This window comes from Gossypium hirsutum, chromosome A09, assembly GCF_007990345.1.
Source record: "Gossypium hirsutum isolate 1008001.06 chromosome A09, Gossypium_hirsutum_v2.1, whole genome shotgun sequence".
NCBI classification, from domain to species: Eukaryota; Viridiplantae; Streptophyta; class Magnoliopsida; order Malvales; family Malvaceae; genus Gossypium; species Gossypium hirsutum.
This window is the reverse complement of record NC_053432.1, coordinates 6,688,205-6,760,293: the sequence shown is the minus strand read 5'-3', so window position 1 is coordinate 6,760,293 and position 72,089 is coordinate 6,688,205. Positions and strand designations below refer to the sequence as shown.

Here is a 72,089-nt window from a genome sequence, read left to right as displayed (position 1 = left end):
AATTAATTTAGTTAATTTTAATTTTAATCAATCACTCTAATTTTTTGATTAAATAATAGAAAGGCGATAATTACAAGTACTTTTAGTCTTCGTGGGAATGATATATTTGCTCACCGTAGCTATATTATTAATTGATAGGTACACTTGCCTTTGTCAAACCTTTTAGTTGGTTTACGACTACAATCAAAAACGGTGGTGATTCGGAGTGGGTTGCTTGTCCGTCAGCTCGGCGTTCTCTTACTAGTTGACTTGTCTTTCTGGGACAACCTCCTAATTCCTAGAAAACTATTTCCCAGAAAACTAAGAAACAACATATTATTTCCTGTTTTTTGTTGAGGCTGAGTATAGGTCTATGGCTTCTGTCACTTGTGAACTTAAGTGGCTGAAGGCCTTGCTATTGAGCTTAGGTGTTCATCATCCTAAAGCAATTCCTTTATTTTGTGATAGTCAATCTGCGTTGCATATTGTATAGAATATCGCATTTCACGAGCGTACTAAACATGTTGAAGTGGATTGTCACTTTGTTAGGGATGCAATCTAGGATGGGTTGATTCCACCTTCTTATGTTCTGACATTCATTTAGTTGGCTAAAATTTTTACAAAGACGCTAGGTAAACCGCAATTTGAATATATTCTTAGAAAGTTGGGCATTTATGATATGCACGCTCAAACTTGAGGAGGGTGTTAGGATATTATTATAAGATATTATCTTTTAACAATTTGATTCCTAATGGGATATTATAGGATATTGTCTTTTGGTAATTTGATTTCTACGTAACTACTACTATATAAATATATATACCCTTACAGTCTATCACTGAGATTCAAGAGATTACCTTATTCTTGTCAAAAAAAAATAATTAAATCATTTCAATATTTATTATAAAAATAGCAATTTTCTTTTGTAATGTGAAATAATTATATGCTATTTTAAATTATGTTAGACTATTTTGCCTTTTAACATTGAGATTTTGATTCATAATAATCTTTTCTCATATACAACATTATGATATTTAAAAATTATTTTGATTGATCGTGAAGGGTTTGTGTCTTTTAAAAGGTTGTTTCATCGTAGAATATTGTTATTGAAATGGGGAGTTGAGGATGGATCGAGGGATATTGATTGTGGTTTTCATGGATTAGAGTAAGAAGGTGAGCCCATTCTTTCAAATTTTCTATTAATATGATTGTTTTATTAATGTGGCTTCTTTGGCTGGTTATTTCTTGTTTCTTTCGAATGGCTCGTGGTGTAGTTGTCATGACTTAAGTTTTGCTTGTAATTTTTAGATGAGGGTTCTGTTTTTTTTTTCTTCATTGTAAAAGTTATAGCTTAAATGAATTGGGATTTTTGTTTTATGGCTTAGTGTTGATGCAGTCGTAAACTAACTAAAAATCCGACTAAGTCAAGTGCATCTATCAATTAATAGTATAACTACAGTGAATAAAAGTGTCGTTACCATGAAGACTAAAAGTACTAGTAATTATTATCTTTCTATTATTTAAACGATTAATTCGAACGATTGATTAATAACTAGAATAACTAAATTAATTAATCATGAATGTGACAAATAACAAATCAAGAAAATAATCAAATAAACAACTAAGAAACGAAACAATACACATAAAAGAATCTTGCTAGATTTTATCCGTCACTATCAATCTAACACTATCTTTAGTTGACTATAATGGCAATGCATTACAATTTAATTTAGTGGGCCCATCGCAAACCATTGTTTGGTTGATTGTAACAGCTATTACAGTCATATTTTTTTACGAGATTATTTAGGGTGAAAATGCATCAAGCCATTCTGTGCTCTCGCCACTGAATGGTGTTTCAACGCATAGGTGGAATAAGAAATTAGGGAAAAGTTTCAATTTTACCCTCACCATTCTTCTATCTTTATCAAGCCTAGAATCCATAATTGATATCTTCTCTCCTAACCCTATTTGCACCACACACCAAAACTCTTTTTCTCTTCAATATATTTACAAAATTAGAAAGTTTTAATTCGAATGCTTTTCAATATTTATTTATTTGTTCTTCAATTAATATTTGTTTTTCAATGTTTCTTTTTTTATTGTAAAAGTATTATGTAACCCCCCACCCCGAGAAAAAGTTTAAAATATTAAGAAATGAATGCTAAAACCCCCATGGATGAACCTGAAATCTATACTCATACTCTGCAGTTCTACCCCACAAAGAAAAAAAAAACAAGCTATTAAATATGTGCTTCTAATTACAACTTTGGTCAGGTTTGGAGTTTTTCCTGCATCTTAGGAATTTCCTAGTTAATGTGTGCTTTCTTGTTCTGGTTTATGAGCTCCATTGCTGCCTTCATCAAACAGGACTTTATTTCTAAGAATCTAAACATTCGCATGATGATTGGATCTAATCCTCTTTTGAACTTGAACTTTGCATGGCAATGCATTGTCTAGAATCTTTCATAGAAACATGACAATTTTTCAAAGTAGTTTAACTGCCCATAGGAACCTCCATACTTTCTTGGGGATACTCGAATTGGGTGAATTAATATTCCCATCATTATGATTACTCAGTTCATGGAAGTGTGTTGATTTCACATAGAAATCTTCCATTAATATTTTGCGGCTCCTTCAAAGAACAACTTTGATTCCTACCATCTCTGCACCTCCGATTTGGGCAGTTCATTGCAAACTAGTTCTGAATTTGTCGCCATTCCTAAGCTTGATGTTCTCCATCTATTATTACTTTGCCAAGTGATATTATGCTTGATTACATCGTCCCAATTTATGTGATATATTTTCTTCCACCCTTGATTCTCAAACCCGCCAAAACTTGCACGTCAGTAGATCGATTTTGTTACATATGTTCTTTGGGGGTTGGAAACATAAAAATTGAGAAATTGGCAAGCTCAAGGAAAGTTTTTCACCGTTTTCAAGTATGTCTTTCCGAGAAGAGCGTTGAGATTCCATTCTATTTGTAGTAGAATGAAAAAACTTACCCTTCTTCCACATGCCTTACTTGATCCCCAAACACTTCCCAACTTCCATTGTGGTCTTTACTTGAAGTATTTATCGGCATATCCTTTTAAACTTCGCCATTTGCAAAGTGGCAAAGAAGACTAAAAGACACTGCTAGAAAGCCTTATTCTGCAGTTCTACCCCACAAAGCCATAAAAAAAATGCTAATAACAAGATTGATTTGCTCACAGATAGTCCAAAAGCAGAAGTGATTTTTTATCAGAACTATATACACCAGATCTTGAAAAAAAAAAGTGTTTTGGTTTATAGATCTAATCTGCCGATTCTTAGTTTGTTGGATACTCTTTTATCAAATTGTATGCTTTTTGCATTAATATAAATATTTTATTTCATGAATCAAAGAGAAGATATTGTTGCATTTGTGAAAATTCTGTGGTTTTATTTGTTGTTTATTTGTTTATGATGCATTGGGTTTTTTATTTAATTTCTTCTACATCAGTTTAATATCATGGGGTTTTCTCTTTTGCTTTTCCATCAACTCTCCCACGATGGGGTTTTTGCTGAGCTACCCATGGTTTATGTTTGAGTCTTTGATGACTCCTTTTTCTCGAGCTGGTGGTTTCATCTTTTGCTAACATTTGATGGACTATTAAGTTATATATGATTGTAAAAGGAGATAGTTCTAATTTAGTATCTAGGCAGATTCAAATTTTGATTGTTATGTGGTTGGCATATCTCATTGGCTGACTTTGTTTGGGCTTAACTTAATTAAGCTTTGACTTCAAAGATGCTAATATCAAAAACTTAGATGTTTCAGAGCAAGGAGGATAAAACTATATGGTTTCATCTCTAACATAAGCTTTATCCTATAAGATATTACCATGACATGCTCAATCCATGTTAAGAAACCATGCTTCATAGTGTTTTGCGTCAATATGCTAAAGATGTCATTGAATGGATTCTTTTTATTCGAGCTGATGGTTGGCATATATATATTTATCTTGAAATTTGGCATTAAGTGCAAATTTACTGTTTTTAGTTACTTTTCAAGTTTTCATAACATACTAGTTTTATGTTTCTTTCTTTCATAGGACTTCTCAGTTTGCTACTAGGATTAAGTTATTATGTATGTGTTCTGTAATCGCAAGTATGTTGTCCCGTCTAAGACTAAACAAGTCCTTTGTGATCTTTTAATGTTTGTTGAATCTAAGACTAAAACAATCGAATAATTAACGTTATCTTCCCGTGCATCTTTTTATTAACACGGATTTATGTTTTATGTTTAAAGCTTACACAATGTTTAATGTTTCCTATACTATCAACTATTGTCAAATCTTAGCTCAAATCAATTCTCTGCTCTCTTTCTTTCTTAGCTCAAATCATTTGTCGTTATCTTCATTTCACTTAAAAAAGTTCATGCGCTACTAATATTTCGATCTACCTCTTTTATTAGCATTATGGATGAATTTACTATTTTACCTTAACTGCCTTGTTGAAATAGTTGTCTCATGTTCAGATATATATCATATATTCTTGTCCTGCTCTATATGATCCCTAATATAGTCCGTAATATATTTATATTTTCATATATATAATTAGTTTCTTTTTTAATTGATTTGCAGAGTGGTGGTGGGAGAAATAGGCTATAAAAATTCGGTTTTGAAAACAATTCCATCATTAGTGCAAGTGAGCCTTAATGTGAGCCAATAAACAACTCAACATTTCTTACATATGTTGGAAATCGGCACCATTATCATCCCTCAATGAATTTGTACTAATCTTAATGCCGGTCATGGAGTGTGATCAACAAATTCATGTTTCTGCCATTTGTGGGTGTTCAAGAATTGGCCATTGTCAAATTTGAATATAAAAAGTAATGGAATATTGAGTAAATTTCATTCGTAGCCATTTATCTATTAAAAAGTATTTTTTTTGGTCTCTCAATTTTAAAAAGTTATAAAATAGTCACTCAATTATTTAATTATTTCGCTTATGGTCACTGGATGGTAAGTAACTAATCGAAAATTAATGTGATAGCTTTTAAAATTGGTATAATAACGACTTTAACCCTTAACATTTATAGTTATGCCAATTTAATCTTTGATTCTAAAAAATTTAACTCTCAATGCTTAAATATTGTGTAATTTTATCCTTTTACACTTTTGCTTTTCTTTGTGACCTATTCCGACATTATCCTTGCATTCGATTCAATGGATAAGTGAACAAGGACAAGAAATAGAATGACCCAAATTTAAAAAAAGAAATTGACATATACCTAAAATAATAATAATTATATTAATAATGTTATTAAATTATATATTATTTTATTAAATTGTATTTAATAATTATGTTAAAATATAATTAAATTATTTATTATGATTTTTATTAATTCATATTTTAATAATAATTATATTAATAATGATTTCAAATTATATATCATTTTATTAAATTGTATTTAATAATAATTATGTTAAAATATGATTAAATTATTTACTTTTTATTTTTATTAAATTATATTTAATAATAATCTTATTAAAATTTAATAACAAAAATAATAATTATCTACCTAAAAATAATTCAGCTAAGGGTATTCTGGTCATTTAATTCTTTTTTCTTATACTATTACAACATCTATTCCATCCAACCAAACGCAAGAATACTATTATAACTCTATTCAATTCCACTGAACCAAACAATTGAATTATTGATAACAACTCTATTCCATTACAACCTTATTCCATTCACCCCAACCAAACGTGGTGTAAATTACACAGTTTCACCACTTAGTATATTGATCCGTAGAAATCCCTAAATTATGCTAATATCTCTCTTCAAGAATAAGAGCAATTGACTCTAGATTGATTAATTGAAATTTCTTTCTAATTAAAAGCTCTATTATCTCATTAAGTCGATTTATGGATTTCCCTATTAGATTTGATTCTAATTCGGTAGTTTTTATGTCGTCCTATTTTTAGGATTACATGCAACTTCACTTAATTACGCTAGATCTATTCTTAAAGAGGGTCTATTCATCCTCTGATTTTAGCACACCAAACATGGATCAATGATCTAGAATTTTCAAACTAGGAATTAAGCACACATAATTGAGAATAAGATCTAAATATTTATTGCGTAAAACAAAAATCAAAAGACATAATTCATCATAGAGTCCATCTCCCTAGGTATTTAGAAAATTAGTTCATACTTGTAAATAAAAACATCAAAAAGACAATATAACTTAAATAAATAAAGAAAATTAGTTCATAAGCATGTACATATAAACTGTGAATTCTAAGTATTATAGTGATGTGCTATTCTGAAACTGATACTGTGAAATTGTGAATTGTTATTCGAATGTGTTTATCCTGAGAATTGTTATCTTGTATGCTATGCTTATTGTTTCACACTGATTTTCTTGAGATTGGACGCACACTGAGTTTCTTAAGCTCACTCCCCATTATTTCTATCTTTGCAGATAACACACTAGGTTAGGATTCTAACTCGACATATGGAAGGCTTGGCTCGAATTTTTTTTTTTATTAAAAAAATATTTTAGATTTACTATTTGAAATTTTTTCTATTTTAGAAATGTATTGCTTATTTAAATTGCGGCATGAGACTTCGATTTTAAGTTTTAGCATGCATAGTATTTAATTTGAATTTAGGATATTGAACACATAGATTTAAAATTAAGTGTGCATAAAATATCTCAATTTTTGCTTAATTAAAACTATATTGAACATCACTTTTTCGCAATGGGATTATAAATAGATTTTGGGTAATAAATAAATGGGAAATTAATTAAGTTTTCAAAGGTATTCACTGTTACAAGGAAAAATGTTAAATTATAAGTTTTTGTTAACTTGTGAGATTTTTTTGAAAATAGACTAAGTTTTTTTCAGAAATTAAAAGCAAACATTTTAAACAACTATTATTAAACTACTATAGTTCTGCTAAGCCATTTTGGGGCCTATAAATCTCTCAAATTCAGGCTTAATGTCTAGTCGGGTTTAAGGTGTTACAATAAAAGCATGAATTTAAAGAATAAATTTAATAATAAAACTTAGAAACATTTTTTTTTGTCAAAATAGGTTTCTAAAGCTTATGTTTCGAAAGCCAAAACATAAGAAATCGTCACAAATTACCCGGATTTTCGAGGTATCTTTTAACAAAAAAAATCATACGATCGAGATATCAATGTCAAATAAAAGTATAAACTTCATAATATAAAAAACATCTAGGTTTCGAAACAAATGAACAAATATAGATAGATTTCTAGTGCATCAAACTTGGCTACTCAATACTGTCAAAACCCATGTAGCAGAAACTTCAAAAATTATTTTCTCTTAAATTACTCAATCGAAAATGGATTTCACACATTCAATTTAAAGATCTTGAAGAGAACTTTCATTTGATATCAAAGATGTCATCCAAATATCATCAAAAATCATGGTCAACTTTTAAAACTAACCCAGTACTTGAATATTTTAAAAATTAGATTAAAACACAAAAACTTCAAGAAGTTTAAGCAAAAACTGACCTTTATTCTAATTACCAAATTAATTACTTGGCTTCTACCAAATTACCAAAATAATTGACTAAGAAAAAAAATCATAAAGTAAAATTTTGTTTTCCTACTCTTTCATAAAAAGAACCCTATAAAACACTATTAAAGTTGGGCTTAAAAACAAAACGGGCTAATGGATCACATATAACTAATAGGCCATTTGCAACAATATCCATTTAAAAAATGGGGTAATCTACAAAAATAGTTATTTTTGTTTGCCTCAAGTTACATTTTAGTCATTTATGTTTAAAATATTACGTTTTAGTCACTTATATTATTATTTTGTTACGAAGTGATCACTCTACCATTAAGTTCCGTTATTTCTCTAACGGTAATCCTACGTGGCAGTCCAACTAGATTTTAAGTGCCAACTTGGATTTCTAAATGGGATGAAAATAGATTTTTAATTAAAAAATTTAATTAATTAAAATTTTTAATTATTCTTTCTTATTGTTGATTTTAACTATTTTGATCTTAATAATAGTTTTTCCAGTCAGATGAGAAAAAAAACCCATTGGAAAAAAGAAGAGATCGAAGAAAAATTAAAAAGAAGATATGAACAGTTTTTTTAGTTAAGGTTTAGGTTTAAAAATTTTAATTAATTAAATTCTTTTAATTAAAAACCTATTTTCATCCCATTTAAAAATCCAAATTGGCACTTAAAATCTAGTTGGACTGCCACGTCGGATTACCGTTAGAGAGATAACGGAACTTAACAGTAGAGTGATCACTTTGTAACAAAATAATAACATAAGTGACTAAAACGTAACATTTCAAACATAAGTGACTAAAACATAACCTAAGGCAAACAAAAGTGACTATTTTTGTAGATTACCCTAAAAAATGTGGATATTACAGGCTTGAAGGGTGGTTCGTGGAGTGACTCTTTAAGTAATGTTTATGAGTTTTTCGGATTATGAGATATGTTTGTCATGTTTATTTGACTTGAGAATTTGAACTTTGCATCTGTTTGATTTATATTATGAGAGGTTGTATCATGGTATATGATCTTTGATGTGAGGCCTTGGAGAGCTTTATGCTTGGGTTGTTTTACAAAGAAAAATCATGCCATTCATTCCGAGATTGTTGAAAGGTTGACGGTTGTGCGGATGCCATTGCATACAAGGGCTGGTTGATGGTGATTGTCTTTGGATGTTTATGGGAGGCGTATCAAAATGGCTTTGCGGATCCATTGTTTAAGGCTGCCAACAATGTTTTTAGCTTGGTTTGATTTGCCAATGTTGTTGTCCTTCCTTTAGATTTGTTCAGGGTTCGACTTCAATCTTATCATATGTATCTCGTTTCATTTGGTGTCAATTCGTATTCTCTTTTGATGTTTTCATTCTGGTGTTTTCCGTTTTAAAGTGTCTGTTGGTTGTCATATTTGATGGGAGGAAATATTGCTTTGTTTGCCAATATGCTGCTTGTTTTATGCATCACCTTCGTTTTTAATAAAATTTATTATCAAGCAAAAAAATTATCATTGCATTATATATTTTCATCCAATTTTTTTAACGCGGTTCAAATAAAATGCCAATAAAATCATGCCACATGGCATTTTCAATTTAAGATATATTCTTAATAAAATATATATCAATTTTAAAATTTTAAAAAAATAAATATATAAAAATTCAAATATATATATAAAAATATAAAATAAAAACTCATTAATTCCATGAAATATTTAAATGTTTTTAACCCAAAAAATATATATAAAAAAATTTCAGGGCTGAAAATCACTTCATCTTGTAGTGAGGGATTTTCCTACATCACGACAACACGACGAAAATATGGAAAGATGTGGTTGTTTCTTGGACGATAATAGGTTGGTTACATTTTATCATATTGTGTTAGGCCGTGTAAGATAAACCATTCCTATAGAATATTTTTTTTTCATGTATCACTTATATTTTTTACATTTTGTGATTTTTTTTAAAGACGGTAAAATTCAACGTCAGATTTAGCACTTGATCCTTTTCTTACACTTAAGAGTTCCTGCAAAACGAGTGAGTGTTCTGACATATGTTCCAGGCTTAGCTTTGATTATATCTTTCTCGTTGAATTTTAGATCGGGAGGCGAGAGTGGCCCAGAAGTTCTGAAGATGGCTCCATTCATGAGCAAGTCTTCTTCTGATCTCCATACCCAATTTTTCCATTCTGACTCTGATGCATAGATCCTATGGGTTACCTACAAAAGTGGAATGAAAAAAATATGGTATGATCACAAATGCGTTTTTGGTCATATCATGTTAACATGCTTACAAATGTAATGAATGTTATCAACATGGTTCAAGTCTATTTTGACTTACCTCTTTGGCATTGAGGTCATGTGGAGCAATGAACCTATTGCCTTGGCTAATGCTGGTGGGGTGCATGCTACCACCAATAACATACATTTTCCAATGAGTGTAGTCATTATTGACAACATGAAAGAAACCCCACCGACATCTAGGCATTCTTTGTATTAATTCCTTGCCAAAATGGTTGAATGCTATTGTGACTTGCATGAATTGATCTTTAGAATAGCCATCACTTGCACCAAACAACATCACCTGAAAGACAAATCCATAACATTTAATAAAAAACTAGGTGACATATTGTGTAGCTTGTTGAGTATTTTAAGCAAAACTTACATCATTATGATGGGTAAAATGGCAATTTGAGATAGTGATGGCAGTGGAACCCTGAATTGCATCAATAAGTCCATCTTGGCCCTCGGACATAGAAATATGATCAAGCCAAATATTTGATGACCCAAATATGGAAATCCCATCTCCATCACCTACTGTTCGAAAACCGAAGTGATCTTCAGAGTCCCTAATTAGGCCACCAGAACTTGGAAAAATGTGATGGATATGAATGTTGTGAATGATGACATTCTGCACAAATTGAAGTGTAATTCCACATCCATATGCTATATGAACATCTACTCCACGACCATCAATTGTCTTATGACTTTGAACTATTAGCTCTTGAGATAATTTGATGTGCATAGTATGAGCAAAGATGATCCACAATGGCCTTTTTTGGATCACAGCATGACGTAAGGTTCCTGGTTTTGGGTTTAGAACATCATCATCAGAATTATCTGTCACCAAGTAGAAATCCCCATTACTTCCACCACTAGTTTTGTGGCCAAAACCAAGCACACATTTTGCCAATAATTTACGATTTTTTGCCCAATTTTTCTTGCACCGCCAACAACTATCAATTGGATTGGTTGCCATGCACGGACCAGTGTACTTCTTATGCTTTCCTCTCAAGTATCTTTCTGTGTTGTTAGTAAGAACATCATCAAATTCTATGGTTTGGTTGGCACTAAATTTTCTAATAACCCTGTAACAAATTGTCCAAAATAATATATAACACCACTATTTAAAATATAAGTTACCAAAGTTTCAAATGGTGGAAGAAGTTAAATTGTTGGAATGGTGACTCTCATGCATCTAAATTATGACAATATAATCGTTAAGCTAAAGGCATATGATTATTGTAACTTGATATGATTATGAGTGATAATGTAATAGAATAAATGCATGAATGAATACTAATTGCAATCAACAATAATGAAAACGAGAAGAACTCAGAGTTTAGCTTAATTAATTTATACATATATTCTTAATTGATGATATGCAATAATTCTATAGTTCAACTGTTAACATTTGTAACTTACTTTATTATCCCTAAACTATGAATTTTTATATAAAAAATGAAAAAGAAGAAATAAAATGTAAAGTTATAATATAATTTACTTATCAACATTGTAGTTCAGGTGATTTATGATGTTTTCTAGGCTCGACTCATAAGCTGCCAGAGTAATCTTCCATGCTTCTTCCTCACGTTGCTTCCATAACTCATCAAATTCAATAATATTTGCCCATAATCTTGGAATTATGGTAGCAAAAGAAAATAAGAAAACAAGCCTCAGCTTAGTTACCTCCATAGCTATTTTCTTATGATATGTTTTTTTTAGGGATATCTAGATTTTTAAATCATATAAGATGGTGAAACCCAAATATATCTAGTGCTTAAACTACTTTTGGATATTGTGATGAAAGCCAAGAGCTTTGAAGTCACCTTAAATAGACCTTTCCATCAAACTGCGTGTCTCTAAAGTTAAAGTGCAGAGGTTAGTAACTAACCAACCATTGTCTGTATAATATACAAACCAAACTTTTTTCCGCTAAAATAAAGAACCGTTTAACCAATAACTATATGCAAGAAAATGGTTGGCTTTCATACCTAGTTTAGATGCTCAATTGAATAATTGCCAACAACTTACTGTTGTAACATTCAGGATTTTTACCATTTAGTTTATAGGTACTTTCATGTTCTCTTCATCAATCAAATGAATACATCCTCATTAACTATTGTGTTAATATTTTCATCATATGTTGATATGGAAAACAAATAAAAAAATTTAAATCATTTCAATATTTATTATAAAAATATCAATTTTCTTTTGTAATGTGTAATAATTCTATGCTATTTTTCATTATGTTAGACTACTTTGCCTTTTAACATTGAGATTTTGATTCATATTAATCTTTTTTCTTATACAACATTATATTTAAAAAATATTTTTTTCATTTCATTATAAAAAAATATATTATTTGAAATATTAATATTAATTATAACGGCCTTAAATCACGGTTTGGCTCCCAAAATATACATTTGTAAACTATTTTTAACCCAATTTAATATTTAAGGCACTTATTGAAGCAAATATGAATATCGAATTATAAGGGTGTTGCATTAATGAGGGTGTCATTTTTTTATTGTTTGATTGATTTTGAAGGGTTTTGTAACAGCCCTAACCCGTATCCGTCCTCGGATTAGGGTTACGGAGCATTACCTATAAACGTAACATAAAAACATACATTTCAAACATTGATATAAACATAACATAATTTGTTCATATACATGCATATTGCCCCTTAACCAAGCCCTTGAGGCCCTAGAAATACGTTAGAAGCAATTCAGGACTAAATTGGAAATATTTTGAAAGTTTAAGAAAAATTTAAAGAAAATTAAACTGCAGGAGCCACGCAACTGTGTGGCCAGGCCGTATGACTCACACGACTGAGACACACGCCCGTGTTTCAAGTCGGGTAACATTCGAAATAGGGACACACGACCATGTCCCAGCCCGTGTTTGTGCCCATGTAACTTTCGAAGTTGGGTCACATAGCCAAGCCACACGCCCGTGTGCTAGGCTATGTAACTCTCAAAATGGCCACAAACGCCCGTGTGCCAGGCTGTGTGCTAGGCTGTGTAACTACCTAACTTGCATGCCTTAAAACCTACAAGGCACACATGGTCGTGTCGCTTGGCTGTGTTGCATGATCGTATGTCACACATGGTTGAGTCACACACCTGTGTCTCAGGCCATGTGGACATGAAATTTCCATCACCCAAATTAAGCATGTACCTAAAAGCATTTTGTATCCAAACTCAAAGCACAAAAACCTTACCAAAACATGTATGAAATGAGCAACTCGATAGACCATTATCATACAACTAATATGTCATACAAACGCACCTCAATTGCAATCATTCAAACATACCTAAACATGGACACTTACCATATCTCAATCATGCACATCAAGTCCAATACCTTTCCAAAACATACCTATCTTGAACATTTTGAAACTATTTCATCATATGCCATATTAGCCATTAAAACATTCATAAAAACTTGGCCATATTAACACATATCAATAAGGAACCAAAAATACCAAAAGTACATCAATCCAAAATAACATATATATGCCAAACTTATCAACTAACATTCAACTAACATCAAACACAAGTCTACCTATACATGCCATTATAACATTAGCCAAAACATCAAAACCTACCAATATAATCGTTGGATAGTGTGACAGATATTCGGCGAGCTTCCAAACTGATCGAGCTTCTGATTATCTATAAAACATAGGAAAGAAAACTACGTAAGCATATAATGCTTAGTAAGTTCGTAAAACATGAACATAACTTACCATTTCAATGCATAACATTAAAATTAAGCATGATATAATCCAACCATAAGCTTGGCACAAGCCTAAGCACCATCAACAAAACATGTTAGTGCATTAACACATAATTCACTTGAATTATCATGAGGTAAGCTAGGTGTACATGAGCATAATACTTTTGAATTCATCCTTTCCATGAACATAGATATACTTTCATTGAACATTTCCATTTCAAACCCTTTCATAGATTCATGACATAGTTCCTTTTCATGTCCATTGAACCATTTAGAATAACATCAAATACACAGGAAAGCTCACACAAAGTGTGTTAAACATATAACCATAACCTTTCCTTTTCCTTTACATCGTTGCTCACACAAGCTGTGAAATAGGTCTGCTCAAACGAGCTATGGATCAGATTGTAAGCTACACGATATTGCTCACACGAGCTGTGGAGTATCCACAAAAAATGCAAGACCTCAGCCATCGGTAGGACATTCAAGACCAGCACCCAAAACATGAAAACCTTAATGACATGTCATTTGTATCCTACAAATTCCTAAGGTTCAAACGGGGCTCGATAATCGTTGTGATATCATTGGATTTCCATAATTTAATTACATTGAAAATAACACATTAACATATTGATCAATATAACATTAATATTGTATCACCCTTTACCGTATCTGATGCCGGAATAAGGTACGAGGCATTACAGGACTTAAACATAAGCAAACATACAAAATCGAGACGTAAATTTCCATCCAAATTTAAAACTTTTCATTTACATTCACATCGTCCCTAAAATAAGCCTACAAGGCCCAAAACATGCATTGAAGCGGTTCGAGACTAAATTGAGAACTTTGGAAAATTTCACAACACTTAAAAAAATTTTCATGTTTTAAGAGTCACAAGCCCGTTGACCTGGGACACGCCCGTATGGGCAGGCCATGTGGTCATACACGCCTATGTCCCTAACCTGTGTAACTCTCTATTTCTCATCCAAGAACAAATTGAATTCATACGGCCAAGGCACACGCCCGTGTGCTTAGGTCATGTGGTCGATTTAATTTTCATAATTTTTCATAAAATAGGTGCAGACTTCACATGACCAGGGCACACGCTCGTGTTCGAGGTCGTGTCGTCCACACGGATGAGATACACGCCCATGTCTCTACACGTGTGTTCAATACTGAGCATTCTATTTTGCATCAATTAAGGTGTATGGGACACGCGGCCGGAACACACACCCATGGGGCTGACCGTGTGTCGCACACGGCCTAGACACACGCCCGTGTGTCTACCTGTGTGGAAAAAATAAGGCTATTTACCAAGCCATTTTGTCACCCTTCCATGCACAAACCTACACAACAACATATAACACCACTCCAAGCAATTACATTCAACCATTTCATCCACAACTAAGGCAACAATACCTCATTCACATGTTATCATTGATCATACACAAATATCAAATATATCTCAACTCAAATCATGCAATTTCGCACATCTATGAAAGAAATCATCATATGCATATATACTTAAATCAATACTAGCCAATTTCAGTGGCCATTTACAAAATGAAATATCAACCAACATAAGCCAACACATTTGGCCAAATCAATTATGACACATAACAAAATGACCAAGTCCTATACATGCCATAACTCAAAATATTGAAATCATTGGTACCCAAAATATTAAGTTGATAGTGTGACTGGATCTCCGACAATCTCTGATCCCTGAGCTGGCTTGATAACACTATAAGACAAGGGAAAAGGAAAGTAGTAAGTTTTAAAGCTTAGTAAGTTCCCATGCAAATAATAAGTCTTATAAACTCACATTTAACAGACAATTAACTTGAATTAAATTAACATAAATGTCATTATAAATCTCACAATCCAACTTACTCAATCACAACCTTACCAAGGGATTCATCACATATCAAGCTCATTAAGCATGAGTTTCATGCACATACCTGTACCAATTTACAACTTACTATAGTCTCTTAAAACTTTGACATTCTCGTTTATTTCCCGTTGAACCTTTTGGAATACTAAAGGATACTCGGGTATCTCACACACATAGTACCACAGCAATGCCATATCCTAGATATAGTCTTACATGGGATCTCGTTTCCATGCCAATAGCCCAGCTATGGTCTTACACGAAATCTCATATCGATGCCATATCCCAGATATGGTCTTACATGAAGTCTCATAATGATGCCATATCCTAGATATGGTCTTACACATACTCTCGATAACCCTAATGTCATGACATTTGTATCTTATCTATTCCTAAGGTTCAATCGGGATTTCACGATTGTCGTAACTTTTTCGAACACACTCAATGGTCAATCATAATTCATACAATAGTAAAGTATTTAAAACATAATTATGACAATGCATTATTTACATAAGAACTTACCTCGATACAAAAATAGTAGGAAATGGACTTAATCGTCTAATACTTTATTTTTCCCCCGATCTAGGTCCAACTCTTGTTTCTCTTGATCTATAATATCAAATTTAACTCATTTATTAATCACATTACTCAATTCAATCCAAAACTTACATTACGGAAAAATTACATTTTTACCCCTAAACTTTAACATGTTTACATTTTAGTCCCTAGGCTCGTAAAATGAAATCTATTCAATTTCATTAAGACCCAAGCCTAGCCAAACCTCTTTCATGCTTATAACAACTCAAATTTTCCATTTAATCACACTTTAATACACATTTTGAAATCTTTTTACAAATAGGTCCTTTTGACATTTTCATCAAAAATCACCTAGCAAAAGTTGTTTATCTAACATTAAACTTTCATAATCTACCATTAGACATCAAAATACACAAATATCTAACATGGTTCAAACCCTAGACCTCAATCATATCTCAAATTAATGGTAGAAATAGATAGATTAGGTTACAAGGATTTCAAAAACATAAATATCATTAAAAACGGGGCTAGAACGAACTTACAATCGAGCTTGGAAGATGAAAAACCCTAGCTATGGTTCGCCTTTGAAAATTTCAGCCAAGGGTAGAAGATGAGAAAAAATTGACTTTTAATTTGATTTTTAATTCATTCATTAGCCAAATGACCAAAATGCCCCTAACTTAAAACATGAAATTTCTTTTACCTCATGTCTATTTTTGTCCAACTTAAAGTAAAATGGTCTAATTACCATCTAAGGACCTTCAATTTAAAATTTCATAACAATTAGACACATCTAGCATGTAGACCTTAACTTTTGCACTCTTTACAATATAGTCCTTTTTACTAAATTGAATGCTCAAACATAAAAAATTTTTAACGAAATTTTCATGAAATCATTCCATAAAACTGTAGACCATGAAAATGTAATAAAAATATTTTTTTTCTACGTCAGATTCATTGTCCTGAAACTATTGTTCTAACTAGGCTCAAAATCGGACTGTTACAAATACGTTATTTAATCATATGAACTTACCTCAATAAACAAAGCGTAAAAGCGTAATCGATCAATCTGAGGCTTTCGCTTTTCTTCGATCTAAATCCGTACGAGGTTCATCTTAATCTAAATAAATAAATTCAATTCATTTAATACTTCTATTATTCAATTCAATCCATATTTCATATTTTTGCAAAATTATAATTTTGCCATTAACATTTTAACCTTTTTATAATTTAGTCCTTAAGCTCGTAAATTGAAATTTAACTATTTTCATCCCCAATTCATGCTAGCAGAAATTGACTAGGACATCTACCAACTCAAACAAATCACCATTTCATGAATTTAACATAAATTTTATCATTTTACAAATAAGTCCCTAAATGACAATTTCATCAAAAACCCCTTTACAAAACTTGTTTATTTAACAACAAGAACTCATAATCTTTCATCAAACATAAAAAAATCATGCAAGAACATTCATGGCAAAACCCTAACTCTTTAATAGTTTTGCAAAAAAATCCTTGGGCTAGCTAGTTAAGTTATAACGATCCTGAAAACATAAAATTCATCAAAAAAAGGGACAAAAAAACACTTACATGCAAGGAAGGAGCTAGCCGAATGTTCAAGGTGCAACAATGGAGGTTTCTTTCCCATTTTCGATGGATAATTCCATTTAGGAAGATGAACACTTATTTTTATTTTATTTGTTTTATGCTTAATTTATTAATTACCATTTTAACCTTTATTTTATCATTAAAATCATTTAATCATATGTCCATCTTTGTCCACTAACATTGTAAATGCTCTAATTACCATTTAAGTCCTCTTATATTAAGTTTCATAGCTATTTAACACCTTTAGCTAATAGAACTCTACTTTTGCACCATTTACGATTTAGTCCTTTTCATAAAATTAAGCATGCAAACGTCAAAATTTCTTAACCTAAATTTTAATATGACCCTACTAACATTCTGTAGACATTAAAATAATAATAAAATAATATTTTTTATCAGATTTTGCTGTCTCAAAACCACTATTCTGATTTTACTAAAAACGGGCTATTATAAGTATGTTGTCTTTTAAAGGGTTGTTTCTATTAACTGATATGATTGTGAAGCTGCAATTTGACCTAGTCTTTAGGTAAATATCATCCCTTATTTTGGTCAAATAAAATCATCAAAAAATAATTTAGATTATGATTTACTAGCAGATTTTTCTGCATTTTAAATTTATAAACTTGTTGTATAAATAGATAGCTTGAGAATTCAACAAAAGACAATAATTTTAACAAGTTCTTTAATACTTTCAGTTCTAGTTTACCTACAAATTGGTATCAAGAACTATTTCTTAAAGGATCTGTGAAATCAAACAACCAAAAAAAATAGAACCCATAAACACTCTTCATCCACCTACATAAATACAAAACCATACCCATTAAAAATATGAATACAGAAGCTTCGTTGATTGCAATTGCTCATCTAATTTTTTACGGATTAAATTATCAAGGATGGGCTATTAGAATGGACGCCTATCTTGAAGCTATTGATGTGTGGGAAGCTGTAGAATAGGAATATGAAATTCCTTCCTTACCAAACAATCCAACGGTGGCTCAGATGAGAAGTCACAAGGATCGAAGGTAGCAAAGATCAAAAGCCAAAGCTAGTTTGTTTGTAGCAATCTCAAGTTCTATGTTTTATAGAATAATGATCTTGAAAACAACCAAAGAGATTTGGGATTTCTTAAAGCAAGAGTATGAAGGAGGCGAAAAGGTTAGAGGTATGAAAGCTTTGAACTTGTGCAGAGAATTCGAGTTGGAAAGGATGAAAGAAACAAAGACGATTAAGGAATACTCCAATAGAATTCTTGGTATTGTCAACAATGTTTAGTGTCCAAGAAATCTTGAAATGGTAAACTTGATGTTTAAGGTTCATTTAGGTGCACACGGTTTGGGACATGCCCGTGCCACCCAACCGTCTACCACACATGGTCTAAGACACGACCGTGTAAATTAACTCAGTGTGTTACACAGCCTAGCACATGGCCTACGACATGGTCGTGTCTTATAAGTTAGGGACTTACACGGTCTAGCACACGGTCGTGTGACCCAACTCATTAAGTTACACAGGCTGGGACATAGCTGTGTGCCCTAATTTCGAAAGTTACACGGCCTGGGGCATTCTACATAGCCATGTGTCCCTTGTTTTTGAAATTTTTCATATTTTTCTAAAATTTTCTTATTTGTTTCAAATTAGTCCCTAGGTGTTTTAAGATCAATTCTTTAGTCCCTGAGGCTCGATTTAAGCCTTGTAAATGTAAGTTATTTTTGTAATTCAATTACTTTATGGTATTTGAGAAATAATATTGAAATGATAATGATTTTACTTCTTTATTTCTGTTGACTTGTTGTAGCATTCCTGTAACTCTATTTCTGTGACGGATATGGCTTTGGGGTGTTACAAATTTTCTTCTCCTCTGCCCGTGGTTTTTTTCTTAAAAGGGTTTCCATGTAAAATTCTATGTGTTCTTTTTTCCTTTCTTTTTTGTGATTCATTGTCATTATCAATGTTCAATTTTAACAAATTAGTATCAGAGCTTTCGGGGTTGCTTATCTCAATCACAATAATGGTTTCACTAAATTATGAAATTCTGTTATTGAATCACAACACCAGATTCGCGTTGTGGTAGATAAAGATACAGGCAGTTCTTACGAGGATGGATTTGGAGAATGCCCTGCTAGGGATAGATAATATGCCTTTGATATTGACGGTGGAAGAAAAGAAGCGTAAAGATCGAAAGGCTTTGATGAAATTACATCTACACTTGTCGAATGAAATTCTGCAGGATGTGATGAAAGAGAAGAGCACTACTACATTATGGGCAAAACTGTAGCAACTATGCATGTTGAAAACTCTGACTAGTAATTTACATATGAAGCAGCATCTTTATACTCATCCTTTAGAGGAAGGTGCGTCTGTGCACAAACACTTAACTGTGTTTAAAGAAATTGCCTCAAATTTGGAGACTATGGAGAAGATCTAGGGTTATTCTACTTTGTTCGTTGCCCTTGTCTTATTCAACCTTTAGAAACACAATTTTGTATAGTCGTGAATCTCTCACAGTTGATGAAGTCTATACTTCTTTGGCCTCGTATGACAAGATGAAAAATTTTATGGTTGGATCTAAATTTTAGGGAGAGGGTCTCACTATTTGTGGGAGATAAGAACGAAATATCGATGATGATTGTGGGAGGACAAAAGATTAAAATCCTCATAGTAAATCTAAGGGTAGATTGAGATCTTCAAACAAAGGTAAAACCTGTAAGTTCTACAAGAAGAAAGGGCACATTAAAATCTGAGTACTATAAGTTACATAACAAGATCAAAAGAGAGGCTATGAATCTAAAGGGAAAACAACCAGAAAAATATAGTGAAGCTGATGTTGTAGAAGACTACAACGATTGTGAACTCTTAGTTGCTTCTGCCAACAATTCTAAAGTCAGTAAGGAGTGGATTCTTGATTTTGGCTGCACCTTCCATATGAGTCCCAATCGGGATTAGTTTACAACTTATGAAATAATGTCTGAAAGTATTGTTTTGATGGGAAATAATACTTCATGTAAAATTACAAGTGTTGGCACAATTAAAATCAAGATGTTCGATGGAGTCGTTAAAACTCTTAATGGTGTACGACATGTACCAAAATTGAAGAAGAATTTAATTTTATTGAATACTCTTGATTCAAAAGGACACAAATACAAATCTGAAAGTGGGGTTCTGAAGATTAGCAAGGGTTCCCTCGTTGTGGTGAAAGGGTAGAGAAAAACTGTCAAGTTATATGTTTTGCAATATTCTACTATTACTAGTGATGCAGCTGTCGCTTTCTTTTCCTTGTCAGATGGTGATGTTACTAGATTTTGGCATATGCATTTAGGGCATATGAGTGAGAATATCATGGAAGAATTGAGCAAAGGATGACTTCTTGATGGGAAAGGAATTTGCAAAATAAAGTTCTGTGAGCACTAAGTTTTTGGGAAGCGAAAGAGAGTTCGATTCACCAGAGGAATCCATAACACGAAGAGAACTTTGGATTATATTCATTACGATCTTTAGAGACCATCTAGGGTTCCTTCGAGAGGTGGAGCTAATTATATGCTAAAACTTATAGTGAGACACTTGACAATTCGTCATACTCCACAGCAAAACAACGTTGCTGAACGAATGAACAGAACGATCATGAAGAATGTTCGATGTATACTGTCAAATGCTAATTTGTCGAAGTCGTTTTAGGCTAAAACAGCCTCTATTGCAAATATTTTTATCAACAGATCTCTATCCGTTGCTATTGAGAAAAAGACTCCACAAGAGGTATGGTCTAGTAGTCCTGCTGATTATTCTGATTTAAAAATTTTTTAGTGTCCGGAGTATGCTCATTCTGATAATAGGAAATTGGAACTGAGATCCATTAATTCTCTTTTTCTTGGCTATAAGGTTGATGTTAAAAGGTATACGTTATGGTGTCCTGAAAATAGAAAAGTTGTGATTAGCATAGATGTTATTTTTTATGAAACTGCTATGCTACCTAACTTATCTCTTAAAGACTCTTCCAATAAAGAACAACAAAAGTAGGTGGAGCTTTAGATTGATCCAGGATCTACAACAGAGTCGACTCCTCAAGATAGTACAAAAATTTAGAATAGAGCCACTTCTTCACCATAATATTCTATTGCGAAAAACAAAGCTCTAAGAGAAATTAAACCTCCAAATATGTATGTCGAGGGTGATCTAGTTGCTTATGCTTTAATGTGGCTAAAGATATAGATGTAAATCAAGAGTCATCTACTTATTCTGAGGCAGTTAGCTATGAAGACTCAGAAAAGTGAATTTTTTCTTATAAGAAGAGATGGAATCATTCCACAAGAACAGAACATGGGATCTTATAAAACTTCCTAAAGGTAAGAAGGTTGTTCGTTGTAAATGGGTTTTCAAAAAGAAAGAAAGGACTCCAGGAGTAGAAGAACCCAAATATAAAGTAAGGCTTGTTGCAAAAGATTACAGTTAGATTCCATGTCTAGACTTCACAGACCTGTTTTCTCCAGTTGTGAAGCATAGTTCGATTCAAGCCTTACTTGGTATTGTGGCCATGTATGATTTGGAGCTCGAATAGTTAGATGTAAAAACAACATTCTTGCATGGAGAACTTGATGAGGATATTTACATGCAACAACCAGAGGGCCTTATAGTCGTAGAAAATGAGGACTATGTTTGCTTGTTGAAAAAGTCTCTTTATGGCTTGAAACAGTCACTAATGCAGTGGTACAAGATGTTTGATTCTTTTATGACAACTCATGATATCAAAAGGTAGTTTTGATTGTTGTTTTTATTTTAAGAAAAATAGTGGCAGTTCTTTTGTGTATCTACTCCTCTATGTTGATGACATGTTGATAGCAATGAAAAATAAATGAGAGATAAGAAAGGTCAAAGCCCAGCTTAGTGAAGAATTTGATAGGAAGGATTTGGGAGCAGAAAAGAAGATACTTGGTATGGAGATTCTCAAATATATAAAATCAAGGAAATTGTACCTAATTCAGAAAGGGTACATTGAGAAAGTTCTTTTCAGGTTCAATATGCAGAGTGCTAAGCCTATTAATACTCCTTTAACAACCCATTTCAGACTTTCATGTCTTTATCTCCACAATTAGATGATGAGATTGACTATATGTCATGTGTTCCATATTCTAATACAGTGGGATCTCTTATGTATGCTATGGTTTGTTCACGTCCAGATTTATCATATGTAGTCAGTGCAGTTAGTATATACATGGCGAATCCCGTAAAGAACACTAGAAAGTAGTTCAGTGGATTTTGAGATACTTACGAGGTACTACTATTGTTTGCTTACAGTTTGGAAGAAATAGAGATAGAGTCATTGGGTATGTTGATGTTGATTTTGCTAGAGACCTTGATAAAAGAATATCTTTCACAGGTTATGTCTTTACAATTAGGGATTGTGCAATCAGTTAGGAAGCCACTTTGCAAACTACTGTCACTTTGTCTACCACTGAAGCTGAGTAGATAGCGATTACTAAGGCTTGTAAAGAAACTATTGTGTTAAAGGGGATGTTTAGAGAACTTAATGAAGACCTTCAAATCAATACAGTATTTTGTAACAATCAAAGTGTCATCTTTCTTACGAAAGATCAAATGTTTCATAAGAGAACAAAGTACATTCATGTTCAGTATCATTTTGCTTGTGATATTATTTCTCGAGGTGATATTATTATGAGCAAAATTATTCCTCATGATAATCTTGTAGATATGTTGACTAAGTCACTTCTTATAACCAAGTTTAAGCATTACTTAGACTTGGTCGGTATTCATTGTTTAAGATAAACACTTAAGGGGTTTCATGGAAGAGGTGGAGAACTTGTTCGTTAAGAATTTGTGATGAACTTATTTATTGAGAATTTGTGTCATGATGAAGATTGTTAGAAGTTGTGCAACCCAAATTCTTATTAAAAATAACATACAAGTGGCAAGATAGGGCGAATGCCGCGGGGCAAAGGCCCCTACGATACAGTACAAGCTGCACAAGTAAAATCCGTATATAAGTTTACTTCCCCTATTTGATGTTGATTAGAATAAGATGTTTTCATCTGCTGCATTACGTTTTCATCTACTGCATTACTTCTATTTGACTTTGATTAGAATAAGATTTTTTAAGCCTAGAAATAGACGTAATTGTCTCTCCTCCTGTATCATTTGAATTTAAATAGTTAATTTTCTTCTCTTTTGTCCATGGTTTTTTTCCCGAAAGGTTTCTCTCTTTCTTTGTGATTCATTGTCATTATTGACATTCAATTTTAATGAAAGAAATTAAAATAAATAATTAAGATAAATAAAATAGAACAATAAAACTGTAACAGCCCGTTTTTAGGTCAAATCAAAACAGTGGTTTTGGGACCACAAATCCGAAGTCAAAATATTTATTTTATTATTTTAATAGGATTTAAAGAATTATATATTTATTATGTGAAAGTTTTGTAAAGAAATTTTACCGTTTAAATGCTTAATTTGGTAAAAAGGACTAAATCGCGTAACGCGTAAAAGTTGAGTACTATTGTTTAAAGGTATTAAATAGCTATGGTTTATTAATATGGAAGTCCTTATAATGTTATTTGACTATGATTAATATTATTGGACATTTATGTCCATGAATTACATGATATATTACGTTTTATTATAAGGTTATATTAGTAATTTAGTTATTAAGTTTAATTTAATAAAACAAAACCAAAAATTTTGTCATATTTATTCATCCTTAGCCGAAAATAACAAAGAAGAAGTTAAATCTTTGATTAAGGTACGATTTTGACTCGATTTTTAATGATTTTTACATTTTTGAGCTCGTTGCAGCTTAATCTAGCTAGCCCGTACCTTCGTTTTTGAAACTGTTATAGATTTTGAGATATGCCATTGTTGAATACTTGGGTATTTTGAAGTTTCTTGTTAGATTATTAATGGTTGTTAATAGATATACAAGTTTTACAAAGTGATTTTTGACAAAAATGTAAAAATAGGGATTAAACTATAAAATTGTAAATTTTTGTGGTTAAAAGTGTGAAATAATGAAATATATGGGCCGCTAGGAGTCCCTATTAAATTTTGCTATCATGGGTTATGGCTTAATTGTGCAATTTTGCATTTTTATGTGCTAAGGACTAAATTGCAAAGTAGTTAAAAGTCTAGTATGTATGTCCTGTTTCCACACGGTCTAAGACACGGGCGTGTCTATTAACCGTGTGAGGCACACAACCTGTTCGCACAGGCGTGTGATATTTGAAATGTTGAAAATTTTATAAGTTTCTAAAATTTTTATATGTTATCAATTTAGTCCCGAATGCATGACTAAGGCTTTGAAAGCTTGATTCAAATATATAATGAATGTGTATGAGTGACATTTACTGAAATGTAATGTTATTTGATAATTAATCATTCTGAACTGAGTGATAAGTCCTGTAATGCCTTTTAACCTATACCGGTGACGGTTACGGGTTAGAGGTGTTATATTTGTTGGTATCAGAGTCACAATTTAGTTGGCTCGTTTATTATATTACTATTAAATTTTAATTGAATTCGAATTATGTTAGCACCACTGAGTAAATGTTACTCAGTGTATGATTTTGTTTGTTTTCGTGCGCAAGTCTTGAACAAGTGCTAAAGAAGATCATAAGTCTTGAACTATGTGTGTGTTATGTTTCACATTTATGTATATATATCAAAGTTGAATTTCATCCTCTGATTGGTAAGCATTTCTGCTTGTTTATATGAATTTGACTATTCAAACTAGTTGGTCATATAACAGCCTGGTTTAGACCCTAGTCAGAATAGTGGTTTTGGGACCATAAATCCGAGTCAGAAAAATATTCTAATATTATTTTCTGTGATTACAGTATGTGTTTAAGCATGTGTGAAAGTTTCGTATGAAAATTCAATCATTTGTGTGCTTAATTTGATAAAAGGATCTAACTGCGTAAAATGAAAATTTTGCATTCTATTTGTTAAAGTGCCTAATTGCTATGTCTCCTTAATTGTGAGGTCCTTATGTGGTTATTTAACCATGGATTGTATTAAATGACATTAATAGACATTAGTTGGTGGAATTTTAATGATATTAATAAGGTTATTTAAGTAAAATGTATATTAATGTTATTAGATTAATTAAAAAAACATGAAAATTAAGTCATTATGCTCATCTATTACCGAAAATCAAAGAAAAATAAAAGAAAAAGAATCATTTAGGGTTCGACTAAGCTAAAGCTCAATTGAGTTGTGATTTTTTATCGGTTTTTGATAATTTCTACGTTTTTGTGATCATTGCTTAGAGTTCTATCAAGCCCATGTTTGAATTTCTGAAATTATTGATGATTTTGAGTTGAGACATTGATGAAATTATGATTTTTATGAAGTTTGATGTTAGTAACTAAAAGATAGGTATTGGGTTAACATGTTTTGTCTTTGAATTTTTGATGAATTTGAGTAAAATGAGCTAAATTCTGAAATTTGTAAATTGAGGGACTAAAATGTGAAATAAATAAAATATGTGGGCTTATAAGAACTCTATGAACATTCAGCCTAACATGTGTAAAAGGAGATTTCATGTATTTTGTGATTTTGTGAATTAGGGACTAAATTGTCAAAATGTGAAAATGTGAGGACTAATTTGTAAAATGTCCTAAATATGTGTATATGGATTGAATTGAATGATTTTTTGAATAAAAAGGTTAATTTTGAATACATATAGATCAAGAAAAGAGGAATTCAGAATTAGATCGGGGGAAATCGAAGGTTATAGAGTAAATGATCCAAATCGTCAATTCCGTTTACAAGGTAAGTTCGTATGTGATAATTGATGTTAAAAGTATGTTTCAATGCTTTGATAATGCATAAATTGTATATATATATATTTGACTATAGTTTGAGTAAGATGATAAATAGACTATGTTCGGCACTAAATGTGCGATTCGAAATAGCTTCGGCTATATGAGGCACTAAGTGTGCGATACCGAGTTATTTGAGATGGCACTAAGTGTGCGGGATTGATCCAACTTCGGCTAACCATTAGAGTACTAAGTGTATGAATTCTTAAAGCATGGAAAGACTTCTGAATGAATTAATGTATTTAAACTAGAGGTGAAAATGAATAAATAAGGGAAAGTTCAGGTATGTACGATAACTATGTGGTAGATGATATTATGTGTATGAAGTTTGATGAATTAGCATGAGCATATTAATTGTGATGGAATAGAATTGATGGATAATTTGAGAACTACTAAGTGTTCATCAGTTGATGTTTTGTATTATATAAATTGTTAATTATATTTAGTACGAACTTACTAAGCTTCAAAGCTTACTGTGTGAAATGTTATCTGTTTTACAGTGTTATAAAGTTAGCTCGGATCCGAGAATCGTCAGCGACTCATTCACAGTATCGGACATCTATTTTGATACCATTTTGAGAGTTGTACATATGGTATATGGCATGTATAGGCTAGAAGTATGTGAATATGTTTTGCAAAGTATATATCATGCGATGTGATATGGCTAGATTATGGTTGAATTTATGGTTAGATTTTGGTATTTAATATGTGATGCAAAGTTGGTATAATTGATGTATCTATATGACCTAGTGAGGAATGGTCAATTTGGTAAGTTAATAATGTGGTTTGGTTATGAAAATGGTATGTTTTAGTTTGAATAATGTGCATGAATTTAGTCGATGAATATGTGATATGAATGATGAATGTTTCGTGGTTGAAATTGGTTGGAAATATGATGTATTTGATGCTTGAATGGCAATTGTAGGGAGGACCCTAAAGGGGTGGCATCATGGCCTTGTAAATGGCCTATTTTTGCCCACACAGGCAGGGACACGGGTGTGTGTCTCAGCCGTGTTGCTCAATGGCCATTTCGAAATGAGTCTGGACAGACCACACGGTTGCACACAAGGGCGTGTATGAGGCCGTGTGGCCAAGTCAGTTTTGAGCACGGGCTAGACACACGGGTGTGTGACTGGCCGTGTGACCCAAGTCAGTAGTCTCCCTAATCTTCACACAGCCTGGCACACGGGCGTGTCTTGTGGTCGTGTGGACAAGTCAGTATGTATGCCCTGTTTTGCCATGGCTTAGATACACGGGCGTGTCTAATACCGTGTAAGACACACGGGTGTGTCTAATGCCGTGTGAGACACACAACCTGTTCACACTCTCATACGGGCGTGTAACCTGTATAACTTTGAGAAATTTTTAAGCTTTGAAAAATTTTGTATGAGCTCGATTTAGTCTCGACCCCTTTCTAAAGCATGTTTAAGGTCTCATTGACCTATATAAGGGACTCTGTATTGATGTATGACTATGATGCTATGTTGATTGTGAATTGAATTCAAAATGGTTCGATTGTTTAGTAATGCCTCTTAACCCTAGTCCGGCGACGGATACGGGTTAGGGGTATTACAGGTTAGGCATGGATGTATTGAATGTTATGATTTGGTAGTTTTTTATTCCATTTGCATGTGCCAAATTGATAATTATGTATTGGTGTAAAGTTTAGGTTTGTTTTAGGTACATTGTGGTTTGGTTTAAAGGTTTAAAAATGTGCATTTTAGGTTATTTTGACATTGAGTCTCGAAACAATAAGAACATGTCTCAAGACCATAAGAACAAAATTTACCTTTTCGTTTAATCAATTGCTTAATGTATCAAGACTTTCAAGCTAGTCTCGAGACAACTTAATCTAGATCTAGAGTAGGGATGAGCAAAACTCGATTTGATTCAGAAAAATCAAAAAAAATCTCTAACTTTGAGTTAATCGAATCGGGTTATTCGAATTATTCGAGTCGACTCGAATAACTCGATTTGAGTTTCAAGTTCAAGTTGAGTTTCACAATGCAAATAACTCTAATAATTCAAGTAACAGATTGGTGTAAATACCCTTTTGGTCCCTATCAACTTTGAAAATAAGCAAATTGGTCTCTTTCAAAACAAAAATTACAAAAAAAATTAAAATAATTCAAAAATAATTTCTAAAATTCAAAATATTTATAAAATTTTCAAAATTTATATTTTTAAAAATTTTAAAAAAATTAAAAAATTCTAAATACATATATATAAAAAAGTAAAATTTTAAAAAAATTCTAAAATAATAATTTCATGTCCTAATTAATTATTCAAATTTATCATACTCAAGTATTTTATTTTTTAATTTTTTATTTGAAAAATATTTCAAATATAAACATAGTTTCAAATTTATGTGCTCTAATATGGAATTAGTTATACTGTAACAATATTATTTGACATGTTTAAATTTTTTAATTTAACTCTAACAATTTCACTCGATTTGAATTTCATTTCACTCGATTCGAATTTCATTTCACTCGAATCAATTCAAAAAAACTTCAAATTGAGTTAGGATGATAAAATAGAACTCGTGAACTTGATTAACTCGAAATTTTTTCACTCGATTTGATCGAACACTCACCCCTAATCTAGAGACAAATTGATCTTTATCTCGAGACAAGAGCACATCAAAGCTAAAATAGTTTTGTCCTATTCTAGGCTTCGAGACAAGAAATCATTATCTTGAGACATCCAAACAGCGAAGATAAAATAAGAAAATAAGGGAGATTCATCTTGAGACTTGAGGACCTTTGTTTCAAGGCATGGTCTCTACGGTCTCGAGACATTATTTCTTTGAAGCAAAAAAAAATACTTAAAACAAATTAAAGTCAGTGTTGAGATATGGATTTCCCTGCCTCGAGACATTATATTATAATTTGATATAAAGAGATGGATTCTTCGAATCCTGTAACAACCCTAATCTGTATCCGTTGTCGGATTAGAGCTACGAGGCATTATCAGACATAATGGAACATTTTGCAATCACTTCACAACCATAAGTCATATCATAATCAAATATTATCATAAAGTCCCTTTCTTAGGTCAATAAGACCTTAAACATGCATTAGAAGAAGGTCGGGACTAAACCGAACACATACAAAATTTTTACGAAACTTTTGAAAAAAAAATTGCTTCAAATAAGGGAACATGCCTGTGTGGCTAGGCCGTGTGCAAATCTGACTTAATTCGAAATTAAATATTTAAGGACACGGTCAAGATACACGCCCGTGTGCTCAATCGTGTAAGCAATTATATGACATTTGTAAGGCTAATTTATCACCAATTTGGGTCCTCCTACAAGTACAAAATCAAGCATCATAAATGCAACATTTTCAGTCAAATTCAACTTCATTCATGTATCAATCAATCCATAATATCATCAACCAATTTCATGTTCACTCTCTATACCAAAACATACCAAAATCACATGCCAAATTCATTCACTCATACATGATCAACATCTCAAATTACCATATCAATCTCATACCAAAATTTATACCATACATACATACCATGAAACATACTTCCCAAAATAAGCTTATACCATACCTAAATGTACACAAACATTAACATCATTAACAAGCCATTTTCGCATGGCTACATATATACAAATCAAAATGAACCATAACGAAACTAGCCTATACATGCCACTTAACCAAAACTCAAAGCTTTTATTTACCGAAACGATAATCGGATAGTGTGACAAGATCTCCTTCAACTTCCAACCCGAGCAAGTCTCTGAAACTCTATAAACATAGGATAAACACACAGAGTAAGCTTAGAAAGCTTAGTAAGCCATTAGCAAATAAATCATCTCAATGATATTTATAATTCAATTTAATTAGGTCGAATTTATCAAATCTCAACCAGATATATATTCATCATACTCGTAAATTCATATGTCCATATTAAGTAACTCCACTTATCTTATTTACCAATAAACATAAAACCATGCTTTCAAATTCAAATAACAACCATTAGCTCAATCATAAATCAAGCTCACACATATTCATTAAATCGCCAACCAAACCATGGTCATTTATTACAAATCATACATAAAGTTATATCAACTTCTTTATAAACATTTCCAAACTCGAACATCATAGTTCCCCTTTATTGACATAAACCAATTTTGCATTCATGAATCATATAGTCAACCAAGATCAACTTTATTTTACTAATCATATATTACATACAAAGCATACTCTAACTCGACCATTTTAATCCCCTTATCCATTCAAATTTTCAAACCAAACAATCATACATCAAAGCCATGTTTCATGTTTCATAATTCTCAAGTCCAAAACATAGGACCACAATTTCATATAACGAGCGTTTATAACATATCATTCATTTATATACATTCATATCATTCGTTGTCATATATTTCACATATGGCCATATGATACATAATCACCTTTCATTTCTGAATTTCATAAACAAATCACACGTACCTGAATCGGATGCCATTTCACCTAGTTATTCATTTCTCAGAATGCCCGTTGAACCGTTCGAAATCAATAAGGATACTCGGATAGCTCATAAGCTCGTACAACGCCAACGTCCCAAACGTGATCTTACATGTAATCAAATATCAATGCCACTGTCCGAGACAGGGTCTTACACTAAATCATATACGCTGTCGATGTCCTAGACATAGTCTTACACGCAATCTCAAATCGATGCCAACATCTCAGATGTGGCCTTACATGGTAACACATATCGGAATCCTATGTCATGACATATGTATCCTAACTATTCCTAGGTTCGTATGGGGCTTTTCGAATGTCGACACATTATCGGAACTTTCTCAATTGCACCTATTCAATCAATCCAGGGTTGAAACATATTCTCCAAAGCTTAATTCAATTCGGCATCACATATATATTTCTTTACAACTCAATTCAGCACATATAATGCACATACATTTCAATCACAAACGGACCGGAACGACTATTCGACAACTTTCGACTTTCCCAGATCCAAAATCGATTTCCTCTTTTCTTGATCTAATTCAATACAAAATTGGCTTGTTTAATAACATATTCATTTAATTTCATTCAAAATTACATAATTTGGGCATTTTGCATTTTAGCCCCTAACCTTTTACATTTTTACAATTAAATCCCTATTTCAAAACAACACAAAATACTCAAAATTGCATTATGCCCATGTTAGGCCGATTTCACCTTGGGTCCCTAGTAGCCTATTAATTCAATTTATTTCACATTTTGACCCCTCAATTTACAAATGTCTCAATTTAGTCCTTAATACACATTTTTATCAAAAATCACTTAATTAAGCATAATAATCTATCAACAAAGATTTATTTTTCATCATCAAACAACAAATTCATCACACTTTCAACAATGGAAAATCTCAAATTCTTCATTAAATCTGAAAATTAAGGCATGGGTTTACTAATATTTGAAATTACGATCTCAAAAACGTAAAAATTATCAAACGAACAAAGAACATACCCAAATTAAGCTTCCTAGGTGCCAAAACTTAAACAACAACCATGGCTTCTTTTCTTCTCAACATTCGGTCATGAAAAAGATGAATACCCCATTATCTTTGTGATTTGTTTTATTTATTTCATGTTAATAAACCATTTACAATTTTAACCTTTGTAATTTAATTAGAAAACCATATAACATAAGCCCATAACTGTCCATCCCATGGTTTAATGGCCAAATTATAACATAACGATCCCATCTTTAATTAATCAAAGTAATTAAGCATTTTAACAATTAGAATGTCACTTTTATATTTTACGCGATTAAGTCCTTTTTTACAAATTGGGCACACAAACGATAAAATTTTCATTCGAAACTTTCACACATATTAATTCACATACTGTAAACACCAAAAATAATATTAAAAATAATTTTAAGACTTCGAATTTGTGGTTTCAAAACCACTATTCTGACTAGGGTCTAAACCGGGCTGTTACAAATCCTAATTTCATTTTTATCCCCATACAACCCTTGAATATAAAAAATGTATTAATTGGTATTCATTTAACTGATCTGTGAGTGTATATTGAGAATGTATGGATATTTACTTTTTTGAGTACTTCGATACTTGTTAAATGATATTGAGTCCTTTTGAGTCGTTCTGGCAACATAATATGATATCACAAATTCAAATTTGGCGATTAAATTGAATGTAGATGTCACAAATACTATATGTATAAATACTCTTTGCCTTTGCTTATAAACTTTCATTATTTTATAAATATTATATGTATTTAATATGTGTAAATCCTTTTTAATTTTCATCATAATATGATCCCTACCACCTAATTATTTTATAACATTTCCATTATTAATATTGAAATTGTTTTAGCACCTATGATAGTGCTTATGATAATACTTATGGTAATAGTCAGAGTGAAGACGATGATGTTAACAACCTTTAGGTATATTTTACTATGATTTATTTTATCATAGCATATTATTATAATTGAAACATTGTAGATTAATCATAATAAAAACATGAACAGTTGGATTAATCATGACAAAAGTGCTCTAGTGGCATCTCCCATCCACACCAATCGTTGGGATGGATGAAGGGTGTTACAAAAAGAATGGAAGATAAATTAGTATAATTTACAATTTGTTATGAATCAAAAATCATATTTTTATGTAATTTATTGTGATTATTACTTAAATATTTTTAGAAATATTGTTTGAATTGGAACAGATTGACCGGTCGGATTAGTTAGACTATGAATTGATTGGAGGACTGGTTCAAAAAGTGGCTTTGAACCGACTAGATCAAGAATTGATATAAAACAAGTAAATCGATAATTAGAACGATTGAACCAGGATTTTTTTTTTTGAATTTTTAAATATTTTTTAATCAAACTGATTAGACTGATCAAACTGATGAATCAATAATCTAATCGGTTCGATCTCCGATCTGACTTAAAAAAATTGACTTTTAGTTGTCAATTTTTTTTGAGAATTTATTGAATTCAATATATTATTGTACGGATTTTAAAAAACTTTTATTAAATTAAATATAAAAACTAAAATATTTTTTTATTATTTTTAAATTATTATGCAATAAATAATTTTATTAAAATATAATATAATTTCTTACATTGCATTTATTTCCTAAAAAGAAAGTTTAAATTCATTTCTTGTTTGTCAAGTACTCAAATTTATTATTTAAAAAAATATTGCCACAAATATTATTGGAGAAGAAAAAAATTGATTTATGTAGATTCGAATATAATTAAATGTATTATTTTCTTATTTAAATATTTGGAATGGATTATTTCTAATTCTAGAAACGATTTTAAAAGGATTAAGAATCTTTAATTTAACTTTTTTATGTTAAAAAAAGAAAAGAAAAAAGATTCTTTCGATTAGTGAATAGAAAAAGAATAAATCAATGAATCAACGGTGATAACATATACGAACCGACTCACTTCTTACATCCAACGGTCATGATAATTTTCAATAATAAAAATAATATTTTAACCAAAACCCCAACATCCGAAATGGAAGTTGGAGTTAGGGTTTTTGAGGTCTATTTATTGCACTTCTGAGATTTACAGCTTTCAATGTTCTTTTCCCCATTGAAAAAATATTTTCGCTAGATTCTTTAATCCATTAAGATATCATGGGCAAGGGTCCAGGTCTCTACACTGAAATCGGCAAGAAAGCCAGAGGTATTAAAATTACGAATTTTTTAAGCTTTCAATCTGTAATTTTATGACTACCTTTCTGAACTTTTTTTCTTTTTGTTTTGGATTTTAGACCTTCTTTACAAGGATTATCAGACTGACCACAAGTTCACTCTCACCACCAGCTCTCCAACTGGAGTTGTAAGTTAAAACTTTTTGCTGGATCAAGTATTCAAGCTTTGATTTTCATTTCCTGGGTAGCTTTTTATTTTTGCTAAAGATTTATGTAGTTTTATGAAGGAAATGATTTTGGATTCTCTGTTCTGTGAAACCCAAGTTTTGTTTTGGTCACATTTTATAGTCTTGTTGGGATCTTTGTAGATTTATTTTTTCAGTTTCTTGATTTGATGCAAAATGCATGTGTTGTTAATTTCAATGAACCTAAACAGTGAATATTGGATTCATTTTCTAGATTTTTTTGGTAGAATCTTCCTGATGCATGTCTTATTATAAGCTTATGTTATTAGATAAAAGAATGTTTATTTAAGGTTATTTTAAAGATATTGTCATATTTGTTTTCAAACGTATATTTATGTATATACATTGTTTTTTTTGGGAGAGGGGTTCTCTTAAGTAAGTAATTACAGTAGCTAATTTAGTGCATTTCTGTATATTTTGCTTCCAACACTTGAAATGTTGAAAGATTCATGTTTTTAGAGTTTTAGCATGGGCATCTCATTCTTTTTTATTGCTATGTATCATGTGTGATGTTCCATTCTTGATTTGCTACAAGAAATTTAACTAATTCTCTGGTATTATGGGTGTCCCCCCCCCCCTCCTTTTTATTGTTAGGCTATTACATCTGCCGGAACGAAGAAAGGCGAACTCTTTTTGGCTGATGTTAACACCCAGCTGAAGAATAAGAATGTCACAACTGATATTAAAGTGGATACCTACTCCAATGTAAGTATTTTGATTTGTTTCTTTTGTTTATTTCGAGTTTATTTGGCGTATAAGCTTTAGTCCTTGGTTACATATTTGTTAGCAAGTGAGATATGATGCTCTTTTCTCTAATTACTCTTTGGTCTTCATCCAATTTTTTTTTTTTTTTTTTGAGAAGCTCAGTAGTTATGTTCCATGCCCTTCACATTAGAAACCTGTGCCTTATAAACTTGTTTGGAACATCGAATTACTAGAGCATGATGTGCCTTTTAGACATCTAATCTTTTTGGATAGAATGCTATTCTATTGAAGAATCTCCTCGGTTGAGTTTATAGTTGCTCTTTTCCCCCTTGTATTCCTTTGATATTGAATAAATATGGTTCTTATTTTGGACATTATTTCTGGTGCTAAAGTAGTTTATGTTTATCAGCTCTATACCACCATAACCGTTGATCAACCTGCACCCGGGCTGAAAGCAATCTTTAGCTTCAGAGTCCCTGATCAGAGGTCTGGCAAGGTATGCAATCATGTTCACAAATTTTGGCTTTTAAATTTGAGAACATGTTAGAACTGCCTCTAGCAGTTAGAATGTTCACTATGCTGATCAACGATGCTATTTTCCCTCTTTATATACCAGGTTGAACTCCAGTATTTGCATGAATACGCAGGGATAAGCTCAAGCATTGGATTAACTGCAAACCCTATAGTTAACCTTTCAGGTGTGATTGGAACTAATGTTCTTGCACTGGGAACTGATCTCTCGTTTGACACAAAGACTGGGAATTTCACAAAATGCAATGCCGGTTTGAGCTTCTCCAATGTGGATCTCATTGCATCGTTGACTCTGTATGTGATATGTTCTATGTTCTCGTCTCTAGGCTTGCTATCATTGTATATGATCCTCATTGAGTCCCTTGTTTATTGATGCAGGAACGAAAAGGGTGACTCTCTTAACGCGTCATACTATCATATAGTGAATCCCATGACTAACACTGCTGTTGGTGCCGAGGTGACCCATAGCTTCTCTACCAATGAAAACACCATCACCATCGGTACACAACATGCATTGGATCCATTGACGATGGTTAAGGCACGGGTGAACAACGCTGGGAAGGCAAGCGCACTAATCCAGCACGAGTGGCGCCCCAGATCCCTCATTACCATTTCTGGGGAGGTGGATACCAAGTCCATTGACAAGAGTGCCAAGGTTGGACTTGCTTTGGCACTCAAGCCTTGAGCTTTATAAGAGCTCTCCATCTTGGAAGAGTACGGCAAGGTAAGCTTAGAATTTTGAAATGAAATCTGTTGACACTTTTTCATGGCGTTGCCATAGACACTTATGTCAGTGGTCCTTTTTTTCTTTTTGGCTTAAAATAAGAAGAAAACAAAACAAAAAGAAAAAGAAATGGCATGTTGGCTTCTTTTTGAACATCCCCTGTTTAACTGATATTCAGTATTTCTTTACTTGAATATATTTAATGATCCCTATCTTGCTAAAATATTTGTGTGTGTGTGTGTGTGTTAATTTTTATATAGAAGGGGTAGGGGTTGACCATAGGTAATTTGTATATTAGATTAGTACGGGATTAGTGTTTTTCATGTTGTAATTGTTGATATCTAATTTATTTTAGTAGTTTGCATATTAATATGGCATTGATTTTTTTTTTTTTTTAGAATTTGGGTTGTATATAATATTTAATTAGATACTATTTGTCAACGTATTTGGATGGACCATGGACATCATTTGTGGATTAGACCTTATCCAATCATAAAATCAACTTTATTATCATATTACAATCAATGAATAAAAAAAATTAAATTATAAGTCAAATTTGATAAAAATATATTATCGGTTCGTTTGAATTATATACAACATAAAATATAAGATTGTTGAAAAATTTACGTTTAGAATTATCAAAATTAAGATCCAAACAACTATTTTTAACCTAATTATTGAAAAAAACGCTGATTATTAAAAATATATGTGACAGGAATTCTTTTTCCTTTCTTATTATTCATGATGTAATGATTAGGATTCATTGCATTAAATTTTCCCAACCCCATTTTACAGGGAAATTATATGGATCGAAATCGACCCAGCATAAATAGAATAATATTTTAAGCCAAAAAAAAGTTACTCGACCATTAGGGCTTCGACTGCGATGAGGTGCGTTTAGCTTATTTTTTGTCTCACGCTACAGTACCGTTACAGTATTTAATCTCACTACCGTCGCTGTTTTTACACTAATCGCAGCTAAACGCACCGCCTATCTAAACTCACCTTAGATCTATGGCATCTCTTATTAAGAGTAGTCACTGTCGATTAAACAGGTAAAGTCATATTATTATACAGTTTCTTTCTTTTTAATAATTTTTCTACAAAATTGATTCATATTTTCCTGAAAAAGAAATAAGTAAATTAATTTATTTTAAATATTAAATTAATTTTTTTTAAATTATTTATTTATATAGTTAAAAGTTAATGTAATTTGCAAAATAACAAAATAATAACATGGTATACCATGTGCATTTTACACTAATACATAAAAATAAGTTTTCAACAAAATAATTAATTTATTCTTTAATTTAACTTACAAAATTTATTTATTTATTTTTTAATAAAAAAGACAAAATAAAATTTTACTTACATATTTGGGTTCAGAGCACATCTTCCAAATCCAAATGCTTTTTGAACGAAAACAAAGCATCTTGTGATTTATATATATGAATATTAAAAAGAGGAGCACTAAAATTGAAAGTGGAAGACAGAGAAGGAGGATAGAGTAGGCTAGGTTGAAGAGTGTATAATTATGATTGTGACACCAAACAAACTTTTGACTAATTAAAGGGTTGGTGTTGGGTGGCTAACTGGAGGGGACTTTAGCTTTTGTGAACATCATACCATACCGTTTCATAATCATACCATCATCATTTCATCATCATATTCTAAGTCATGTAGTAAAAAAAAAAACCACCCTGTACGCATATATATATATATATATTGTACACAATTTTTTCTTATGTTAAGATGTTAACAAGACTAACAAGAGATCCATTTGTACAACAGCAAATCAAAGACAAAAGACAATGAAGAGGGGTAGGGTATATTGTGGGGTCAAAGAACAGATAATGCAACTCGCATAAAATTAGCCTCATTCTTCCCATTCTATTTCATCTACCATCTCCCTAGTTCCCATCACCATGCCATTATCCATTACCAGCATAGCTTTTCAGCCTCTAAATACGAGAGAAATAAGTGAGACAGGGGGCGGTGATGCTGCACGTTCAGTACGGCTTGTTCATTCAGTTCTACTGGTATAATTAAACAGTGGACATCACAGTCCGAAGAAGCAGATACCGGATAAGAACCGAATTCAAAGTATGAACATAGAGAAACTCAAACCTATGATTCTTTTGCTTTGGGCTTTGGCGATGGGTGAGGAGCCTGATGATTGCTTGAAGCAGACAAGCTCCTCATAGGTTGTCCTTTCCTCACTACGAATCCTGCTTGTGCTCTGGTGCCGTTTTTAGCATTTACATTGGACCTATTACGATTGGACTGCATAGTTTGGAAATAATAAGAAGAGCTAGCCATATCTTTAAGGTTTGGTAGAGGCTTTAGGATTTCAATAACTTCACTCATCCGAGGTCTGGCTTTGGGATCACGGCTAAGACATTGGGCAGCCAGCTGCGCAGCTTTCTGTGCACCTTTTATCGAAAAGTGGCCTTCAAGACGAGGATCTAAAATTCGAAAGAACCTTCTCTTGTCTCCTAGATGAGGTCTTGCCCATTCCACGAGATTGTGTTCCCCATTAGGTCGGTTTTTGTCCATGGATCTTCGGCCAGTCAACATTTCAAGTAAAACTACCCCAAAGCTATATACGTCACTCTTCGATGTCAAATGTCCTACATATATAGCCAATGATCTAGGTAAAAGAAGCTTTTCAACTCTAAACATTATAGAGAAATAAAAGTGAATACACGACATACCAGTCATTACATATTCTGGAGCAGCATAGCCATATGTTCCCATAACTCGAGTAGATACATGAGTTTTATCTCCTTCCGGACCATCTTTGGCGAGTCCAAAATCAGAGAGCTTGGCATTGTAATCCTGAAGTCGGGAACAAGTTTAGAACAATAATGCTACATATGGTAGAAGTACTATTTTTTTCGCATATTTTAGTATATACGGGAGCAATAAACTAATTCAATTTATAATATTCAACCACTCCATGACTTACTTTTAGCAAAGAGACGGGAAGTTTTCACTTATTTTGAATGTCTTATTTTTTACAAGAGTCGTTACTGATCTTTCTAATTTCAAGTTCAAATTTGTACTAACTATTCTTTTTTTTTTATATATCTAACTATTGTAATTCATATGTAATAAATATGCACTTCCCTCGTGTTATTACACTAGTAACCAAACGAGACATAAAAGAAGGAAAGCTTATGGAGGGAACTTAGTTTCTGTTTTCAGTTACATACCGCATCTAACAGGATATTAGATGTTTTAAAATCTCTATATATCACTGGTCTTTCGGCTTCTTCATGAAGAAAGGCGAGACCCTTTGCAGCCCCAAGTGCGATTTTCATTCTAATAGACCAAGGAAGTGGCAAGGACCCTTCTGCGCAAAAAATGGTTGTTACCAGAGAAAATTAAACATCAAACACGAAAAATGCAAACAACAATGAATATGAAAACAATAACCACACATTAGATTTTTCATTCCAAGTTTCTAATGGTATGTCACTTTGAAAAGTTTCAAAGAGTTGACCACTTTGGCCTCACATTTGACGTGTTTACACAAAATTAAAATGACAAGTCAATTCTAGCAGAAATTTTCACTATAATCACACATTTAGTACGGCAGCCTAATTATCAAAATCCAATTATTTGATAAATCGTTTCGTTGCCAATAGCGTTCAAGCTTATTAGGAGAAAGCATGCATGTTAACATAAAAAAGAGGAAAACTTCAGGCACCATTCCGTATCTGTAAGCTAAATTTTGTACAACTGACAACATTACCTTCCGATAACAAAACCCTAATTCTCGGTTTTGACCTAAGTTAAAGAGCACCATAGAAACCATACATTTATTAAACACAGCTAGCAGCATATGCATGGCTGAGCTATTTAAGTGTCGGAATACTTTGGTTAAACAATCATGTAAACCATGCAAAAGGTATATCATGATCCACAACGGTGTTACGTACTACGGAAGAGGTGGTTCTCCAAACTTCCTCGTGGCATGAACTCGTATACCAGTAACCTGTGATCATCCTCGATGCAGTAACCAACCAATTTAACCAAATTGGGATGAAGGAGGTTCCCAAGAAAATCCACTTCGGCCTGAAACATGAGGGGAAACATGAAATTTAAAATAGAAAGAAATGTACGGTATATGAAATGTAGATGTCATACCAGCCACTCTTTGTGACCCTGAAGTCCCTCAATGTTTAGTGTTTTGACAGCAACAGTAAGTCCAGTACCGGGTTTCACAGGAGCAGTTCCGTTCTCCTCAATCCAACCCTTGAAGACACAACCAAACCCACCCTCACCGAGAAGACTCTCAGGTCTAAAATTCCGGGTTGCTAACTTAAGGTCAATAAATGTGAATTTTCGAAGCTGCGAAGCAACTTTCAGTTCCTCACTATATTTCGGTGTCGAAGAAGCAGTTTCTGCATTACTAGTGGTTGTGGAAGACACAGGAACAACCGGTTGATCTCGGCTTTTCTCTCTCGTCGTCGATTTACTTTCAGCTGATAATATATACAAACAACAAGACAGTGAAATTAAAGATCATTCAACAATAGTAGCTATCAGATACCATTTCACATATTATATATGCATTTTTTACACAACAGTATTTAGAAACTGTATCAAAATGCCTCAAGGATTCATCTTATTGGCTTTTCCAAAATAGTAAATGGTAAAAAACTAGTTGCTTTTAAGTTTCAACTAATCACATCATTCACCAAAAACTGATTATTTGCCTAAAAAAAGAAACTCCATTAACATGCAAGTATATAGCATAAGCACCACAAAATAACTAATATTTATATAACTTTAATTAAGATTAATAAAGAGATCAATCTCAGATGAATTTCTATAAAAGTAGAAAAAGTTTTTAAAAGATATGTTGTTTAACACCAAAATACTTGGCTATAATCTAAAAATTTCTTATATTCTAGAGTTATTTATTCCTTTTTTTCTTAAGATATTTTTTTAAAAAAAAGTATTTTTAAGAGATTAAAAATAAGATCATACCTGTTGTTCCACTCATAGAGTTATCAACTCTTGATCTTGAAGACATGCAACTTCCCAAAAATCTTAATTTAACCCAACATCCAGTTTCTTCTTCTTCATCTTTGTTCTTCCTTGATGATTTTTTCTCTCTTTCAGATTGATGGCCAAACCCCATCTTTCTAAAACCATCCAAATTCTTCTCAAAGAAAGCAACTTTTTCTTTCCTCCTTTCAATAAAACTGACAACTTTTTAATCTTAAAACATCTAAATACAAATAAAAAGTAGATTTTTAGCTGTTAGTCACTAACACCCAGTTTATGAAATTTAGTCAAAAGGCAATTTTTGATAGACAGAGAGAGAGAGAGAGATTAAGCGCTGCTTGAGAAAGTGTTTCAACAAAGGGCAGATTGGGCAGTTTGAAACAGAGAAAAAGGGCAGCTTGGGCAAGAGAGAGAAACCAAATAAATAAGCATAAAAAAAAATTCATCTCTGTGCTACTAACTACCAACAGTGATCTTAGCATATTCCAAATCAACAAACAATTTAAAAAAAAAATTCCTGTATTTTTCCGAAATAAACTCCATTTATTTTTATTATAAAATATTAGCCATTTTCCTAATCTGAATTAAAAATTTTAATTACGCACCTTGTTAATGAAGTTTCCTTAAATTAGAATTTATATTTTAAGATTATATAAGTTCATTCGTGAACATATTAAAACTTGAAAATTGAAAATAAATTTATAAAATTTTAAATTAATAAATCGTAAAATTATACTTTATTTTTTTAAATTTTAATATAACTCTATTCATTTTGTTATTGATTTAAAATCTAACAAGCAAAAATCAAAAATAAAAGGATTAAATTTTAAATTTTTAAAAAGAAGATAGAGTAGAGGCAAAATTAGACGAAGAAAATCAGATGTTAGAAAAAAGAATGGAAGTGATATACTCAAAAAGATTTTGTTTTTTATTTATGTTAGGGTTGATCTTATATGTAGAGGACATTAAGATACATAAAAATCCATTGAGACAAAGCCACGTTTGCATATAGGTAGGTTTATATTTTGCCTAATTAAAAAAAAACATGTTTTACAAAGAGACAAAGACAACAATCACTTTCATTGGTGTGGTTGTAGCCAAATTACCAAGTGCCTTTTCGATCACCATACGCCACTTAGTGGAATTACAAATCAATAACTTGAAATTTGATTCCCCTTTTTTCATCTTCTCATTATTTTTTTGCTTTACTACATTTCTTTTTCACTATATACCTATACATTTTCTTTTTTTCGATTTGTGTTCAAGTTGATTATTTTAGACCTAATCATGGGTCGGGTCATTTGTTCAGATTTGAAAATACGTTTAGAAAACGGAAGAGTTTAGACAAAATATGATATTCTAAAAATGAACTTGGGTAAAATTTAAAGCTTGTTCTTTATATGGGTCAAGCTTTGGGAAAGCTTTTTTGCTCGAGTCCGATCTGACCCGAATATTATGTTATAAAGCAATACTATATTAATTATATATGTTAAATAATTATTATATTTATATTAAATCACTAACCTAATAACTATTAAACTCATTACCCAAAACCTAAAAAAAATTTACCCAACTAAATAACCCAACCCAAAATAAAAAATTTTAAAAATTATATTTAATACAATAAAATATTTATTATATTTGTTTTTGTTTTTTACTATAATAAATTTTTATTATATTTATGATAGTATTTTTTTAATAATATTATCTTTTAATGTATTTTTAATGTGTTAGAAACTTTTATTTTAACGTTTTTTTAGTGCATTTAATGTATTATAATTTTTTGAAAATTATTTTTTAATAAAAACTAATCTAAAAAACTAAGTATGGGTAGGTTAGGTCAACCTTGGATTTACTTTTCTTAAATTTGGTCGGATTTAGACAAAAAAAGTAAATTCATTTTTCAAGTTAGATCAAACCAAACCCGAGCTTAAAAAATTAGTCTAGATACCTTACATAACCATTCAAACCCATTATCACTTCTAATCATTATTTAATCATCATCAAAACAATTATTTTCCAATTTATTGCATAGAATTTTAATTATCCATCCTTTAATCTCTACTTTTTTTTTAATTTAAACATGTCTTAAAATAATCAAATCTAGCATTTCTCCTAATATTGATATGTAGAAAGATTTTTGTAATAATTTTTAATTAATGTTGTTAGAAATAGGCTGAAGGTCTAACTGATAATAAAAAAATAGTTAAAATTTTTTGAATAGGTAAAACCTTAAAATTATAAATTTATTAAATAATAAATTATTTTTTAAAATAATAATTGTTAACTCTATTCTAATTTAACTTTATTTGAATTTTTTTTAATAGTAAAAGGATTAATTCAATCCATTTTATTAATAGATAGACTAATTTGATTAGATTCTTATCATAGAGAGACCTCTAAAGGACATCCACTTAAACTTAGCCTACTTTTAAATAGGAGAAAAATACGAGCTTAAATAGTTTGAATTCACACCTTTTAGTTGTTGCTATAACAATAATACCAATTGAACTAAGAATTAATCAACACTACTAACTATTTTTTATGAAAATTAATACTTAACAAAATCCAAAATTAAAAAAAAAAAGTTTAATGGTCCCAAAAGGTTTTGTAATTTTCATTAGTAAAAAAATAATCAAACCACTCCATGAAAAATACACCCAATTAAGCTCTCAAATGTTAAGAATAATAATTTCTATCATTGACGATTAATGTGTTGACATGACCGTTAACAATTGCTCAGTCAATCATTTTGTTATTGATGTGGTGGTCCACATCAATAAATTTTTTTAAATGTAAAATTATAAATAATTTATAAAATTATTAAAAATTACTAAAATTTTTGAAATATCTAAAATATAAAAAAATAAAAATTATTAGAAGATTGTAAAAAAAATTTAAAAAAATTGTTAAAATTTAAGAAATTGATTAAAAAATTTAGGAAAATAAAAAAAGTATTAGAAAATATTAAAAATTATAAAAAAAATTTAAATATTATTAGGAATTGTGAAATATTTAAAAAATATAAAAAATAGAAAAATTAAACAACATATTAAAAATTATAAAAATAACTTTAAAATGTACTTGAAGTTATACAAAATTCAAAATTATAATAAAAGAAATTTCAATCCAAAATTAAGAAATGAAAGGTGTGGTTCCAAGCTCAAATAAGCTGAATAATTTTCATAAAACCTAATAAAATCTAAAACTCCTACCAGCTCAAATAAGCTTTTTACCTTTGGGGAGAGAAATTATCAAAATATTTTGTATTAACCATTTAAAAGGTATAAAATTTTTAAATTAATTTATATTTAATATATGATTATAATATTATTTATTATTATATTTAAAAGTTTAGAATATCTTATGTATAATTAAATTTACAAATAATTTATTAATTATTAAAAAAATATTTAAAAAGTATATTTTGTGTATAATTATATTAAATTATTTAAATATTATCTAAATTAATTTTTTTTACAAATTTTCAACATCCTGTTTAAAATAAACATTCTTAAATTAACACTTTCCAAAAGCATTTTGTTTTCAAATTAAAAATGAGTTGATCTATCTTTGTTGGGCCATGTAATTACCAAGGCCCAAACTTCTATTCAATTTTTATTTTAGCTTTTGTGGATTTTTTTATTAATTTTTTTCTTCTTTTTATAATTTAGAAGAGATTTAGATGATCCAGCTGAACTCCACCATATGCTGAATGGAAGTAGCCTTTAAAACTTTTAAATTAAAAAAAACAATTAAAACTGAATATTCAACCCTAATACTTCCTATTGTCCAAAATTGATCAAATCCAACTTCTTCCATTAACATAATCACATCTATGCCACTTGCAATTATTATTGGACCATTCTTTTGATTTGGCACCACTATCCACATATTTCAAACCTTCAATTTTCTTTTCAAATCAACTTTAATCTTAACTGTAAAATTTTCATAATTTTTTTTCAGGAAGAAAATACGTACTTCAGTTCACGCGAATTTATATTTTCTTAATTATTATAATAATAATAATAGTATCAATGAAGTCAAAACTCAATCTATTTAATCAATATTTCAATCCAAAGAAAAAATAATTACAAATAACAAACCGGAAATTTATTTCAATACAATAAAAATATTGAGATTTATTTAACAAAATTTTGACTAATTTAAACCCTCTTTTAATAGTTTAGCTTTTTTATATAAAAAAATCAAACCCTAATTACAGATATTGACACAGGAGAAAGTTTCATACTAAAAGTAAGATTTAGTTAAGTCATTTCACGTTGAAATTTAACAAAAAAGAACGGTCACATTCAACAGGAGCAAGTGCTATTCGAGAACAATTAATCTATCTAGATTTACGAATTCTTATTGATTATTCGGTGGTAGAATGAAAATAATTAGGGGAAGAAGACCTCATGGGTAATGAATGGGAAAAATGCATGAAATTGGCTAAACATCTTATTCAAACAAATATAGAATTAGAATGGATGATTTTATGTGTATTATCAATTCTTCCTTTTGAGTTGAAACCAATCATTCAGATAGATGGGGTAAACTAATGAATTCAATACTAATGAACTCTATAAAAAATTATCTATCGAAATAATACTCTAATCGATCTATTAACAATAAATAAATTTATGCCAAGAGAAATTAATAATGTGTCAGGAAAATTATCAACCTTCAACAACAACAAATTTAATTCATATATATTTTTTAAATTATCTATAAACTTTCTAATTCGAAATCGATGTTCAATATTTACTCACTCCACAATTCATACACATTTTTAAATGATGATATTCAATACATTCAAGTTTTCCAAAGTGCAAATTTTATTTTATTTTTCACTTTTCTTCAAAGAAAATAAAGAAGATTTTAGGGTTTTAATAAATTGATCTTTTGGCTTCCATCTCGCATGTGATAGAATTGAGAAACTCATCATGGTTATTAAATAACTTCATAAATCAAACCAAGAGTTATCTAGTTTGACAATTACAGTAAACTACATTAGCAGTCACTCAATTATTGATAAGTTTCTTTTGTCATCTAATTATAAAAATTACAAAATAATTACTTAACTATATGATTTTTTTTCTTTTCTGGTTATCAACCGTTACGTGATAGCTTTTAGAATTGGCATGATAACAACTTTTTAACTTTTAATATTTATAAATTATATCAATTTAGTCTTAATTTTAAAAAACTTAACCCTCAATGTTGACACATTACATTCCAATTTTACTTTTATTTGTGATCCTATTACCTAAAAAAGTTGAAAGAATTCAAATCTATCAATTAAATTTGATCAAAAACAGAAACACCTAAAAATTTAAGACAATGATTTTCACTTTTCTCGTTCTTTTGAATTTAACCTTCAATGTCACAAATAAAAAAAATAAAAAAAAAACCTAAATTACACCATATGTAAATCTCGAGAGTAATTGTTTGGAATCAAAACTAAATTAACACAATATATAAATGTTAAAAATTAAAGTTGTTATATTCTATCAATTTATTTTTTGGTGACTAAAAAAAGATATAAATAATTAAATGACCATTTTATAACTTTTTATAATTAAGGTAAATTTGTATAATTAAAGTAAATTTGGATAGATAACGTGATACGATACGATACTTTAACTTATTTTTTGTCTCATGCTACAATATCTAATCTCACTACCACTATTGTTTTTACCATCATTATTTTTACACTAACCGCAAATAAACACACTAATCATGCAAACACACTCCTATAAAAATAATATTCCATCATAGTAATACTAGGTCTTGGTACCAACTTTGATCAGCTAATTTATACTACTTTGTTACATTAAATATTTTTGAAAGCCCTAATGCGGTCAAATTCGAGGGTAATACAAGGAGGATAGAATTCATGATTAGAACATTTATTTACTATATCCAAAAAAAAAAACGGAAACAAAAAACACAAAGCAAAAACTCAAAACATCATTTCAAGGCAAGACTCAAAAAAAGTAGTATGTGAGAAGTACAACATAGATTCATTCTCTCATGCTATCTTCACCATCTTCTTGTTCACTCAGCTCGAGATCGGCCAGCAACTCTTCCAATGGAACCGAAGGCAGATCATCCCCATCCGACACCGATACCATCTCTGATGGCTGGTAATCTTTGTTACGGTACAGTGATAAATTGAACCTTAGCTCAGGGTTCTCTTCCAAATCCCTCAAGAACTCTTCATATTCTGTGTCCAGCTTCTGTTCGTTCGCTCTACCTTTAGATTCGTCTAGTTCCATATCAAGGGACTTAAGCTTCCATGGACGAGGCTTCCCACGCTTCTTCTGGCGTTTTTCTTCATAGCTCTTCTTTATCAGAATTGCCTCAGGAAGGACAAGTCCTCTATACTTATCGAGTTCGATATCATTACTGTTGGCCCCATAAAGGTCGTACCCGAGTGCACGATCTCCAGGCTTTAGAATATGGCCTAGGTGTGTTCTTATGTAAAACAACTTCCCATAATCACTTACACGAGCCACCTCAGCATCTGCCATTACATATTTCGAGCCCCCAAGATTATATTCAGGAGAAACAACTTCAATGTTAAAGACATCATATTCCACCAGTTGCCTGCTACCAAGTAGGGACTTGAAGGAATGCCTCCAATACTGGTCAGTGTCCAAGAAACACTGCCTCAGAGTAAACGGATCCAACAACGTAATGTTGTTCGTAACTTTCGTGCAGATCACAAGCGGACCAAGGTTCCCCAAACTAGTAGCCACCTTTGGAGGCAAACAAATCAAATCCTCACGGCAAATGGGGGATATTTCGACTGAGAACGTGTACTTGTAATTGTAGCTATTACTCTTAGGATCATGAGACACAAGCTGTTTGTCATGTCTACTCTTTGTTGGAGCAACTTTACCTAAAAATTCGACAAACTTCACAGCATGACTCCTGTTGGAAAAGAAAAAATCAATTCCTTGATCCATTTGCTTGATTTTAATGGCATGGGCAGCAGCATCATGTTTCAGGATGAGCTGTTCCAAATAAAAGAAGGTTCGCCTGTGGGATACACGCTGTCTGAGTTGCACAGAAGCCACCCACTGGTCAGGATTCGCCTGATACCTCGTACAAGAGTCACACATGTTATCTTGTTGAACATACTCGACAACATAAGATTGCTCCAAAATCGCTCCATTAAGAACCTCTTTTTGAACCTTCAGCTTGACCTTGATTCTCTTAGAATGTGGTTCAGTCCAAATGAATTCAGCATTTACCAGCCTAACTTTCTTCAAATCAGTCTCCAATCGTTTCACACAAAACGTCAAGAGCTCCTTCGATTCCAACTGAGCTTTTATCCAAGTTCTTGGGGGCTGCAAGTAGCTATCACAATCGGGACAATGCATAATGGTCACATGCTTTCGTAAACCTTCTGTGATGTCAACTTCAGACCTCAAACATGTTACGCACATGTTGGCAGGATTTGGCGCCATTGAAATACCACATTTGCAACACAAGACAGTACCTCTTGTTTGAGGAACCACAAACATATCTGATGCCATAGCAACTGTTCCATAAAGATGATAATCATAAGTATATAGCAGCTCAAAGCAACATACATCAATGGCGGAAAAAGCTAATAACTAGAAACAAGCGAGTCAATCGCATGTCTGTCCTAATGAAGGGTTAACTTAAAAGCTGCTGTTTAACAACATCATTAGTTAAAACAACAGCAACCGACGTTGGAAACAATCCATATAAGTTCAACATATTCAACAAGACAACCTATTTACAAGCATGGCTGCCCATCGGCGCAAAAGGATGATTTTATATATATATGTGTGTGTGTGTGTGTATTATAAACAGCTCAAAGAAACAGAAACTAAGGGCATAACACAAAGAATAGCCTTCTGGTTTTTACAATCATAAAAAACCAACAAAATCCCTAATTTAGAACAAGAAAAACCCAGATTTACAATATTTTTAATGAAATAAAATAAAATGAATTTTAAGAACAATCTTTCAAGTGAACATATTCAGAGAGTTACTTGTATACATAAGAAATCTCAATCACACTAAAATAATTAAAAAAAATCTAATTCAATATGCAAAAAGAACATCAAAATCCCAAAAAATAAAAACAAAAAAAGAACGAATTCATTAAAACTGATACTGCAAAATTATTGGAAACAAGAAAATTGAAGAAAAAAAGTTAATGCCAGATTTTTTTAAAAAAATTACCTTTATGGCTGTCACCTACAATACACCGCTAATCCGCGAGAAAAAAGAAAGAAGAAAATGAACTAATGCTTTCAAAACCCTATAATATAAAGCCGAAGGCGAAAGCCATTTTTGTTTTTGTTTCTTTTTTCGTTTTTATTTTTGGGAGTGTAATGGGCCTTTTGACCCATATTGTAGCGGGTTTCACTTAATTTTTTGGGCCTAAACTTTAAATTATAATTTTCTGGGCCAGAATAAAATTAATTTAATTAAATGTACTAATAATTTTTCATTACATTTGTAAATATTGAAAGAAATTATTGACAAATTATGAAAAGAAAATCTAATTTAGAATAATATTAATTTAATTTATAATTTATAATTATATTTTTATCTTTATTAGTGTTAAATGTGTTTACAACATATTTTTTTCTTCTTGAAGATGTAAATTGAAATATGAAATTTTAAAAAAAATTTTATCAAATTCTAATTATGATTATTATTTAATATTTTTTTCATTAAATGTAATTAATTTATAAAGCTAGTATACTAAATCCCAATGTAGTGAAATATATAATAATATTTTAAAAAAAATATCCTTAAACTACTCGATAGTAAAATTCATAAAGTAATTGTGCATTTACGAAAAGTCTAGAAATTATCATGTTTGTCCAAACAAGATACATTTAGATGGACCCTTCCATTTCTCAAGCCATGAGCATTGAGGCAATACGATGAAGTTTTTTTTTTTTGCTTCTCATTTCTCAGTTAATGTTTTTCATAGTGATGAATCTACAAGAATTGTGTTAGTACAAATCTTCGGTGAGGAAAATCTCGAACACACGAACGGAACTCGAACAGAAGAAGAAATAGGACAAGGCTCCAAGGCATGTATCAAGCCACTATCTTTAAGGTTATATTCGCCCCCACCTATCTTCGGTGTGCAAACGAGTTCCAAGCAAATTAACCTCGAGGATACAATAAAGCCAATGACTATTTGCGTTTTGCACTGACGAGAATAGCCCACTACACACTGAGCAATGTATGGCAAGAAACTCAATTTCTATGAAGGATTTCTGCAGTAATACTTTACAGAATAATCTAATAATATTAGAAAACGAAGGAAGGAAAGAAAGAATCTTAGAATTTGATGGTATATTTCCAAATGAAATCTCATTCCTATTTATAGGAATTTTCATGTCTCTTCAGAGAGACATCTTTCATCAATATGTGTCTTTTTGAATAATAATGTCTTTAAAATTATTCATTTAATTATAACTATTCAAATAAAATTATTTAAATAGTTATAATTCTTTTTCAAAAAATCAAACAATATAATCTTTTGATTAATTACACCTATTCATTTATAGTTATTGGAACACTATAGATATTTGAAAATGTTCCAACAATCTCCCCCCCATTTTCAAAATATTTTAGATTTTGATATTCTTAGAAATCAATTTGCATAAATGAAAGGTATCTTACGATTGAACCTTCACTTAGTGAAAACATGTTAAAGTTAATCGAAATTGTATAGTAGACTAAGCTTTGAACCAACTATTTCATTTGATTAACTGAACACATCTCACACAATGATTTCAACATCGGTCAATGCATAGTATCGAGGGACACTATTATGGCCATGTGCCTGTGTTTTCTTTTCATGAGTGCTGTCAGAACCAAGCCCTTAAGCTCCTAGAAGCAGCCATACTTCCATTCACATAGGTAGATCCCATCAAGAGTGTTCCCATAATTATAACACTCCAACATTTTTATGTTATGGGTCCATTAAGAGTACATTATTCATCCTTCCCTTATCATTACGGGTACCTAGCACTTTAATCTTAGGATGGATTTATTTACAGTGCTAACAGTCACATACTAATGATGTACTTTGTTTCATTGAACTCAAGACTTGACGTTATACCAAGCATTAAGTCGAGTTTCCATCATGGGTGACTCTAATTAATGGGCTTGAGTCCCATCCCTTTTGAGGTCTTTTTTACTATATTTCTAGCAAGACTTTTTTACTAATTAAACTGTTATTCTAGAACTTGCTTGATTATGCATGTCGAGACCACACCATTTGATTTGATATATCAAAATGATTAAGGCAATTAGGATTAACCCACTCATGCCATGAAAAGCCTACCCCCACGATTAATCCCTAGTAAACCTCCTTGAGCCTAACAAACCAATTTTTGTATTACCCTTAATATTAACCTTTAACCCATTATTGAAATCCCCTAAATTAATCCCTATTTTTGTCGAGATTTGAGTTGAATGGATTGCCTAGCAATGTTTTGTTCTTCATATTTAGTCTATATTTTTTAACTTGTTCTTAAAGAAACTCTGTTGTACGCAAGTGAAGATTAACTCTTTTTCTAGTTAGGCAATTTTTCAATTCAATCTCGATTCTAACCTTTTCTTTCAGCTTGTGACCACACCCCCTAACCAAGCCGCACTACAACCCTTTAAAGACCTTTTGATTGATGTATCATCTTAAATTATAGTGGTGGAGATTTGATTTTCATGTAAGCCTATGGTAATAACTTTTCATTATTGACTATTGAGTGCTTCATCTATTGTCCTTAAACACCTCGAGTGATTTGAGTGAATCTTTAGTGAGGATGTGAAACTCTGTGATATTCTGAATCAAAGGTAATTACTTAGATGCAGAGAGACACCTATGTTTGCATGATTAAATACTCAACTTGGAATGTTTGAAAGTTTTATGTTCTTTTAGTTGAATTCTCAATGTATGATTACCTATGGATTATTTTGAGATATTATCGATAAGAATTATAAGTTGAGGAGAATTTATTTTGATTATGAGATGAGGATTTTACTTGAGGACAAGCAAATGCTTAAGTGTGGGGGTATTTGATAAACCATAAGTTATACATATTTTTACCCCATGTTTAATGCATTTTATGGATGATTTCTTATTAGAAGTAGTGAATTCGATGCTCCTAATGCTTTAATTTCATGTTTTATACTTAGGAGAGCATAGTAGAGCAAAAGAAATGAGAAACGGGCCAAAACCGGAGAAAATAAGCCAAAGTACGAAATCAACAAGGCCTAGAGCTTCTCACAAGGGCAGACCACATGGCCGTGTCAATTTGGCAGGCTTGATCATGGCCTAAAGTAATCGAACACGGGCGTGTGCCACGGGCGTGTGCCACGGGCGTGTCCCTACTGAGCCCAAGTTGAGTCCAATTCAGAAAATGCCAATTTTAAGGGTTTTTAGGCATTCCAAAGCCTATAAATACACCCTAGAGGAGGAGAAAAAGGGAGACGGAGAAGGGGGGTAAGGAATTACCCCAAGAAAGCCGATTGATCCATCTCAGAAGTCGGATTCATCATCAAGACTGAAGATCTCTCCTCAATTTCCCTTCAGGAGTTTTGGGTTTTCTTTATGTTTTGTATTCTTTATTCTTCTGAGATGTTTTCTTATTTAGTTATGAACTAAAACCCCTAAATACCTAAGGGGAATGAAACCTAAGACGAATCTTGTTATTATTTTCTGAATCGTATGATAAATATTTAACTTGTTCTTAATTATGTGTTATTAATTCTTGTTTTGATATCCCAGGATACTGATTCAAGACATGCTCTTATTCAGAGGAGGAATAGACCCTGTCTAAGAGTACTTTTGTCATAATTAAGCGTAGTTGATTGCGCGCCTAGAAATAAGGTGACAAGATTTTGCAGGATTAGGGTGAAACCTAATGGGGGGATCTATAGATCGCGTTAATGCAACCTTAGAGTGTTAATTAGAGAAAAGTCCTTGTTATTCAATCTAGGGATTAGACGTTATTAGTCTTGAATAGGGATAATAACATAACTTAGGGATCTCTAAGGAACAAGTTGAATGAATAAATTGTCCGATTCGGAGCCAGAACAACAAGTAAAGTCTAGGTGGATTTTTCCTTAGGTATTGTCTCAAGTCAATCGATTTTCCCAAAGCAATTCCCCAATTCTTTTCTCTGTGCGTTCTTAGTTTATATAATTGGTTAATTAAAACAAAACCCCATTATTCTTAGGCTAGATAATAAAAAGACAATCATTACTAGTACTTTTGGTTCCCTTGGGTACAACATCCTGGTCTTGCCATTACTATACTATTGTTCGATAGGTGCGCTTGCCTTTTCATCGTGATAATAGTTAGTCTAGGTTTGATCTTTATTATAAATATTTATTACTTGTTACGAATCACGCGATCAGTTAACATTGAATTTACCATTTCGGTCAAGACTCTATTTTTCCTTTTAGCTACACCATTTTGTTGTGGTGTGTAAGGGGTTGAAACTTGATGGATAATTCCAGTGGATTCAAAATAACTTGGATTATAGTATTCTCCACCTCTATCTGATCTTAAGCACTTGATAAATGATTCACACTAAAGTTTAAATTCAGATTTATAAACTTTAAATTTATCAAGTGCTTCATCTTTTGAATGCAATAACTATACATAACAATATCTAAAACAATCATCAATAAAAGTAGCAAAATATTTCTTTCCACCTAATGTAGGAGTATTATGCATGTCACATAAATCACTATGTATCAAATCAAGCAATTTTGTTTTTCTTTTAACCTTAGGTGCTCTATTAGTCTGTTTGAACTTTCTCTTGAATGGTTTAGTAGCCTGTACTTCCTCTGTAACATGCACTTTGGCATTTTCAGAATTTAGATTCTGATCTTGCTTTCGATATTCTTCTTCAATACGAAGATGATTTACCAAAGCCTCAAGAGATATTTCCTCTTTCTTATGTTTTAGACTTTTTTTAAAGTCTTTCCAAGATGGAGAAAGTTTGTCTATTATGGAAGATACAACAATCATTTCATCCATTTTCATATCATATTGCTTGAATTGATTCAGCATCTTTTCAATATCACGGAATTATTCCATAACAGAATGACCATCAACCATTTGATAATTATTGAAACGACTGACAAGAAATTTCTTACTTGTAACATCCTCGGTCATGTATCTTGTCTCCAATTTGTCCCATAATTCTTTAACGGTGACCTCATTTTGGTAGGTATCGAACAAACCTTCAGATAAACTATTCAATATGTGGCCCATGCACATGTAATCAGCATTGTCCCATTTTTGTCTTTCTCGGGTTGTAGTAACAAATTCGTTTTCAGTCTCGTCAGGTCTTGGAGTATCCAAAACATAAGAAATCTTCAAAGTTGATAATAAGAAGTGCATCTTTTTCTGCCATCGTCGAAAATTGCCACCATCAAACCGATCAAGTTTGACAAAATTGGAAGCCAACTCCCTTAGTGTTCCACTTTCATGAGTTGTGGTAGTCATCATGAAATATAACCTTAAAATTGTTAGTACAAATCTTCGGTGAGGAAAATCTCGAACACACAAACGGAACTCGAACAGAAGAAGAAATAGGACAAGCTCCAAGGCGTGTATCAAGCCACTATCTTTAAGGTTATATTTACCCCCACCTATCTTCGGTGTGCAAATGAGTTCCAAGCAAATTAACCTCGAGGATACAATGAAGCCAATGACTATTTGCGTTTTGCACTGACGAGAATAGCCCACTACACACTGAGCAATGTATGACAAGAAACTCAATTTCTATAAAGGATTTCTGCAGTAATACTTTACAGAATAATCTAATAATATTAAAAAAACGAAGGAAGGAAAGAAAGAATCTTAGAATTTGATGGTATATTTCTAAATGAAATCTCTTTCCTATTTATAGGAATTTTCATGTCTTTTCATAGAGACATCTTTCATCAATAGGTATCTTTTTGAATAATAATGTCTTTAAAATTATTCATTTAATTATAACTATTCAAATAAAATTATTTAAATAGTTATAATTCTTTTTCAAAAAATCAAACAATATAATCTTTTGATTAATTACACCTATTCATTTATAGTTATTGGAACATTATAAATATTTGAAAATGTTCTAACAGATTGGACTCACTACATGAAAGTTGCATAGATAATGTCTACAATATATATATATATAGTAATTAATATTAAGATTACTTCATTATTAAATATGAATGAAAAAACTTCAACAATCCTACAATCAAATATTAAAAGTAAATATTAATACAGAAAGTTAATATCATAAAAACGAGATCAAGGAAATTGATGACTTGATGACATGAAAGCCGGTGAGTAAAGCCCTGGTCAACCATGGCTATAACTATAAGAGTTCTAATACAATAACGAATTTAATGTTTCAAGATAATTATTAAGTTAATTAACCGTATTTTTAAATTTTTTAAATGTAATATAATGATAAAATGTTAGGTAAGGATTTGATAAATATTTTTTTGAAGGATGGCTAATATGCTTAATTCAACATTGAAAAGTTTTTTTGGTTTAGGGTGGGTTTGGATGAGCAGTTAGGTGTGATTCAGTGCGTTTAACTTACTTTTTGTCTCATATTACAGTATCGTTATAGTATCTAATCGCAAGTAAACACACCGTCCATCCAAATCCACTCTTAATCATGTTGTGGACAAAAAATAAAAATAAAGTGATTTGGGTTAATTATAGAGAGGTTTTTAGTTTTGGTCAAAAGTGAAAAATAAATGTTACGTGTCAGTCATTCAATAGGTTAATGTGTTACGTCAATAACCTGTTAGTAGATTAATGAAATTTTTAACGATAGTGATTAATTTGGACAATTATCTTAATTAGAGTGACTAAATTAAGAAAAAAAATTAGAGTGATCAAAATAGGACAAATCTAAAATGTCCTATTTTTAGAGTAACTATGGATGTAATTTACCCGTTATTCTTTTAGAAGTAGTGATTGGTTAAAGCTGGAATTTGGGTGAAGTGATAAATTTTTTAGAGAGTCGGAACTAAATTATAAATATTTTGTACGCTCAAAATGTAAATTTATCTTGTATTAATTTATAATTTCATCATTTCTTAATTAAGTAGAAAATATTTTATTTTTGAGAGATCTATAATATAAGTTTACCATATATTAATTTCTAATTTTATCATTTATAGAAAGACAAAAAAGTAATTTTTTCAATTTGAGCGACCAAACCCTTGCTCACCCTCTAAATTCGCCTACAATAGAATCTAAAATTAATGTCAACTAAAAGTTTAAACACAAATTTTTTGTCATTCCACTCGTGATTCAATCAAATGATAAATTTATTTATTTTTAGATAGACTTTTAATACAATACAAACTTAAATATTGTATAACATTACATGTAAATATTAAATGTTTATCGCTAGTTATTAGTATTTTTAATTCATTAATAAATTACCTAATTTTAATTGTAGATATTTGAAAAATATGAGTATTCAAGCAGGCCAAGAAAGTTCAGAACATGGTAAGAGGAAAGCGATTTCTATAAACTTGGGCCAATTTAGTTTTTTATTATGAGTTTAAACGTTGAGGGGATAGCTCAGATGGTAGAGCGCTTGCTTAGCATGCGAGAGGTACGGGGATCGATACCCCGCATCTCCATTTTAATGTTTTCTCTTAAGGTATTTTTAATACTTCAAACAAGCTCAGTTCAGTGCGCTGCTATTCTCTAGCCAGTGGAATATTTTCTGTTAAAACCTGTGCTTACAAACCCAAATTTTTTAAGTTCGTTCTTCAGCGATAATAGGTAAAACCATCTTTCCATTGTTGATGATATGTGAATATATATGTGTATATATATATATAGTTTCAATGAAAAACAATCAGTTCATTGTTCTTAGTTTTGTTCAATGCTCATTCATTTTCAATTTCTCATTACTGGTATCATATTTTTCATTAAAGGGGAGAATCGATCATCCATCTTAAACATGTATTTACTTTATATAATAATCCTTAAAAATACATTTAAACTAACATAACAAAATTCATTAAATTTACTATCTCCTATGTGCTAATTTTTTTTTTTTTAAAAAGTCTAGAAATTATCATGTTTGTCCAAACAAGGTACATTATTAGGATGGACCCTTCCATTTCTCAAGCCGTGAGCATTGAGGCAATATGATGAAGTTTTGCCTTTTTGCTTCTCATTTCTCAAGTTAATGTTTTTCATGGTAATTGTAAATGCCCAAATTTGACCGGGCCTTAATAACAACTAAGTCCAAACCTAAAACTAAAACAAGCCCAAACTTATGGGGCCCAAAGGCCCAAGAACCTAAACCTAATCAGAAATCCTAGGGTTTCTGAAAGGTTAGACGCCGCTCCTCATACCCTCCCATGTGCATTGTCAGCGCCTCCAAGGCCCCGTCCCATCGCCTTCATTGTCACCTGCAAACAAGCAAAGAAGAGGACAAAAAAGGGAGCAAAGAACAGTAACAAAAGGAAAAAGAGAATAGAAGCAGGAAAAAAGCAATAAAGGCAGTAATAAGAAATAGAATATTGTATATGATAGGCTATAAAGCCACAGGCAGAAAACCAATAGAGGGAGGGGGAAACCGAATGTAAATGAGTTTTTTTTTAAGATGCAAAAAACGTTGTATTACATGAGATCAGAGAAATCAAAAACAAAATAAAAAAGGTTGTTTTTTTGGATTCTAGGCTCTTTTTTTTTCTTTCGATCCTTTTCCTTATTTTTGGTTTCAAATCTATTTCAAAAGAAACAAATAGAAAGAAAAGGGGTACTTACCTCGGGGTTTTGCCTTCGTCGATCGGGTTTTTCGTCTAAAACGAGAGCCTTTCGCGCGTTACCGGCCACCGGATATGGTGGTGGTCCGGCGACGACATGTTTTGCTTAGGGTCAAAACCCTAGAAGAGCAAAAAGGGAGTGTTCTACTGTTTTAAAAACAATCAAGGGCCAAATGCAGTTTAAAAAAAAAATAGATTTATACTGTATATGAAACGGCACCGTTTTTGTGCTTAGGTTTTGGATTCTAAACGGCACCATTTAGGCGCTAGACCTGCGACTCGACCTGTACCCAAGCAGGGATCCGCGCGTTTCCTATTATTGGGATATTTATGGGCGAGGTCCCTCCACCTCTGCGCGCGTCACAATTTGGCCCTTTCATTCATTTTACTCATTTTTATAAATTTGCCCGCATGATTTTTTTGATCACATTCAAGTCCTTTGAAACGCTGTGCATAGAGGGCTGGGAATATTTTCCCAATCAGTCCCTCGTTCTTTATGCGCGTTGCAATTCGGTCCTTGATGGCTATTTTTTCGTTATTTACAATTTTGCACCTTCATTTTTAATTCAATTTCAGCCTAGTCCTAATCTATCTAATTTGTCTATTTATTTATTTGTTATTTCAACTTTCTAGGAACTGTTTTGCTGTTTTTCATCTTAAGTTTATTAATCTTACATTATTTATGCTAAACCATATTATTATTAGTTATTGTAATCCTTTTACGTTTTATGAATTGTGAATCGTTACAAGTTTTAAATGTTTTACATATATTATTTGTATTAAGCTTATTTATTTTATTTTTTTAATATCTCATATATTATTTGTATTAAACTTGTTTATTTTATTACTTTAGGTTTTTTTTCATATGTTATTCATTGTTAAACTTATTTATTTCTTTTATTATAAATCTTTCATAATATTTATTTGGAACAGTTTTATTATTCCCCTTTTTTAAAGTCTATTTTCATATAGCGTTTGTTTTAAATTACTTTATTTTGATCTATTTTGTATTATTTTTTTCGAATTATTTTATATTATTTACTTTACATTACTTTATAAATTATTTACTTCAAATTGTTATATATTTTATTTGTGTTGGAATCTTTTATTCTGAATCATTTCATTTATTATTTTAAATTTATCATATATTGTTTATTTTAAACGACTATACATATTACTATTTTGAGGTTTTTACATATCTTTTATTATAAATTATTTTATACATAATATATATTTTAATTTTCGTATATGTTGTTTGGTTATACCATTTTATGCATTAATCATTTTAAATTCCTTTTATTATCATTTATTTTGAACTCTCTGTATATTACTTACTTTAAAATATTTTTATATATTCCTTATCTTATAGACATATATATATAGTTTGTGTTAAAATTGCCTTATTATATATATTATTAATTTCATGTTATCTTATATATACATCTTTTTTTTTCTTTTTTCTCTTTTAAACCAATTTATACATATATATTTCCTTTCAAATCCATTATGTATATAGTTTACTTCTTAAAAGAAATTTTTTTATATACTTTTATTATTTAAAACTCTTCCATATATTATTATCTCTTTCATATATTATTTATATTGAGTTTTACATTGTATATATCATTAACTTGAAATAGACATATTTTGTTCTTTAAAATATTTTGTATATTGTTTGATCCAAACCCCCTCTCTCATAACATTTATTTTAATAATCATTCGTGTATACATGAATATTATTTCAAGTTCAAGCATGTGTTATTCATTTTTAATTTTTCATATAATTTCTAAATTGTTTTGTATCATATTGGTTCCTAGTTCCATATTGTTTTGTATGTTATATGTTTTTATTATTTCATATATTGTTGTTTTAAGTCATTTTCATGTTGACTACCTTAATTTGTTCCATGTATTATTTTCTTCATCATATTTTTACAATTGCTTCTTATTTTCTTTTCTTTTGCTTTTGTGTTTATTTATTTTAATCATTTATTAATTTAGATTTCATCATTGTTATCATTATTATTATTATTTTTGTGTCATTATCTTATGTTAGTTATTTTCTTATTTGGTCATTCATATCAAATAGTTAAGAAGTAAGAATTATGTGATTATTGTGAACTGTTTTTAGTATATTCACATTCTTGTTATTTATTGACATTATAATCTTATTCGCAAATTATCATTTTATTTTATTCCGAACAAAATAAATACACATCGTTTTAAATTTCATATTTGCTATTATTTCATAAAAAGAAAATTCTCTAATAAAAGCAATATTCCGTATTCGGAAATGTTTCGTGTTTCGAAATTTAGAGAAATCGTGCCTCACTGTTGGGTTTCAATTTATCTTTTGACCGAATAACCGAATATCCTTTTAAAAATTTCAATGCGTGAGTTTTGGAGATCATGAGATGATTTTGATATCGAAGGTTTGAAATGCCGTGTCCTACGTGCTGGATGTGATATTTTATCTCCTTGAAACAAAAGAATTTTAATATCCACTTCGAGTTACTCAAACATTCATAAAAAGGGGTCGCATTTTAAAGTTTATTTTAAAATCTTTTCAACTTTCGATATTAAGATGTTAATTAATCGATTAGTTACCAATTTTGGGCGTGACGAGGGTGCTAACCCTTTCTTGCACGTAATCGATTTTTGAGCCCGTTCTCTCAAGTTTCGTAGACCAAAAATGTCGTTTTAGTAAATTAAAATGTTTTATTAAAATGACCAAACTTCTTGGTGATCTGATCACACCTAAACAAAAAAGATTGGTGGCGACTCTCAATTTTCGTTTCCATTTTCAAAACCAAAGTCGATCCCTGTTTTTTCAAAAAAATGGTTTCGACAGTAATGTTTCTACAAGGTCTGGATTCATTGCAAGAAAGTTGCACTACTGTTTCTTTATGTGATGTGCCATTGATGTTTTCATAAGCTATATTGTTAATCTTTACAGCTGATGTCTGTAAAATATATATAGTAGTTAACATTAAGACTACTTCATTTTTAAATATGGACGAAAAACCATTAACAATCCTATAAGGGAATAAGAAGTCACGTTGTCCTACAAGTTGAGTTCCATATCAATAAATTAAACTAACGACTTACTTGGTTCTTGCATTGTTTATGAGGGCAATAATATTGATTGGTAACAATAGGTCGAGTTGAAGCATGAGAAGTTATATCTTCAAATCTAATGTTCCTTGCATGACCATGTCCTCCCTAAACACACAACAATGCTAATTATCAATTATATAATAGTTATTAATATATATTTTTTTAAAGAAATGCATTATATATAACTGCCAAGTTTTGATTCTAACTCCATTAGTTGTTCCATGGAAAGAAACATTTCTTACATGAACAAATTCAACTTCCTCAGTTTTCCCTATAATTCCAAGGCTCCCAATGCTTTATGTGGCAATTAATATTAACACAGGAAGTTAATATCATAAAACAAGAAAGGAAGATGATTGTAAAAGAGTATACCTTATTCCATGACCCGGACCACATTCGATGTTAGTAATATTGATATATTTAGAGCCGTCTCCAATTGATATACAATCATCACCTGAATTAATGAATAAATATATATAAAATATTAAAACAAACATATATATGGAAAGTATAATGAAATGAAATCAGCAAAGAAAGAAAGAAACCGGTTTGAATGGTTGTATTGTGGATAGAGACATTGGTGGAACGTTGGATGTGAATGCCATCAGTGTTGGGGCTGTTTCCAGGAGCTTTGATTGTAAGTTGAGTGGCATGAATCGAAGTAGAGTCTTCAAATGCAATGTGCATTTTGGGACTGTCTTCAAAGGTTAAACCTTTGATATCTACATTCTTGGAGTGTCCTATCATAAAACCCTAAAACCAAAAGCCACATAATTCTCATACAATTAGAGTATACACAATTTATGTCAATGTTTATTCTTCCATACCTAAATACTTAGTATATCTTTGTAAAACATATCTTTAGAAACTGAAAAACTTGAAATTCGAACACATACCGTTGGTTTCCGAAGTTGGCACGACTGTTACAAAGAGCAATGGACATGTTGTTGTTCCAATAGGGTCGGAAGCGTGTAAATTATTGTACTAAAAAATCACACAAAGTTCAATTCCTAGGGAAGAGAGGTGGATCACATGGATCTCTTAAATACCAAGTCTTTCCTTAGACAGAATATCCCTTCTATAGTAATTTAATAGCACAATTAAATACTACTATTATACCCTCAAATATTGAAAGAAAAATAGGACAAGAAAGAACAAAAGAGATTTAACGAGGTTCGGTAAATTATACCTACGTCCTCGGGCACTAACACCAGATGATAACTTTACTATCTCCAAAGTATTACAAACAAATAGAATTCCTTAAGAATTCTCAAATGGGAGAAGAGAGAAAACTAAGAGAGAAAGATTGGTTGGGATGGTTGAAATGAGAAATGGTTAGGCCTATTTATAGTTGAAGTTCAGGGACTAACTTGCAAATGGCCTAAAAAATTAGGGACCAAAATTGCAATTATCCCTTTCAACTTTAAACAACTTGCCAATTATTTTTTTTCTTTCGGTGCCAATTGCACCTCCCACCATTTTTGACTTTTCAACCCCTTTTTAATTTAACTTATCAACAATCTCCACCTTGAAGATTTGATTAGGATAATCACATCTTCACACACTTCCTTCAACTCCCCAAATTCGATAAAGCTATCTTTTGTAGTGCCTCCAAATGCGCTCTCAAGCGTCATACACCTAAAGGTGCTCAAATTCTCAGGATGTTAATCAAGTTCAAACAATGATTAAACTTGATTGTTGTTACCACCTTGGTCATCATATCTGCGGGATTATCTGTTGTCGGAATCTTCTCAAGTAGAATTTTTCCTTTTTCAAAGACTTCCCGCACAAAGTGATATCTTACGTCGATATGCTTGGTTCTTGAATGATAGACTTGATTTTTCGCTAAATGAATAGCGCTTTGACTGTCACAATATAGACTAATGTGACTTTGAACAACTCCCAAATCTTTCAATAATCCATTAAGCCAAATAGCCTCCTTAACAGCTTCTGTAACTGCCATATATTCTGCCTCTGTAGTAGACACAGCTACTGTAGACTGTAAGGTAGACTTCCAACTCACTGGGGCTTTCGCAAGAGTAAACAGATACCCCGTAGTTGAACGACGTTTATCTAAATCACCAGCAAAGTCAGAATCAACATATCCAACTACAAACTGACCAAGTGCTTCATCCTGTTCAAAAATTAAACCAACATCTACGGTTTTTCGAAGATACCGTAGAATCCATTTCACAGCTTGCCAATGTCCTTTTCCAGGATCATGCATATACCTGCTCACAACTCCAACAGCTTGTGAAATGTCAGGCCTCGTACACACCATCGCATACATCAAACTCCCAACTGCATTAGCATATGGGACTTTCGCCATATATTCTCTTTCTTCTTCAGTTTTCGGAGATAATTGAGCACTAAGTTTCAAATGAGAAGCAAGTGGGGTACTTACATGTTTTGTGTTTTCATTTACACCAAAACATTGTAATACATTTTTCAGATATTGCTTCTGATTCAAACAAAGCTTGCCTCTCTGTCTATCTCTACTTATCTCCATGCCGAGAATCTTCTTGGCCTCACCTAGATCTTTCATCTCGAACTCTTGATTCAACTGAGCCTTCAGCTTATCTATCTCATTTTGGCTCTTCGAAGCGATTAACATATCATCAACATACAAGAGTAGATAAATGAAAGATCCGTCATGCAGCTTCTGCAAATACACACAATTGTCATATTTGCTTCTTGTGTACTTCTGCCTTCTCATAAAGCTATCAAATCGCTTGTACCACTGCCTCGGGGATTGCTTCAATCCATATAGCGATTTGTTAAGCTTACAAACCCAATTTCTACCACCAGCATCTGTGTATCCTTCTGGCTGAGTCATATAGATTTCCTCTTCTAACTCACCATGCAAGAAAGCCGTCTTAACATCAAGTTGAGCTAGCTCCAAATTCAACTGTGCTACCAAGGCCAACAAAATTCTAATGGAGGAATGCTTCACAACAGGGGAAACTACATCATTGTAGTCAATTCCCTCCTTCTGAGCGTAGCCTTTAGCTACCAATCTTGCCTTGTAGCGAATATCCTTCTTGCTAGGAGATCCATCTTTCTTTGCGAATACCCACTTGCATCCGATTGCCCTTTTACCTTTCGGTAATTGCGCCAACTCCCAAGTATTGTTCTTCCGGAGAGACTGTATTTCTTCATCCATGGCGCTTTTCCATTTATCACTTTCTAAGCTTTGCATTGCTTCTTGATAAGTGATAGGAATATCATCAACAACGGGAAGGGCGTAGGCCACCATATCAGTAAATCGAGCAGGTTTACGAATTTCTCTCCGTGGCCTTGTAACTGCAACTGGTTCTGGTGTACTTAGTGGTTCTTGGGTTAGAACCTCTTCAACCTCTAATTCCTCCATTGTGGCTGGAGAATTAGACTTATTAACTGGGCAAATCCCCATCTGCTCAAACTCCACCTGTTTTGGAGTACACTCCACCTGCTGTGGAGTATTGCTCATCTGAATATCTTTATCTGCTACCTTTTTCAATGTGGCAGATTCATCAAAGGTAACATCTCTGCTACAGATCATTTTCTTTGTGCTTAAGCACCAAAGACGAAATCCCTTCACTCCAGAAGTGATTCCCATAAAGAGAGCTTTCTTTGCCCTCGGATCTAACTTTGACTCCTTCACATGGTAATATGCAGTGGATCCAAACACATGTAAGGAATCATAATCTGTAGCCGGTTTTCCAGACCATACCTCCATAGGAGTTTTTCTTTCTAATGCAGATGATGGCAAACGATTAACAAGATGGCCAGCGTATGTCACAGCCTCAGCCTAAAATTGCTTGCCCAACCCAGCATTGGACAACATACATCGAACTTTCTCCAGCAATGTTCGATTCATACGCTCTGCCACTCCATTCTGTTGTGGTGTATCCCTAACTGTGAAGTGTCGAACAATACCATACTCTTGGCACACATCGAAGAACGGATCACTTTTATATTCCCCTCCATTGTCCGTCCTAAGCCGCTTGATTTTCTTGGCAGTCTGGTTTTCGATCATAGTTTTCCATTTAAGAAAAACTCTAAGCACTTCATCCTTAGTTCTCATGGTATACACCCAAACTCTTCTGGAAAAGTCATCAACAAAAGTAACAAAGTAGTGTTTTCCTCCCAACGAAGGTGTTTTGGAAGGCCCCCACACATCTGAGTGAATATATTCCAAAATACCTTTTGTATTATGGATAGCAGTGCCGAATTTCACTCTCTTTTGCTTTCCTAGAACACAGTGCTCACAAAATTTTAATTTGCAAGCCTTTGCACCTTTCAACAATCCTTGCTTTGCCAGAATTTGCAAGGATTTTTCGCTGGCATGTCCCAACTTCATATGCCACAACTGCATTGAGTCCAAGTCTTTGTTACCGGAAGCTGCAGCGACTGCTCCAATAACTGTACTACCTTGGTAGTAATACAAGTTATTTTTCCTGATGCCCTTCAATATCACAAGTGCGCCAGATGTCACTTTCAAAATCCCATCTCTCATAGTAACAACTGAACCATTGGATTCCAAGGCTCCCAATGAGATGAGATTTTTCTTCAAACTGGGCACGTACCGAACATCAGTCAGAACTCTGGTTGATCCATCTTGATTCTTTAATTGGATTGAACCTATCTCAACAGTTTTACAAGCATTGTCATTGCCCATATAAACAACTCCTCCATTTAGTTCTACTAAATCAGAGAACCACTCCCGGTTAGGGGACATATGATAGGTACAACCCGAATCCAATATTCACTTATCTGAATGGAACGACGATGATGATGCAACCAGTGATAGTTCAGAGTCACTAGTATCATGCTTAGCAACACAAGCATCTACAGCAGCTTTTCCCTTATTCTTCAGCTTTGGACAATTTTTCTTCCAGTGGCCTTTCTCATGACAAAAAGCACATTCATCTTTCCCGAGTCTGGACTTTGACTTTAATCTCCCCTTTTGAGTTTTCTTCCGAGTGTATGAACGACCTCGGACTACTAAAGCTTCTGTATCTCTGATTGAGTTTTTCTGTTTGTCCTTCTTTCCCTGTTCATAATTGTATAAGGCCGCACAGACTTCGCTCAGAGATATATCACTCCTGCCATGAAGTAGAGTAGTTTCTAGGAACTCAAACTCCTCAGGAAGTGACCCCAACAGCATCAAAGCCAAATCTTCATCTTTGAATGTCTCATCCATATTCAGCAAATCAGTGACTAACTGATTAAATTTGGTGATGTGATCATTCATTGTGGTACTTGGGACGTATGTGAAGCGAAACAGTCTTTTCTTCAAGTGGAGCTTATTTTGACTGTTTTTCTTCAAAAATTTTTCTTCAAGTGCCACCCACAACTTATTTGCAGAAGTCTCCTTTGAAAAAGCGTACCTCTGCTCTCGAGAAAGGCATGATCGAATTGTGCCACATGCCAACCGATTGATCGCCTTCCAATCTTTCTCCTGTACATCATCTGGTTTCTCTTCATCAATGGCAATGTCTAGACCCTGCTGAAAAAGGGCATCTAGAACCTCACTTTGCCACATACCAAAATGGCCCGTGCCATCAAAGATCTCCACGGCCAATCTTGCATTTGCAATTGTCGGTCTTGTCCACATGGACGATGTTGAAGCTCCTACACCGACCGTTTTCTCCATAATCTTTCAATATACCTAAGGAAATCTTTTCTGATGTGGAAGATCAGTTTAAACTGCAACCACAGAGCATATTACGATTAACCTTCGGCTCTTGATACCACTTGTTGTTCCAATAGGGTCGGAAGCGTGTAAATTATTGTACTAAAAAATCACACAAAGTTCAATTCCCAGGGAAGAGAGGTGGATCACATGGATCTCTTAAATACCAAGTCTTTCCTTAGACAGAATATCCCTTCTATAGTAATTTAATAGCACAATTAAATACTACTATTATACCCTCAAATATTGAAAGAAAAATAGGACAAGAAAGAACACAAGAGATTTAACGAGGTTCGGTAAATTATACCTACGTCCTCGGGCACTAACACCAGATGATAACTTTACTATCTCCAAAGTATTACAAACAAATAGAATTCCTTAAGAATTCTCAAATGGGAGAAGAGAGAAAACTAAGAGAGAAAGATTGGTTGGGATGGTTGAAATGAGAAATGGTTAGGCCTATTTATAGTTGAAGTTCAGGGACTAACTTGCAAATGACCTAAAAAATTAGGGACCAAAATTGCAATTATCCCTTTCAACTTTAAACAACTTGCCAATTATTTTTTTTCTTTCGGTGCCAATTGCACCTCCCACCATTTTTGACTTTTCAACCCCTTTTTAATTTAACTTATCAACACATGTATATATCAGTAAAACCCAACAAGAAAGTTTTACCATAATGTAAAATCTTATGTGCTTATACTACAATATAAACAATTACCTTTTGGTTATCTTTGCAAGAAAGTTTCCACCAATTATCTCCCTGGCCATTGATGGTACCAGATCCTTGAATGTGGAGACCATCGAAATTCATCAAGCCAATCCAATGGTGACAATTTGTATTGCATTCCCATGTAGAAGGTTTGGTTGGGGCTATGATTCTCCCATCAATCTGCACCCCAATTTATATGCAAAGTTTCTAATTAATACAATATTATATATCCTTAGTTTTATACACTACTGGTACTATTGCTAAATATATATAACTGAATTTACAATGGAAGTAGAGACCTGGAAAGTAATGTTATTAGAGTTGCAATGTTTGCGGTTGAAAGTTAAAGGTTGCAGCAGAAACGTCTTCCCTTGAGGTACAAGAAAGGTTGGTGACGGAGTTGATGAATCGCAAGCATCCCATGCACGCTTAAACCCCTACAATACGTACATATTATATTATACACGACATTGCATTTATTACCAGTAGGCATACAACACCAGTCCTTAAAATTAGCACCACACACAGCAGATAAAATTAAAAGGAAAAAAAAAAGGAAAAGAAAACCTTAGAATCATCCTTCTTTCCATCTCCAATAGCTCCAAAGCTAATGACATTGACTGTATTGTCACCATAGCTATCAATATTTATGTTGCTCTTCTTCAACTGACGAGAAGAGCCAGTGAATATAGTGCATTGGATCAAAAGGACAAAGAAGAAGATTTTCAAAGTAGCCATAGTATTGATGATTTCTTAATTTGATGCGTATGTGGAATGGAAGATACATACATGCATGCATGCATACATATATAGTAAATTGTTTTCATAATCCAACAATGAAAAGGAGTTGGTTTTTGTGTTAATATTGACGTGAGTTTGCGTTCCCTTTCCTATTATAATTAGAATAGCTATATAAATATGTAATCGAAGAAGTGTAGTAAAAGTAGGAATCATGAGTTGGAAGCATAGTGGATGAAATATAATAACACAATTTATTAAGAAATTAAATTAGTTTAAATGATGAATTCAGGCCCATCGTTAAAGCCTACTATTTACTAATTAAAAATAAATAAATTATAAAAATAGTCACCTAATTATTAGTGTGTATTGTTTTTGATCATTCAAATTTTAAATTTTTTGTTTTAGTCATTATCATTATCAATATTTAATATTTTGGTCATTTCTCTGTTAAATCATTAATGGTAGCCTTTGACGGATGAAATTTTTTAGTGTGTCTATTTTTAATTTTTAATTTTGAGTTTTTTAAGAAGTAAAACTAAATTGACAAAATATGTAAAGTTGAAGGATAAATTTTGTGAATTTTTTAAAATTAGGATTAAATTGATAGAATCTATAAATATTGGAGAATTAAATTTATTATTATGCCAATAAAAAAAGTCAGAATTAGTGATTTCACGTAGGAATGACCAAAATATTAAATTCAAAAATGTTAATGACTAAAATAAACAATTTTGAACCTAAATAATCAAAATAGAAACACGCTAATAATTGGATAACTATTTTTACAATTTACCCTAAAAAGAAATACATTTGGAGAAAACTTTAACCTGTTTTTACTTTATTTTATTTATACGCTATTTTTTAAGTTATTTTTTTAATACATGAATTTATCAAATTTGCATCTCCAGTAGTCAAACCTTAAAAAAAATTTAACTAACAAATTAGTATTTAAATTATACCCTTTTTCTATTTTGACATCTAAATGTTTTTTTAAAACCATAAGTGATACTTAAACTATTCATCTGTTATCCATTTTACATCAAATTATTTATCAATTAAAAAAGTTCTAGTTAATAATAGACCACCACGTCAATATAAAATTTTAAAAACATTTTTTAAATTCTTCTTCTCCTTTTTTTTCTTTTACATTACTTCTCTCTTTATTTATTTTTTATTTTTTTTCCCTTTTTTTACTTCTTTTATAATGTCTGCATGACTAGCAAGACTTGAAATTTGCCTCTTGAGGTAAAGAAGCTAGCGATTATTATTTTTTTCAAATTTTATTTTCTACTTGTTTCACCTAATGGAATAAAAAAAAGTTTTTTCATAGGTCAAAACTAGAGTTTTCAAAATTAAATTGGACTAACTAATCAAATTAAGAATCGACCAAGATACTGGTTTGAAGATGGGGTTGAACCGATTAATTCAAAAATTGATATGGTTGAAGTGAGCTAAAAAATATATATATGTTGAACGAATTTCCTCTAACTTTTAAATATTTCTTATTTTTATACATTTTTTTATTAAATTATTCGATCGAATTGAACCAACCAATCAAACCAAAAATTATGTACTTTAACTAGTTAGATTATGAAAACTTTAATCAAAATCATGAAGCTCAAAACCCACAAACATATAAAAGAAACTTGAGATGAAAAGAAAAATAAATAAATAAATAAATAAATAAAATTGTATACCAGTTTATCACTAACCTAGCTCAACCCATACTATACCTGATCTATTTTAACTCTAAACCAACCTAAGCCTAAACTTCATTTTCTTTAGGAAACAAAAAATTTGGAACAATATTATATTAGGATGTAGTGTTATAAGTGTAGTTCATTCGTCATTTATACTTACAATTTTTTTAATAGGTTGATTTAAATAAAAATTCATTATTTACATTAATATTGTTTATATTTATTTTAAATAATTTTTCACACAAAGTAAAATGTAAGTAAATATTTGCTCATTGATTACTTAATGTTTAATTAATACTAAGTTGCGTTACATAATCAGACCGTAACGTGAGAATACAACTTGTATTAGTAGGTAATCTAAAAGATTCATAGTCTGACAAATCGAAATTAAGTAAATCAGTTAAAGTACTATATGACATCTATCAAGTCCAAATTAGAAGATATATTGTCTTGAGTATCAGAGTGGTTTACTCTTAAAAGATAGAGATATGGATGTCATTGTTTGGATTGATAATACATCGAATAGGACCCAAATTGAATTAATCGTAGATTTGATTATGGATTAATATTCTTAATAAAAATGACAATACCATCTCAATACCAACTCAAGAAAAATGACAATATCATAATAAACAATTGAAGTGCATTTAATATTCCTAATTTGATATATTTACCTATTTAAATTTCCTTTTACTCACCATTTAACCTTTTTTTTTGTACATAATGCATTTGCGTTATTATTAGTTTCAAATATTACGTTTCATTATTTAATATATGTTATTCTTAAATGCATATATACATTCTAAATACGTGGTTTCCATAAGTATACGTATGTGATAGAATTTCTATATTAAAAAGATTACTTCATTGGTGGTTATTTCTTTAGAAGTTATGAGCATCCATAATAAAATATGATTTATAATTGTCTATAATCTATAATATATATAAAAGCACGAATCTCGATAAACTTTTATACTAACAATAATACCCTTTATTGTGAATTATATTACTAAATTGATATTAGAACAATAATAACATTAATATTAATTAATAGAATAGTGTATTAATTTGAAATTAATTAATTTAGTTATATCTTTTAAAATCCTACTTTAAAAAATAACATAATATAATTGAATATAATTGGATAAATTAAAAATAATAAAAAAATCCAAGTATTTTAATTAATAAATATAATTTTTATACAAAAATATGATTTTATTTTATATATGATAGTAATTAATAATGTTAAAATCAATTTTTTAATAATAATAAGTTTATTTAATCTAATCTAATATATTATATTTATATTAATTATATTATGTATGAGCTATTTTATGACCAATTTATTAACTATATTAAGAAAAGAAAATTTTTGAATAGTGAAGGGTTTTTACAATCTTTCAAACTCTTATAGTTTGTAAAAATGCTTTAATAACAATTATAATTTTTTTATTAGCACTATTTCTGAATAATCAAATAATTTATATATGTTAATTATATTATTAGTTGTTATTTCATGAAAATTTACTTAATATAATTAATTGAAGTAAAATTATATTTATTTTGAATATGAAAAAATTATTATAATTATTTATTTAATTTTTTATTATAATATTTGAATTGTTAAATATTTTAGTATTTTTTAATTATGTTCAAAGGGTCAAATAACACGACAAACTAATTATAGTACATAAATTATATTATTTTAAAAAAATAATAAAAAAAATAAACGCAAAAAATCATGTGTACCACATTAGACATTATAAACTAGTAATACATATGATAGGTAGGGGATCAATTTTTATTTTTATTTTTTGAACTTTAATAAAATCAAGTTTAAATATGTATCTTTTAAAATTTTAAATTATAACTATAAATAAAATTACAAATAAATTGACAAATTTGTGAACAAAGCTCATGGATTTGCATATAAAAATTAAGATTAGGTAGTCCCATTATACTTTGACAAACTATATGTGATTTTTATAAACTTGTGACTGGGCTGCATATTTCCATGTTAATTTTATAACTTGTGAAATT

The 72,089-nt window shown here is 31.3% G+C and overlaps 5 protein-coding genes and 1 long non-coding RNA gene across 7 annotated transcripts; 1 reads left to right on the top strand and 5 right to left on the bottom strand.

Annotated features, from left to right (window-relative positions):
* Nucleotides 1–9,488: 9,488 nt before the first annotated feature.
* On the bottom strand, nt 9,489–11,471 carry LOC107892784 (pectate lyase). Its single transcript, XM_016817836.1, has 4 exons — nt 11,281–11,471; nt 10,162–10,864; nt 9,838–10,080; nt 9,489–9,716 (listed from the first exon to the last, which is right to left on the bottom strand). Exons 1-4 carry the CDS (start codon nt 11,469–11,471, stop codon nt 9,489–9,491), a joined length of 1,365 nt encoding a protein of 454 aa, XP_016673325.1.
* Nucleotides 11,472–33,831: 22,360 nt separating this feature from the next.
* On the top strand, nt 33,832–36,479 carry LOC107892361 (mitochondrial outer membrane protein porin of 34 kDa). The gene is made up of 6 exons (XM_016817430.2): nt 33,832–34,083; nt 34,172–34,239; nt 34,891–35,001; nt 35,411–35,497; nt 35,618–35,826; nt 35,911–36,479. Exons 1-6 carry the CDS (start codon nt 34,035–34,037, stop codon nt 36,215–36,217), a joined length of 831 nt encoding a protein of 276 aa, XP_016672919.1. The 5' UTR covers nt 33,832–34,034; the 3' UTR covers nt 36,218–36,479.
* Nucleotides 36,480–37,940: 1,461 nt separating this feature from the next.
* On the bottom strand, nt 37,941–41,747 carry LOC107892360 (probable serine/threonine-protein kinase PIX7). 2 transcript variants are annotated; one of them, XM_016817427.2, is made up of 6 exons: nt 41,255–41,747; nt 40,409–40,746; nt 40,201–40,336; nt 39,472–39,611; nt 38,971–39,094; nt 37,941–38,886 (listed from the first exon to the last, which is right to left on the bottom strand). In XM_016817427.2, exons 1-6 carry the CDS (start codon nt 41,406–41,408, stop codon nt 38,384–38,386), a joined length of 1,395 nt encoding a protein of 464 aa, XP_016672916.1. In that variant the 5' UTR covers nt 41,409–41,747; the 3' UTR covers nt 37,941–38,383. The 2 variants fall into 2 exon arrangements, with proteins under 2 accessions (XP_016672916.1, XP_016672918.1); XM_016817429.2 differs by having other exon boundaries at nt 39,472–39,608.
* A 5,321-nt stretch (nt 41,748–47,068) lies between these two features.
* On the bottom strand, nt 47,069–49,621 carry LOC107892359 (60S ribosomal export protein NMD3). The gene is made up of 2 exons (XM_016817426.2): nt 49,502–49,621; nt 47,069–48,827 (listed from the first exon to the last, which is right to left on the bottom strand). The coding sequence occupies exon 2, from the start codon at nt 48,820–48,822 to the stop codon at nt 47,302–47,304; it is 1,521 nt and encodes a 506-aa protein (XP_016672915.1). The 5' UTR covers nt 48,823–48,827; nt 49,502–49,621; the 3' UTR covers nt 47,069–47,301.
* Nucleotides 49,622–57,280: 7,659 nt separating this feature from the next.
* Nucleotides 57,281–58,272, bottom strand: LOC107892358 (uncharacterized). The gene is made up of 2 exons (XR_001682596.2): nt 58,104–58,272; nt 57,281–57,745 (listed from the first exon to the last, which is right to left on the bottom strand). It is a non-coding gene; the product is annotated as an uncharacterized lncRNA (long non-coding RNA).
* Nucleotides 58,273–61,538: 3,266 nt separating this feature from the next.
* Nucleotides 61,539–68,358, bottom strand: LOC107892783 (polygalacturonase ADPG1). The gene is made up of 6 exons (XM_041077476.1): nt 68,176–68,358; nt 67,908–68,045; nt 67,618–67,788; nt 62,116–62,139; nt 61,765–61,972; nt 61,539–61,673 (listed from the first exon to the last, which is right to left on the bottom strand). Exons 1-6 carry the CDS (start codon nt 68,344–68,346, stop codon nt 61,552–61,554), a joined length of 834 nt encoding a protein of 277 aa, XP_040933410.1. The 5' UTR covers nt 68,347–68,358; the 3' UTR covers nt 61,539–61,551.
* Between the last annotated feature and the right edge of the window lie 3,731 nt (nt 68,359–72,089).

Coding starts and splice junctions, on each gene's coding strand:
- LOC107892359 (XM_016817426.2), bottom strand. CDS start 48,822: ATGGCATCAGATATGTTTGTGGTTCCTCAAACAAGAGGTACTGTCTTG.
- LOC107892360 (XM_016817427.2), bottom strand. CDS start 41,408: ATGGGGTTTGGCCATCAATCTGAAAGAGAGAAAAAATCATCAAGGAAG. Junction 39,095..39,471: donor CTAATATCCTGTTAGATGCG/GTATGTAACTGA, acceptor TCCCGACTTCAG/GATTACAATGCCAAGCTCTC. Junction 38,887..38,970: donor TCCAGAATATGTAATGACTG/GTATGTCGTGTA, acceptor CTATATATGTAG/GACATTTGACATCGAAGAGT.
- LOC107892784 (XM_016817836.1), bottom strand. CDS start 11,471: ATGGAGGTAACTAAGCTGAGGCTTGTTTTCTTATTTTCTTTTGCTACC. Junction 10,081..10,161: donor ATTTTACCCATCATAATGAT/GTAAGTTTTGCT, acceptor TTTGTCTTTCAG/GTGATGTTGTTTGGTGCAAG. Junction 9,717..9,837: donor ATGACCTCAATGCCAAAGAG/GTAAGTCAAAAT, acceptor CCACTTTTGTAG/GTAACCCATAGGATCTATGC.
- LOC107892783 (XM_041077476.1), bottom strand. CDS start 68,346: ATGGCTACTTTGAAAATCTTCTTCTTTGTCCTTTTGATCCAATGCACT. Junction 68,046..68,175: donor GAAAGAAGGATGATTCTAAG/GTTTTCTTTTCC, acceptor TACGTATTGTAG/GGGTTTAAGCGTGCATGGGA. Junction 62,140..67,617: donor CTTGCAAAGATAACCAAAAG/GTAATTGTTTAT, acceptor TCTTTGTAACAG/TCGTGCCAACTTCGGAAACC.
- LOC107892361 (XM_016817430.2), top strand. CDS start 34,035: ATGGGCAAGGGTCCAGGTCTCTACACTGAAATCGGCAAGAAAGCCAGA. Junction 34,084..34,171: donor AATCGGCAAGAAAGCCAGAG/GTATTAAAATTA, acceptor TTTGGATTTTAG/ACCTTCTTTACAAGGATTAT. Junction 35,002..35,410: donor AAGTGGATACCTACTCCAAT/GTAAGTATTTTG, acceptor TATGTTTATCAG/CTCTATACCACCATAACCGT.